Here is a 65590-nt window from a genome sequence, read left to right on the forward strand (position 1 = left end):
ATTTATTAATTTGTCATTTAAAAAGAAGTGAAGAAGACAAAAATGTTTCTTACTAAATGAGAATATTATCTTTGACCATAATTTTTTTAGTGGAAAATTATGTATCATTATTATCTTTTGTTCTATTTATAAAATAAAACTATTTTTTAAATTTATTGAATCAAATCTATATATTATCTAAGTATATAAGCTATCCAATAATTCATTTAGTAGAAAATACAAAGAAATTTCAATGACTTTTCTAAGAACCACCTATAAAAGGAGTTGATCTATAAGGAAAGAACTGTAATTATCTTTGTCTGAGTCTAGCTCTCTCAAAATTTTATGGTAGAAGTTGATCTATATAGCAGATCTTACTTAGTATAATAAAATTTAGTTGTTGTTGTTTTAGTCTAGCTCTTTTAGACTTGTGAATTGGTTTTTAATTGATTTCCTTAAGTGGATAGTGAAGTCGGGCCGACTTAGCCTCATAAGTTGGGCTAACAATGAACTAGCTCGTTGAGTCGTGAAGTCGGGACCTTCTTCCTTTTGAGTAAAACTCAAGGTTATCCCTTCAATTACGGCCAACCATTGTTCTCATACAAAAAAGTCCATCCATCACCAACTTATTGACCTAAGGTAGCAATATTCAAATGTTGTTGATTTCATATCAAAAGAAACTTAGAGAAATGTTGTTGATTTGAGATAAAAACCTAGGGAAACTCATCCATTAGAGACATCATACTAGGATGATGAGATATATAATGTGTCTGTCCACCTTCTCCACACCCACACCCTATGAAAACAAGTTTGAGATTGATCTAGTAGAAAAAATCCTTATACAATAACTTAGAAGAGTTAATCAAGTTCCTCTACTTGAAAAATGCAAATATGATTATACTATCATTTTCATTCATAATTTCAATATTTATTTTTTAAAAAATTTGGGAGTTTGTGATGAATTTGAAATATCATTAGTTATAAATATTTATAAGTCAGACATTTAGTCAAAAGATGATCAAATTTGAATATTATATTTTATCTGTAATATTAATTTGGGATTTTCCAAATTTTTTGTGTGATTGTTATTATTCTCATTTTAAGTAGACAAATTTTAGAGAGTTCTATCAGATTATGAGAATTTGAATAGTTTAAGTAAATGAAATGTGATGAAAGTATCTACTTATATCTATGACAATTAATTTAGAGAGGTAAAATTCACCTAAATATTTATTGAAAGAACAAAGTCTCACATAAAGAAACACTAGGGTTGGATTGGAGTGACCTTTTCATGCATAATGCCTTATTTCAAGGAACTAATTCCTAAGTGGCAGACAACACATGGTTAAGCAATAGTACTATGATATTTACATGTAAATAAATGCAAGTTTTTTTAATTAATTGCTAGCATAGCATAAGCATATTACATTTGTTAATATACAAGTATGTTACTAATGTGAATTCTGTTTTATTCTTTTGTGTTGTTTGATGTAGGACTTCAAAAAAATGGAGTACTAGCAGCAAGATGTGGTTCCTGTTAAAGCTTATTTTCACCAAAACAGTTGATATGCTAGCTGTTGGCTTGTTGGTTTTTTTCTTGTGGGTTTTATTTTGAAGTCATTCAATTTGGTTCAGTGTTTTTGGATATAATTAAATATATTTATTTATTTATGTCTGTGTGCAAAGATCATTGTGGTTTGGAGAATTGTAAAAGCTACTTAATTTGACATCTCATTTTACTTTTTGCCTTTTTTTTTTTTTTTGCATTGCTGGGAAAGAACTCTGTCCACTGGAAGAAGCTAAATCTAATTCTTATGATGAGAAATTTTCTTGGACTTTCATAAACCCTAGTGAATATGGGCGAATTATGATTTTTTTTTTTTTTAAATTCTATGCCTCCTATAATACTTTAGGTACAACTTTTTCCCGTACACTATATTAGTAAAAATGTGGTCAACCTATATCAAGAAGATCCAGTTTGGGAATGAGAAAAAGAAAGAGATTAACATCCTTTGGTGAAGACTTCGGCTAGCTGATGTGTTGATGTAACTGGCAGCCGATGGAGCAAACTTTTTTTTTTTGTAATTTTACACGAATCAAATGGACTGTGTAGATCTATATGTTTGGTTCTTTCATGAAATGAGGAGTTTGCAGCAATATGTCGTAAAATAAAAGAGACTTAGTTGTGCATTTAATTTTCAATTCATGCAGAAGAAAAGGCGTCCTTTTTTTTTAAATAAGCAAGAGATCTATTAAAATCAGAATATAAAGGATACTCAATCCAAAGTACAAATCGGATAATCTCTACCTCCCAAAACAAAACAAAAAAGAGAAAGAGTATTCTATGTGTAAAAGTTACAACCATCTTTTAAAAAACAGCAAGAGGAAAGTCATATCCACGATCTAAACACAATGGTTGACATACAATCATCAAAAGAAGGAGCAACCTGATTGATGATAAAATCGTTTCTCAATAACCACAAACTCCATATCGAAACTAGCCAAATGACACCTAAAACTTTCCTCTTCAAAGCATGGTTAATTTTGTCAACGTGAAAGAAAAAGAACTTGTACTCCTCCATAGTCAATTCCTCGACAGGCCCTAACCACGTAACAACTCTTCTTCAAATATTCTATTAAAAATAACTCTCCACCCAAAGAATAATAACTTAGCCGGTGCTTCAATCTTCTACATATTATTCAATGCTTTCACAACATCTTCTTGAAAAACAGTCCTTGCGTTTACCTCCATTTGATTTCAAAAAACAACACTAGGTTGAAATTGCTACTCCCTCCGTCTCATAATAAGTGTCTCATTTGCATTTTTTCCTTGTCTCAAATTAATTGTCCATTTACAATTCCAATGCATCAATCATTATTATTTTTCCACTATTATACCCCTATTTAGTAACTTTCACGTTATTCAACTACTATTAATAGGGGTATTCTAGTAAATGACATTAACTTTTTTACTAAAACCAACACATCCAATCATTTTCTTAAAAACCGCGCATTGCTCAAATAGGACATTTATTATGAGACGGAGGGAGTAAAAGTTTTAGAATTCTCTTAGATATATTGTGTATGTAAATGCTAAATAAATCAAGAATTATTATGATACTATGAAATATTTAAAAAATCTAAAATAATTAAAAAATATTCACTATTATTGAGAGGTTAATTACTTGAAAGCCTATAAATAGGCAATTGGATCTTTAAAAAACCAATGGCATTCCCTCCTATTTCAATATAACCATAATCATATTGTTCTTATAGCCTTCTTTCTAAATAATTTTTTTTAAAACTATCAACTATTCAAATACAGTGTTATACAATGAGCATAGTTATATTACCTATCTACTATTCTAAAATATTTCTAACTACTTCTAAAAATTTCCTTTGCACTATTAACCCACTACAATAATTTTTCAAAATTATGAATAACACCACTCAATGATCATCTATTTTTATCCTTATTTTCAATGGTGAAAATTAAGATTTATGTGTTAAAATGGAGACATTTGTTTCATCTCAAAATTTATGGGACATAGGAGAAAAAGGCTTTACCGCTCCCGCAGATACGTTAGCTCTTAATGCAACTCGAAAAAAAGAGTTGAAGAAAAGTAAACACAAAAATTCAAAGGCTTTGTTCACTTTGTAACAAGCAGTGACTGAGGCAATTTTTCTAAAATTATGGGAGTTAAGACTGCCAAAAAAACATGGAACATGTTGTAGGAGAAGCTACAATAAAGTAACAAGGTACGTGTCGTTAATTTTCAATCTCTAAGAAGAGACTTTTAACTATTAAAGATGAAGGAGTCTAAGATAGTTAAAGATTACTATTTTAAATTTAAAGAAATAATTGATCAAATGAAAGCTTTTGGAGAGAATATACTTAACAAGAAATTTGTTTTTAAAATTCTAATTACTACTTTTCCAAAGCTTGACCCAATCATGACAACGATTGAGGAAATCAAAGATTTGTCCACTCTGTGAGTGGCATAACTAATGGGTTCTTTTGAAGCATATGAGCAAACACTGTATAGGCATAAAGAAGATACACTTGAAAATGCCTTCCACTAAAAACTCAAATTTCAGCTGCAAAATAAAGAAAATGGAGTAAAGAAAAATTACGGAAAAACTTCTAGAAAAAGAGAAGAGAAGTTTTTAGAAATTTCCTCAAGAACAGACCAGATAAAAATCCTCCATGCAATATATGCAAAACACTAGGCCATGGAGAGAAATATTGTTGGTACTGTCATATGTCACAATGCAACCATTGCAAGAAGTTCGAGCACATAGAGAAAAATTATCACAACAAAAATAAGCACCAAACTAATATCGCAGAGGAGCAAGATCAAGAACAAAGTATGTCTTATGCCACTCAAGACTCAATCAGAGAAAAATGAGAAAGTTGGTACTTGGATAGTTGCTGAAATCATGTGGCCAAGGATGAGACTATTTTCAAAAGTATGGACGAGTCTGTCAAAGTCAAAGTTCGATTCGGAAATGGCAGTGTGGAGAATCAAAAAGGAAGGCATTGTCATGGAGGAGACAAATAAAGGTACACGACTCATCCATGATGTCTTACTAGTTCCCAGCCTAAAAAAAATCGTCTAAGCATTGGTCAAATGATGGAGAGAGGCTGCACACTTCACTTTGAAGGAGGTGTATGCAAAATCTTTGACGACTAAAATAAAAGGGCTGGGATAAAGTGAAGTTGGAGAAGAGCAACAGAAGCTTCCCGCTAAATTTGAAATATGCAACTAACATTGTCATGAAGGTACAAGTTGATTTTTTTTTTTTTTGATAAGCAAAATGGAATTAAAGAGCACAAGGGGTGCTATCCCAAGATTACAACAAGAAAAACCAAAAAGAAGCTCCTACCTATGAGAAACTCAACTAATGGTTCCCAATACAAATGGCCGGATTATCGCACCAATCCGACCAAACAAGAGAATCCCCTACCTTATAGAAAGAGTTTAACCAATCCCAAGCTACAAATTTAATCATCCCAAGAGAATCAAAATGTAATAAAGAACCACCATTAAAAATAATCTCATTCCTACAACACCAAACACCCCAACAAAAAGCCAAACCAAAAAGCCAACTAGTGTCAATCACAAAGCGGGCTCTACAAACAAGATCCAAAGCTAAAAAACGATGGAAAAAATTACCCGGAAAAGAAGCCGGATCCACCCGAAGCCAATCGCAAAACTTGGACCACCAAAGGAGGGTAACGGAACAAGAAGCGAAAAGATGGTTTGAATCTTCCTCCTCCTCCCCACAAAAGGAACACACCCAAAGAGAAGAATCCAACAAAATTTGACGTCTCGCCAAAGCCTTCTTTGTTGGGATTTTATTCAAAATTAGCCTCCATCCAAAAATCAAAATCTTACTAGGAATCTTAGTTTTCCACATCCGGTTTAAAGCGTTAGTAACCTCGGGCTCCAAGCGATGACCCCGAAAGCTTCCTTCTAAAATCATATCATAAACCGCTTTAACAGAAAAACCCTTTGAATTCTTCCACCACATAAAGGAATCCGATACACCCACGGTGGGAGATTTCCCAATCAAAAAAGAAACCAAATCATGAACACCCTCACTCGCCAAACTACCAATCAAGCCTTGTTGGAAATTAATGCGCCATTCCCAAACTCCCGCTATCCAAAAACCATTGTCACTAACCAAAGCACATGAGGGTTCCGCGAACCGATAGAGAGAGGGAAACCGAACACAAAGTGGAGAAGGACCCGCCCATCTATCAAGCCAAAAATCAAGACCATCTCCATTTCCTAATTTACAAGAAATGGAAGATGGAAACCAATTATCCAACAGGGTATTCCCGCCCGCACCAATCGAGCAGAGATCTTTCCACCATAAAGAGACTTTGTTTCTACCATGGGACACCGAATCGGAGAGCATAGTTCTCCTAATATCACCGTACCTGCAAGAAAGAAGGTTAGTCCATAAAAAATTCTCCTCACACAAGATCCGCCACCTCCATTTAGAAAGCAAAGCAAGGTTGAAAACCCCACAATGCTTAACTCCTAAACCCCCCTCCTTCTTAGGCAAGCACACTCTATCCCAACCAATCCAAGTAACTTTTTCCTTATCCTCCTTACGCCCCCACAGAAAAGCTCGTTGAATTTTGATGATCTCTTTAATCACACATTTAGGCGCCTTGTAGAAAGAAAATAAATAAATTGGAATACTCGACAAAACCGAGTTTAGGAGAGTCACCCTCCCCCCAATAGAAAGTTGTTTATTGTTCCACGACACCAGTTTTCTCCGAATCCTCGACACAATCGGCCTCCACACCTCCCTTCTCCTAGGATTAACACCCACCGGAATTCCCAAAAAGCTGAAAGAAGAGGAACCCACAATACAATTAAGAAAGGAGGCAGCAACATGAACAAAATCGGAATTCAAATTCATCCCCAAAAACCGACTCTTCGAAAGATTGACACGAAGACCAGAGACAAGCTCAAAACCCCTAAGCACCGCTTTAATGCACCATAAATTATTTCAAGAACCATCTCCAATTAAGAGAGTATCATCCGCAAACTGAAGCATCTCAAAATGGACCTCATCCTTCAAACTAAAACCCGCATATTCACCCAAAAGAGAGGCTTTCTTCATTAAGGCCGCCAATCCTTCCGCCACTAAAAGAAAGAGAAAGGGGGAGAGAGGATCCCCTTGACGGAGACCCCTTGACACCACAAAATCCTTCGTCGGACTACCATTAACAAGAATAGACATGGAGCTATTAAACACAAGCGCTTCCATCCATCTTCTCCATCTATCACCAAAACCCATGCTTCTCAACATATATCTTTAGAAATCCCAAGCCACACAGTCATAAGCCTTCTCAAAGTCAACTTTCACCATCATACAACTACTCTTTTGACTCTTCGCAAAATCCAAAATCTCATTAACCACCAACACCCCATCTAACATATTCCTACCCGGGACAAAGGCCGATTGGCAATTAGAAATGAGCCTCCCAATAACTTTCTTAAGCCTCGAAGCCAACAGCTTAGCTAGAATACGATACATACTTCCAATTAGACAGATGGGTCTAAAATCATCCAAGGAGCACGGGTTTTCAATCTTGGGAATTAAAGCTAAGAAGGAAGCAGTAACCGCCTTAGGGAGTGTCGCAAACTCAAAGAATTCATTGACAAACTTCATAATATCATCCTTTAAAAAAGGCCAACACACCTTATAGAAACCCATATTAAAACCATCCGGCCCCGGGCTTTTATCTCCCACTGAGTTCCAAATGACATCTTTCACCTCTACTTCAGTAAAACGAGTCTCAATACTGGATGCATCTTCACTAGACAGGTGCACAAAATCGATTCCATCCAAAGAAGGCCGCTCAAAGGAAGTTTCAGAAAATCTTCTCTCAAAATGGCTCCTGATCTCTTCCTTGATCAACCCCACATCATCTACCCAACCTGTCGCCGAATTCAAACCAACCAAAGAATTTCTTCTCCCTCTTTGATGATCCATGGCTCTAGCATCGAAGATTTGGCCACTTCAGCACACATGCCTTGAAGTTGCTACATTAGAAGAACATGGTGAGAGATCTTCCAAGCATAAGGGAGAACAATGAAGCGTATGAAGGGTGTCTCCTTGGTAAGAAACACCAATTTCCTTTCTCAACAGGCAAAACATGGAGAACGAAAGACTTATTGGAGCTGATATATACTGACGTCTATGGACCGATGAGGACGCCATCACACGAGAACAATATGTACTTCATACTCTTCATTTATGACTTATCTAGAATGACATGGGTCTACGGTTGCAAGCCAACCATGATTACGAGATTGGTGCAGGGAGAAACTCGGGTAGCCGCTGTTCAGATGGAGTTATTGGATAGGGATGAAGCACCGAGACAGTTGAAACAGCAGTTATAGAAGACGCAAGAACACATGACGATTCAAGTAGATCGCCACCGTACTGAATGTAGTTTTGGAGCAGGAGATTGTTTGCAGGTTACTGAACCAAAAAATATATTGAGCAGGTTAATGTCGGATGGTTTGGTATATAAAAGGTGATAAGATAACTTGTTATTATAGAGAGAACTAGGTACTATATTGATGATATAGGTTGCATAAATGATAGCATAGAACCAAAATTGTTTAGGCAATTTTTACTGAAACAAAAGGGGACTTTACTACAATTAGTACATGCTGATGCTTACTAAAAACCCTCTCATTTTATTGTGGCATAAAAATTTGGTATTGGAAACTCTGGATCATCGTCTGATCTTTTTGAACAATACAAATCATCAAAGGAACCAATGCATTGAGAATCAAATGCTTAATTATTCAATGAATTAGATAAACAAACTATAGAAATGTGATTCAAGTTCTTTTCAAAGTACCTTTAAAGTAATAAATATACTTAAACAGATTGAGAATCTTGCTTGAGACTACAGATTTTGATCTGCAATTCTGATATCCAGTTGAAATCACCATGATAAAAATGTTCCTTCAATTCATTCCAAATATTGATTACATTCTTTAAAAAAAAAAAACACTATACTATGAACAATGGAGCTTTCTACACAATTCATGATCCACAAATTTACTGGCATATTACAACGAGTTCATGCTTTTGTATGATCTGGTCAGGAATAGACAGCACTAGGAATAAGTGATCTCACAGTCCTAGTGAGATTTTTTAATTTCATAAACATGATATGGTAAATTTTATTAGTAGCTTCTATTGGTTCATATATAAAACAACATTTGTGATTTCCCATGAGACATCCTTTTCCAAACAAAAGTTTTATAAAATTCATAAACCCTTCATTATCTTGTTTTAACCATACACAACTCGACCACAACGATCACATGGACTAGGCCCAGCTGGAGGAACAGCGTCTTTTGGCTTCATCTTCTTCAACAATGGTAGATCAATTTCCAGCACATCAGCCAAGGCCTTAGAACCTTGTTGAATCTCATCCGCGCTGAAAAGATCACTTCATGTTAAAACAAATCCTAGAACAACATATTAGGGACATTGACTTAGACTTTGTTATAATTGTTTGCATCACTTTCTTACCTTATGCAGAGTGGGGGAGTGAAGCGAATGATTGTGTCGTGTGTTGACTTGGCAAGAACTCCTCTCTCTTTCAATTTTTCGCTTAACTCAAAGCCTGACACGGGAGACAAGCTTTCACTGTTAAGCTCCACTCCAATAAACAAACCTCTTCCCCGCACCTCCTTTACGTGGTCCGGGTGTTTCTTCTGAATCTTATGCAGCAGCCCGAGAAGCTCGCCTCCCATTTTGGTAGATCTGTCCAATAGTAAGAAATCAGTTGCATACTTTACACCAATATCTCAGAGAGAACAGTTCAAACTTCATATGTTGACAGTATAAGATTTTGCAATAGATATTGATACCTCTCGGCAAGTCTCTCTTCTTTGATCACTTCGAGTGAGGCAATTGCAACTGCACTTGCCAATGGATTTCCTCCAAAAGTACTGAGAACAAATGTCATAATGAGTATACCTTCTTGAAACCTTTCAACATGTTCTAATCAACTGGAACGAAACTAGCAAGCAAAAATCACGCATAACCCGAACAAAACAAACTACATATTCTAAGATTTCAGGTTCCAACACAACCTTATAAGTTTGACAACTATTGACAAAAAAATATTAAATAAAAGGAGTATTTGAAAAATCATAATGAAATTTAACCTTCCATGCTGTCCTGGTTTAATACAAAGCATCACATCTTTGTCGGCAAGAACTGCACTAACTGGTATAATTCCTCCACCTAATGCTTTCCCTAGAATCTGAATCAAAAGACATTTGAACATATTTCTTGTTAGTGGCACCAGAAGGAAACATAAACTCAGAAAAGGGTTGCAAACATAGGACTATTTCTTAGCATTTAGTTTCAACTTCAAGTTGAAGACCGTGATTCATATTTTGTTAACCGTGTCGTGACAAGATGATGTTTTTAGCGAAGTACTTTGAATGAATAAAGCGATATATATACTTAACAACAGGTAACGGTGATTACTAACCACTACATCAGGACGAACATCTTCCCACTCACAAGCCAACATTTTCCCTGTTCTTGCTAATCCAGTTTGTATTTCATCAGCAATCATCAACACGTTGTATTTGGAGCAAAGATCTCTAACAGCTTTCAAATAGCCATCTGGGGGAATTACCACCTTCAAACAAATAAAGCATTTATATAATGTGAGAGCCTTTTTAGAGGAATCTGAAGAAGCAAAATAGATTTCATATTTTTCATAATATTATACAGTATTATTAAACAGACAACAAAAAACCAGTTTGACAGATGAATAAGATACAGAATGTATCTTCAAGACTCATTCATATTGTGCACATTTTTGCAAGCAAACTATTAGTTTATACTCCATGAATGGATCAAACCATACAACGGAAGTAACAATGAAATTCACATGGCCGACGAAAACGTAAAAAATAAGTGATAAGGTTTCAAAACAAAACAAGTTCAACATGTTCTATGCGGTATATCATACAAAGGAACATATTGAGTGTTTCCAGGCTAATCAAATAAGTATTCTCACAAAACATACCCCTGCTTCCCCTTGGATAGGTTCTAAAATAAAAGCAGCTATTCGGTCTCCTTTTTCTGCAGTCCATCAAGGAGAAAATCCAATTAGTAAATATCAAAGATATGTTATGCTAAGCAAAATACACTGATAACAAGTGAAGCAACTGCATAGAACAATTCAGAACCTTTGAAAATTCGTTCAATAGCTTCTGCATCACCAAAATCAACTTTTAGATGGCCTGGCATTAAAGGACCAAAACCGCGCGTAGCTTCATTGTCACAACTCATAGATATGACACCCAATGTTCGGCCATTGAAACAGCCACAACATGAGACAATAAGAGCCTGAAATGAGGTCACAATTAGCTTTAAAAAATCACATATTTGCGCATAAGATATTTCAAAACAACGAATAACAACAACGATGACTGAATCAATATCAGTGATCCTATCAAGCAAATATTTAGTTTGATCAGACAATCTTGAAAAACGATAAACATCAAGATATTACAATTACTAGTACACATGATTCTCATAGTGATACCTCATCATTAGGAATTTTTTTCTTTTCATAACCCCACTTTCTCGCCAACTTCAAAGCTGTTTCCACACCTTCAGCACCAGTATTCATAGGAAGTACCATATCATAACCAAACAAGGCTGTCAAATACTCAGCAAAAACCGGAAACCGATCATTATAGAACGCGCGAGAGCTCACCGTCAACCTATCCGCCTGATCATGTAAGGCTTTCAGAATTTTAGGATGACAGTGTCCCTGAAACAAATTACAACAATCAAGTCCCCAATTTACAAAGATAAAAACAGCAAGATCCATTCAAATTCTACCTGATTAACCGCAGAATATCCAGATAGAAAATCAATATATTTATTTCCCTCTGGATCCCACACAGATGAACCCTTAGCATGAGCAAAAACAATGGGAAGTGGATGATAGCTACAAATACATCAAACAGAAAAGATTATTTTATTTCATTCCATCACGTTAAACAATCAATTAAACTCATGAACAATCTATATAGAAATGAAAAGAACAAGAATTGTGGGAAAAGAAGAAAAGAAAGATATACTTGTGGGCACTGTGTTGGTATTCTTTGTCGATGATTGTTTGGGTAGAGGAAGAAGCGTTGGATTGTGTGGCAACAGCGAAGAACCTAGTACCTCTAGAAACTGTTCGCATCAAACAGTGAAGTTGTCGTGTGGCAGCCATGGATGGGATGAGGTGTTTGAATTGTATGAAATTGTTTCTAAATAATGTTGTCTTGTTGATTCATCTGATTGACGTTAATAAAAGTTGGCAGATATGTATCAGTATGTAGATAATAAATAATGTTATCTTGTTTTTTTCAGTTGTAGATATTGTTTATGTTTTTAAAAAAGTGTTACATTTGTTTATATGTAAATTATGAAGAAGAAAAAGGTGAACACTAGGATAAAGCATTTTATGAAGAAAAATATTTTTTTAAGGAAATTTTAAATCACTTGATTAAAATCTATTTCTTTTAACAAAAAAAAGATGGATTACAATGATGAAAATTTAGGAAGTAATTTGTTTAAATTAAATTTTGAAAAATTTAAATGACATTAAAAAATATATAAAATTTGGAATGATGGAAATTTATGATAATAATTACAAGAAAAATTCTTATTCCACTCAATGTTTTCCAAACGCACCACGTGAAATTCTAAAAATGACCTAAAATCGAAAATATATCTCCAATTTGCACCATATTTGACATTAACGTTGAAACTAACCATAAATATAACTAGGGTATGGAACCGCAAGTATATTTTCGGTTCGTGGGAGACCTAAAAGGCGCGCTACCTCTTCCCCTCCCATTACAGTTTCAAAAACAAACTAAATACACTCACTCTCTCAAAACTCTCAATTTCACTTTCACCGAATCAACCGCATTTGTAACCGAAGTCGTTCTAAGGCATCAAGCATCAGTATATCAAGCATCCAACAAAAATCAAACAACAACAAACAATCAAGGAAGTTGATTTTGAAATTTTTAGAGCTTATGTTAAATCCACTCAAATGTGTGTTTTAGGTCCGAAATTAAGAATTTGTATCATTTCTAAGGTGTTAGACATGGCTTTTAAATGATCAATGGGTATTTAATTGAGTTCTTTTGTAGGGGTGGGGTGCCATGAACGGACCTCTGAAATCGCAGCAGAAATCAGAAATATAACTACGGTTTTCATCAAGAACAAAATCGGAAGTGCATTTCTGGTTTTTTCCTTCATGTGTTTTCAAGTTTGTTTTTAACATTGATCAATGAGTTAACATTTTTTTCGTGCTTCTACAGGAGCAATGACTGACAGAGCATCTCAATTTAGACACGGCAGGGTAGTAGAGCACGCTTCTATGCAGAGACAAAGGCGTCAGGCAACCCATCATCATCCTGCATTTGGACAGGCCGTACCGGATGCACCAGCTACAGCTTCATCTTCTGGTGTCCCTCTTGCTACTCCCGCTACTTCAGCCTCCCGCAGCAGACGGTATTCCCCACCCTTGTCCTCCCGAAGACGCACCTCTCCACCTACAGCATTTGAGACAGGAGAGACCTCATGTTCTCAAGCGACATGAGAGGCACCAGAGGCACAGTCTCAGCCTTAGTCAGGGCCTCCATCCCAGCCTCCATCACAGCCCTAGACGACACCAAAGGCGGCTCGTGCACAGCCTGCACCGCGTGCACCTGCACAACCTGCAGTGCCTCATGGTTTTGGAAGAGAATCGTCTAATTTATCCCTTCTTCCTCTTTACCCTGACCATGTTGCTAAATGTATCTAGGAGGGACGAGTATGAATTTTGAATTTTGATTATTACATTTTAAATTATGATTTTGTTTATGAATTTTGAATTTTGAATTTTGGTTTGTTGATTAAATTCGTCAAAATATTTATGCATGACTGTGATACGCTCAACGTCATTAGCCATGAACAGAAGATCAGTAGACCGGTACCCCCTATAGAGCCATGGTTTGATAAGCTTTAACAGCCTACCGGGTTGAAATATTTGGCCCAGTGTGGATACAGCATGGTCAATTGGGGTATGATTAACGCATCCGTCTAGAGGTGTTACCATGAGATGTCGTTGTTTCACATACCACATGGTTAGATGATGATCACACTCGATGATGTCGTGTATCTGCTGCATCTTTCGATCAGGGGGAGATTCTTGGTTCATGAGAGGATTGGTAAGGAGGAGGCGTTGGATTTGTTGGTTGAGATGTTGGGAGTTACCCCTAAGAGTGGCCTAGAAGAGATTGATAAAACCTGAGGTAGTCACGTCAAGTACAGTTATTTGGCTCGGGTGTTCGAGAAGGAGGTACAACATGCCCGAGAGGCCGATGGTGATGTCGAGCAGGTTACCATGCATAGGAGGTAAGCTATGAGAGCATACCTTTTGTATCTTGTTGGCACACAGATTTTTATGGACACTAGTGCGACTTACACTGATTTTATGCACCTCTAGTTTTTTGCTGATCTTGAGACAGTCCACCAGTGGAACTGGGAGGCTGCTTGCCTGGTATACTTGTACACAAAGTTGGATGAAGGGATTAAGTGAAATATGAAGCAGATAACCGGCAGCATGTCACTCAACTTCTTTCTCTTTCTCGCCTTTGTTAATTTTTTCATTTAGGAAATTAACTATTTAATTTTTTATTTCAGGGATGGATCCTACAGCACTTCCCCCGCATCTCATGTTGGTCACTTGCGAAGGGTTATACTGAAGATAAGCCTCGTGCTTATACATACGATCCTTTCTGAGGGAACCAAACGGTAGAGCCGTCCAGTTTTACATTGATCGGTTGGCACATGAGGACGTACACTTCTATTCATACGACGACCACCGTGAGACGATATCATTTGACAAGGTGTCTCTATTTATAGGTTGGTTGGCTTGCTTGATTCGCAAGACGGATATCCATATGCCTAGTCGGATAATGCGTCAGTTCGGGTTCACCCAGACTATTCCTCGGGATCCTACTGTAGTTGCTCCTCTAACAGTGAGACGGAGGGATATGGATGAGATTTTGGATGATTTTGAGAATCATCTTATTCCTGAGGAGACCAGAAATACCGTAGCTACATCCCAGTGAAACTACGAGTACGGTTACATGTTATGGTTCTTTTGGGTGTTACTTACATACATGATACAAGATGTTCTAGGGAACCCACCGAGGCCAATTCATCAGGAGATCCTAGAGGAGGAGCAGGCTAGGGTCAATCATGCCACTGACGTGTTTCCCATGTGTCGTCGTATCATGGAGCTTGAGCATGAGGATATTGACCGAGGTTCATTTCCCGATGGATCTGATGCTAGACGCACTTTGGATGTCATCATGGCGGAGGCTCGGGATGGTATGCTTCAAAGCAGGCAGCGGAGGAACGCCTCGAGGGTGACAGGTAGGGATGGCTGGCAGACTCAAACTTGTGGGGCCCACCCGCACCCGAACCCGAGTTAATAGGTGAAAACTCGAGTTGATTGTGTTCGGGTCGGATTCGGGTGCCACCTAATATTTCGGGTGCAGGTTTTGGTAGTGTGAAACCCGCACCTAAAACCTGAAAACACACCCGCTTAAACCTAAAATTACATGAGTGCCCTTAAATATATATAATTCTACGTTGTATTTTAATGTTGTTGTTCTATTTTATGCCCCTAAATATATTTTAATTCTACGGTGTTTTTCCACCCGTTTGGATTGATGAAAAATTTCAATGTTGTTGTTGTATTTTATGTGTTTTGTTGAGGGTTCGGGTTCGGGTTTTGGAAATTTTCAATGTTGTTGTATTTTATGTGTTTTGTTGCGGGTTCGGGTGGAAAAATTCGAACCCACGTGGGTGTTATTTTACCACTCGAATAGCCTTTGGGTTTGAGTCCGGGTTCGAGTGGTAATTTCAGATGCGGGTTTGGATAGTGTAAAATTTGCACCCGATCCTACCCGTTGTCATCCCTAGTAAAAGGCCGACTCATCATCCGCTAGTTTTTGTTGATTTTTTTTGTTATTTGGTTGTACTTTTTTGTTATTCAGTTTGGATTACATTTTTGTATCTTGTACTACTATATATATATATATATATATATATATATATATATATATATATATATATATATATATATCAAGTGAGAGTATTTTCAAATGAGAGATGAGAGGAAGAAATATCAATTATTATATTCATCAAGAGAGAGAATGTTACTACATTAATGAGGCTATTAATTTCTCTCTCTTGATGAATCCATTAGTTGATATTTCTTCCTCTCATCTCTCATTTAAAAATGCTCTCACTTGATATGCTACATATATATATATATATATATATATATATATATATATATATATATATATATATATATATATATATATATATATATATATATATATATATATATATATATATATATATATATATATATATATATATATATATATATATATATATATATATATATATATATATATATATTCAGTAGTTCACGATAGTAGCTTTTTGTTATTCAGTGATTTATGGCATTTTTTTCAGTTGTATAAATATTTATATTATGTGAGAATCAACCGTAAATACTCCCTCTGTCTCATATTATAAGAGAAATTTACTTTTTAGATTTATTTAATAATTAATATATTTGGTCTATATATAGACTAAATACATTAATTCTTATGAATCTAAAAAATAAATTTCTCTTATAATATAGAACGAAGAGAATATATTAAAATAGTTCTGATACTGATAACAACAGAAATTGAAGCTGGTTTAAAACCACAAATATACTTTCAATTTTCAATCGATTTTAATAATAATTGATGCGCACCGAAAATTTAGACATACATTTTAGAAATTACAAATAGTCTTTCTTTTAAGTATGGGTCGGAATAAAAATTGCCCAAACTACAAATATTAATTTTCTTTGTAGAAATTTGTCTGTTTACGATAATGGGAGAATTTGGAGTCATCCTTCTCCTGGTGATATGTTTGAAAATTGTGCCCATACCTGTGAATTGCCACCCATCTGCCACTACTATTGCTAATTTGTATTTTATGGGTATATGTTAATATTAAGGATTTTAAAACTAAATAATTAATGTAGTATTAAAATAACCGTATTAAATTTTGAACAATTAAGTGCAGAATTTTTAAGATGATATTCTTATTTTGAATTTTGTGTAGATTTTTTCAAATTTATAAAAAAATATATTTTATTAACTTGTCGTTTTAAAGTTTAATACAATAATAACTATAAATTTATCTATAATATTCTTAAAGCAGACGCGAATAAAGCAAATGAGACTTAATCTAATGTGAATTAACGAAAAAGTTATGCTAAATGCGACATTGGTTAAGGAACATAAATCAATTGAAGTTAAGCAACTCTACTTTATGAAATAACAAATTAAGCAATTGAAATTCAAAGAGAAGAATTGAAAAGAAATTAAATTGAATTGAAAATATAAAAACCTCAAAGTATGATAGAGACACGATTACAGCAGATCCACCTTAGATAGTTAGTTTTCCATAAAATTTGTATGTTCTCCTCTAATTTTGTGAAAACTGAATTATCAAATCCTAAATTGAAGTATGTTTAAATAGAACAAGGGAAATCGGGCTCTAGCAATCTACACATAAAACATAAAAACAGACCTAAAACTAATTATTTTCTTTAGTTTGGAACAAAAATGCAAATTCGACTCTTCTATACTTTGAATTGGGTTCTGACTTCAACACAAAACTTTTAGCTTATTCTGTCAGCTTTCCAAACGACATTTCGTATCTCAAGTTATGACTTGCACAGAAAGAAGGTGTCAAATTACTTTTTATTCAACAAATAATTATTGGAATCAAAATAAAAGGAAAAATAAACTAAACTTGAAAAACACATTAAAATAGTAAAAATATAGAATTTTCGTGGCACGATAGTAAAAGAGTGTGCATTAAAATGCACTGACTAACATGATGGTTTAATTTCTCCTTTTTGAAAAGATTTTGACATCTTCTTATGGAGGACTTGGGAATTATGTTTGATCAATTTTATTGTTTTACATCTCTATCATGTAATTTCTAATCCTAGCTTGTTACCTTGAGCCCAAAAATTGAGTCTTCTTCTAAATTGGGTGACTTTTGATCAATTTATTTGATAAGACCTCTCTATAAGCTTGTTGTCAAAGTGGTGGTAAATATACTTTTTGGGTGGATAATCTTATTTCCCATAATCAATAAACATTTCATAAAATTAGATTGTTAATGTATGGGGTAGTGGATTGGCTTCTACAAACCCAAAAACACTTATAGTTCACTTCAACTTGATAATTGGTTTTATTTTTTTGTTTGGATACTTTTTCAAAATCAATTCTCCTCCTCCAAAAGCAATTCTAGTAAAAGCTACAATTCTTAGCTTTTGAATTTAGTAGAACCAATTCTACATTTATTATATATTATTTATTACAACTCTTTTAAATTTTCCTATTTTACCCTCTTTAATTTTCATCAATTACTTCTTTTCTTTTTGATTTGTACTAGAATTTATTACCATTTTGGTAATTATACAATTCAAAATCAATTTTGTTAAAACTATCCAAACAACATTAATTGATAACAATCACTTCTATATTATTGTATTCAAACATAAATCAATTCTTGTAAACTCAATTCTATTAAAATCAATTCTACCAAACTCAATTCTCTCAAAATCAATTTTATCCACCGCCAATCCAAACACACCCTAGGCAAATTTCAAAAAAGTGTATGTAGGAGATTTTTAGATTATATGTTCGTTAAGTTTGATTTTAATGAGAAATGGAGATCTTGAATGTGTGTTGGTGTATTTTTTAATAATCATGTGGTTTTAGTCTTGTCCGACACAAGAAATTAACATCTAAAGGATGTTGAATTAAAGCTAGGACTGTTAATGATCCGGACCAACTTAAAAATAGTTTGAAACTTGATTTGATGATTAACTCGTTTAACTTCGTTCTTGAATCAAATGAATCGAACTTGAACTTAAAATTAAGTTTTAAAATTAATGAGTTACTTTTAAATTGTATAGTTTAACTCGTTTGATTCAACTCGTTTAACTTAAATTATATAAATTCATATTATTTTAATTTTGTATAAAACTAAAAAAAATGGGTGTAAGAACAAAAAATACTTGTTGAACAAAGAATCATTCATATTTTAAGTTATAAAACAAAATTTTAAAATGAAACAAACACCATTTTAATTTATAAAGTTTTTATATTCTTATTTATAGAACTATTTAATTAAATAATTGATTACTAGAACACCAAGAATACTTTTTCATTGTATATTATTATTATTATTATTATTATTATTATTATTATTATTATTATTATTATTATTATTATTATTTGGATAGATTTGGATCTTTTGTCATATTTTATTCTATTTGTGTCAAGTTGCGTGTAGATAATAATACATACAAAGTAATGGTGATAAGGTTGAGTTGTCATCTGCGTTGGTTTTCTACTTTTCCTAAACTTCTTTCATAGGAGTAAATCAGATCACAACCTCCCCCATCCATCAATGATGTCATTTTCCATTTTAAGTATTTGTTTTTTCTTTCTTACTCTAAATTTCCTAAAGATTTTTAGAATTAGCAACAATGCCCTCATATAATGAAATTTGAGCCTTCGGATAATATAATTTGAAATGATTGAATTCATGAATATAGTGAAAATATAACCATAATATTAATTTTGTTGAGAATAAAAATTTATGAAACAAAAAACAATAATAAATAAAATAAATAGGCTTAAACAACAAAATAACATACATTCAGTGTAAGTAAATTTAAAGTAATCAGAGAAAATAAAAGAGGAAAACACAAAAAAAATATATTTATCTAATTCGATTAAACGATCAACTTTAAGGGGAGAGCAGTTCACCAATTCACTATAATTTTAAAAATTGTTATAATAAATTATAAAATAATTAAAAAAATAGTATGTCGATTTTTTAGGAATAAACTTTATTTTCTATCAAGTGTTTCTTAATCTCCCTAAAATATTAAGAAAAAAGTCATTATATACATAAATCACAAAAATCCAAAATATTTATAAATGTTTCTCAATCCCGTTAAATACATCCAATTTTTTTTTTAAATTAAGTACTATAAAGAATTTCTACCATTTGCCTCTTTAACTAGGGTTATCAACTCTTTCCTCTATCTACAAATCTTAACCATAAAAGTGACAGAGTTACATATTTATAGCGGTTGAAACCGAACAAATTCATAACAGATACCAAACAAGACCCTTCAACGAAGTGATCCACGAACTAAATTGAATAAGGTTGATACCCGTAAATTGTCTGCAGGACCCGCTGCCATGCGTCACCGCCCCACATACTACATGAGCTCTAGTGTAGCCTTTCAGCGATGCTGACGGAACTTTAAACCACTACTTCCACCAACTTTTCGACTAATCATTGGACCACCATCTTGCAGTTATTGAGCCATCCGTCGACTTTCCGACTACTCTTTCGTGTTTCAATTTTTTACTCTCAAAACATGTTTTACTTTTCTTCATCGCTTGAGGTTTTAAGGCATAGTTCTATAACTCTCTACCTTGAATTTAAATTGATGATGAAGTCATTTTATCCATCAACCACCTTGATTCTCTCTCTGATTTAAATATTCATTCAACACTACCCAAACCCACACCCGAAATATCGGGTGACACCCGAACCCAAACTCAAACCCAGTCAACTCGGATTCGGGTACAGGTGGGCTCCTCGGGTTTGGGTCTGCTTGCCATCCCTAATTGAGATGTTGGTGACTTGAACCTATAAATAGGCAATTGGTATCTTGTAATTAGGGATGGCAACGGGTCTGATCGGGTGCGGGTTTCATACTATTCAAACGCGCACCCGAAATCGGCACCCGAGCCAGAACCTAAACCCAAATGATGTTCGGGTGACAAAATAACACTCACGTCCACACCCGTTGGGTTTGGATTTTTTCACTCAAACCCGAATCCGCAACAAAATACTTAAAATACATTTTTCTTACAATTTTCCTACAACTTTCCACAATATTATATATATATATATATATATATATATATATATATATATATATATATATATATATATATATATATATATATATATATAAAAACGGGTGTGAGTTCGGGTTTCGGGTGCGGATTTCACACTACCCAAAATCGCACCCGAAATATCGGATGGCACCCGAATCCAGTTAACTCGGGTTTTTATTCATTGACTCAGGTTCGAGTGTGGGTGGGCTCTGCGAGTGCGGGTCTGCTTGTCATCCCTACTACTAAGTTCGGTGTCAATCTCCACTGAATTAATTAACAATTGATTTTTCAATATCTAATTTTCTTGAAACCAAAATTTAAGTCAATACCACTTCCACACTATAAATTTTTATGTTTTTCAATTGCCTTTAGAAAATATCAGAACTCGTATTAAAAGACCAAATCACCCTCTTTCCAACTACTTAAGCTTTGATCGTTACATATCTCTCCATTTGAGGAGAATCATACATGTCATCCTCCAAATTATACATGTTACCTCCTATTTAATATTATTTCCAAAATATTTCTGATATTATTTATTCAAAATTTTTATCTTTTCTGAAAATAATTACTGTGGCAAAAATCATCAAAAAGCAAATTTCGGTACCGCAGAGCAAATTTCCGATACCTCTTTTCTGTCGATACGAGAAATTCTTTGTTTTTTACAAAATGTTAGTATTCATTTATCATAAATTTCAAAATTTCCGGTGCAATTTACAAAATATTACGCCGTCTCGAAAATTTTACGAATTTCGGTAAAAAACCAATATCGTAAATTCTAAATTTCCGGTGTGTATAGAAAATTTCTTTAGAATCTAAAATTTTCCCATATGACAAATGAAATTTTATATCTTTGCGGTCCTTAACCGGTACCGAATATTTCAAATTTCCCATATTATATCTTTGCGGTCCTTAACCGGTACCGAATATTTCAAATTTCCCATATCAATTTTAACTGCTTCTGCATACCAGAAATTAAAAAATTTCGGTATGTTACATCAGACTCGGTAAATTGGTTAATCCAACAAAATTTAGGATATTTATATGAAATTTCCGATACGATACCAAAAATTTCAAAAATTATAATATTTTAAATAGATAATTTGATAAAATCACCCTGATTAGAGATGGCATATATAAAATGAAGGTGACAAGATAAATTTTCCTATTTGAGACATTAACCAAAAGCAGGGACGGAGCCACTCATGGGATTATGTGGGCATGTGCCCCCACTATTATTCTCCCTCATGCATATACTACCTCCGGTCTTATTTATAAGAAAAGATTATTTTTTCAGATACATTGAATAAATAATGTATTTGGACAATATGTTGTACAAATACATTATTTAATCAATGTATCTAAAAAGAAAATATTTTCTTATAAATGGGACCAGAGAGTATTAACTTAGCATCTCCGTATATAACATACAGCTAAGTACTACGTTTTTAAGGTAAGACAATAACAAATTATAGATTCTTGTTGAAAACCATTATACATCAATGTTTTAACTATTTGTTTGTATTTTATAAATTATAAGCTATAAAATATATTCCATCATAACAATTTTATAATAGTATTTTAATAGGATTTGAAATGAGATCTCATAATTATATATTTTTTATAATTATTGTCATTTATTTTATGGAATTAAAAATATTATAGTAATAATATTTTTTAAATAATACATACTTTACTTATAAAAATAATATATAATATATTGAATATAAATTAATTAGTATGCATATTAATATATAAAAAATTATACATATATTCAATTACAAATATAAATGTTCGTAAAACTATTTATAAGTAATATAAGAAAATGACGTAATAATAAATAAATTAAATGTATGTACAATTGATTTTTATTTTTATGTGTCTAACAATAAATATAACTTAAAATTATCATTTGTCAAAAAAAAAACTTAAAATTAACATGTTCATAAAATTATATATTGTCCCCATACTTTAAATTTTCTTGCTCCGTCCCTGACCAGAAGTAAATGGAAACATGCCATAATCTTGGACATGAACATCGAGGCCGACTTGGGAGTTTTTCTACTAAATACAGTAGAAAGAAACGTGTAAAATGCAAAAGGGTATTCATTGTGAAATACAGTTGTTGGATATATTGAAAGTGCGGGGCAAGACTGATAGCTGAAATATTCACTCAAATTTATTGCTCTAGTTATAAAACTGAATAATATTTTCTTTATTAGAGTAATATTTTCTCTAGCAGCTGGAAGTTAGGCCAATTTGATGAGAAAAATATCTTCTTTCATGGATGTAACCTCTAGACCATTTACAATGGGGTGTTAAAAAAATTATTCAATAGTTGAATAAGTGCAATAAAGTGTTGAATAAAGAGTTGAAAGTGATGTGGATTAATATATGTTGAAAACATGAAAAAGTGTGAACCCACATATATTACTTTGCAAAATTTTATTGGTTGTTGTGATTGTTTAAAATGGTGGGATTGAGTGTTGAATTTTATTAAACAAAACCTTTGTAGTGAGTAAAAATTAAATAAGTGTTGAACTATTATGTGGAAAAAAGAGAAGATGACGTGGAGAATAAAAAGTGAAAAAAGGTGTTGAATATACAAACCATTCTACATAGCCTAAATATTGAGATGCAGTTCAAAACAAAAATCCAATTGGATCTGTTTGATTGTCATACCTTAATGGCGGGAATTTCAAATAACTGTACATCAACTTCTTTTTTTTTTTGTTAATTGAAAAATCAATATTTTAAACTAGATGAAATATTTTGATAACTAAAACAACTACTTGCTTGGAGTTGGAACCGTTGAATTTAACGGACTAGCCTAAAATCAACACTAAACATTCGGCCAAAAAGAAAGGTGAAACCCAAAAGATTGCTGCGTTACATAAATACTAATGACAGATGAAACCAGTTATGGATTATGGTTTAGTGTAGATGTATTACTATATACAAATATACAAATACTTGTATGAATGACATCACACGACAATCAAGTTTATGTACAATGTCTACTGATTATACTACTTAATGAACAAAATGAAAACTAACTTTACATACAAAAATTAAGAACTAACAACTACATTTCTGAAAGAACACTTCTGGCTTTCAAAGAAAGAATAATCAGATTCACCTCCAAGTCAAAATATTTGATTTGATGATATCAATCTATTAATTATATTGATGACTAAACCATCAGCCAATTGACCAAACTCAAATTAAACCAGACATCATCACCGAAGAATGATAGCAGAAAGTTTGAGAGAAAAGAATGGACAGTAATGAATACAACTAAGACAAATATCTGATTAGCCGAATATTGTAGAAAGAACCGATAGAATGAGCTCCATATCATTTAAAAAGAGAATGGGAGTTTTGAGCATACTGACATTAAAGTAAGTCGACAAATAATCTGGATGAGACAATGTTTCACTAGAAGATAACAGTATGGATGCTAAATGCAACTCAAATAAGATTTTCGAATGCATCCTAAAAATAGCCATAATATACATAGAGCAATATCGGAATAAACCTAGGCTAATGCAAACAGATTTTACTTTTGTTTTGGGTGAAATCGCTGAAAATATAATTTTATATTGACAAGATATAATCCAAATTTAGTTGGGAGCGGAGATAGAGATCATTAAGGGGCTGTTTGGGAGTTGGTTCAGCTGTCAAACTGAGTTTCATGTGAGGATTGCAAGTGCTCAAAGTCAAAAGGTCAACCAGAGAGAAAATCACACTCGGGGACATACCTTGTGGTCTAACCCCTAAAATATGTAGCAGGAACTAAGTATTCTTAGCCGAGTGGTATCCAGTGCAAAACAGGTAAGAAATGAAAACACATACACAAGTCACGAAATACACTTTTCAGATAAAAGTATGAGCAGTTCCATGTGGCAAAAAAATTGCAACAAGTCTCTCATGTACAGAATAGGAGCATTGTTGGATAAAATGTAGGAAGGAGAAGGATACCACTCATCAATCAGTCAATAATCAAATGATGTTGACACCAAAGAAGAGGAACCCGCTGTATCCTCCTGCCTCTGTATTTATCTTCTGTCTAAACGAATTTCTTTTATTTGACAAAATAAGATCTGTAAACAGCATTTTTCTATGTATATAAAAAAATCCCGCTTGCTGAGATAACAAGAAAATGGTTATATCTAATTGCAAATACGATCATGCACGACAGAATTGCAAGATACGGGAATATAATCAGGGGAAGAAAAGGATCCAGAGTATTCTGAAATTCTTCAGATTCACCACACAACTTCCTTGTTTGACCATATTACTTGCATTATCAAGGATACTAGACAAAGGAGATTACTAGAGACTCGACATCTCATTTGCATTATTATGGCAGATATTTTAAGCAAGAAAGCAACATAAGAGGGTGAGCTACCAGAAACAAAATAAAAACCGCGTCCTGGTTTTCCTCAGAATAATTTATGGAGATAGAGATGACTCCACAGTAGTTAGTATAAGACAAACATTAAGAAAGGACAGACAGATCCATGATTTCTAAGATAAAACACAGATGAGAGTAGATTAAGAAAATAAAAAAGGAACGGAATTATTATTCCTACATACAAAACCAGAAATGGATTATCAAGCACAATCATGTTAGCCACTGAGATGGAAGAAACATGATCCAGTTGAAGAACCCTAGAGAATATTGTCTCCAAGACCAACAGAATAGCTTAACGGAGCTAAGGAGATGAACAAGGACATGCTTCAATAATTAAACTTTTCACCTTCTAAACCAGAAAGAACTTCAACAATTCAGGTGGACATAATAAATGCCTGAATTAAGTTTTCAGCTGCACGTTTCTCTTCAAGTGTGCCAGATATTAGGGCAATACGATCACCACGGCCATATTTGGTGTCAGAAATCTCTACCGTTGCTCCTGAAATCTGGTGTTAATCAAGAAGCCATTAAGTAGACATCAACTGAAGAAAATTTTCCATACATGTATTACTAGGATTATAAGTATAAACGAATTCAAAAGAAACGATTTGTTCATATCTTGCAAGAGAATAAACAATAGAAAAATTCAAGATTGCATGGACCAACCTTCCTGATATTGGCTAAATTAGCCCCTCCTTTACCCAACACTTTACCAACAGCACTGGCAGGAATCAGCATATCCCGAGTTGATGGGGGAGGCAATCTGTGCACGATAAAGGTACAAAAAAAAACACAAGCTCAATTAACAATTTGACATTGGATCATTTAACAATAAGTTCATACAAACTGGATTTCATCCACAATACAAAATGTTGGAGAAAATGCCAGCTAGCAGGTGTCTCATGGAATTATATTCTCAAGACACGGTTTGAGTGGAAATGAGAGGGCTGCTTTTAAGTGAGATTGAAAATGCTCATGACCAAAAGTATATCATAGAAGATAAAGGTATCCAAACAAAAATCACTTCTTTGCAAATCAATTTTAACCAATGCCATGTTCATCCAAAATTAACTATGTACACTTCAATCCAATCACACGGTAAATCGATTGTAAGGTATTTAAATTTAGATAATTTTTATACAAAAATATATACTAACCCTCCGTAAGGATTAGAAGCATATGAAGATATAGATCCATAGCCATTTTCCGCCATCTATTAATATAGAATCAAACAAAAGAAGATATCAGTAACATAGATACAATTTGAAACAAAACGGAATATGGATATGTAACAAAACAAGAAGGAAATAGAGATTGACTTCAGTTTATAAGTATTTTGTACTAGAAAAGAAATACTCCAAGCAGAACCTCAAATGTAGAAATACTGAATAGAAGGAACAGTTCTAATAAAACATCTCTTCAACTACCTCCATCAAAATAATATATAAGAAAAAGCAATACTATTTCATCCATTATATTCAAACTCGGCTAACTAAGGAGCCATGTGATAAAATCTAACTGTACATTGTAACAAATGTTTTACCTTCCCTGTATCTATATAAGGGGCAGGGGCACATTAAATTAAAGATGAGAAGATTAAATATTAGTCCTTAGATGAAACAATTAGTTGAGATCCCAATGTCCTTAAAAGTGCACATTATGTTCCTTCTTTTGCAGGCGACTACTATCTTTCTCCCCTTTTTTCCCATCTCGTATCCTCATCGAATGGCCTGAATGCAGTAGGATTTTTTAAATGGCCCTTGGTTGGATTAGAAGCAATTGCGATTAAGCGGAACTTAATGGCAAATTGGAAATTGCAATTCAATTTGCTGTTCTGATTATGAGACGGAGCGAGCATAGTTCAAAGAGATCCATTCAATTGTAATTATGATTTGAAGTAACCTTCAGTTGTTTTTTGGTAAAAATAAAAAACTTCGGTTTAATGGTGCACAGAAACCCATTAATGTAGTTGTACTTGTACATGTTTATTATATTCATTTAGCCCTAGCCAGCAATAGTATTATATTATCTACCTTCTCAATCTTTTGGCATTTTCCCGAGTCACCAACGGATGTGAGAAATAAGCAGTGGTAAGGTGCGATACCATGAGTGAAAAACTGAATAGTTGAGGGTGCCAGTAAATGGGGGTGCTTGCAGAAGGTAAAGTTAAAAACCAATTATTATCAGAAAGGTTTATTTGATCCAAAGACTAATAGTTAATCCTCACACCTCCCTTTGAATATTAGGATTCTTATCATGTCAGGGATCTTACACTATGTGTAGTCCTACTGAACTAAGCTTGCACGAGAAATAAAGGAGGGGTTTTTGACCAGTTAAGCCATTATTAGCGTAATAAAGAGTTGAGGAAATCATCGTTTTCTAACAGTTTAGGTTGATAAGAGCACATGTCCTAAAATATCCCAAGCAAAAAGGTCTAACCCTTAAATTTTAAGAGCTTTCTCAAAATTTTGAAAGCTTTATGAGGTGCGGTACTGTAGGAACCAAGGCATCCACTATTTTGGCCGCTTTAAAGGTCATAAAAATTAAACTACTCTGCTACTGTGTGTCCATAGCAGCCAGGTGCCACTCTGCTACACAACTATAGCCTGAGTTGACAAGACTAATGGTGCACATAGTAATTATGCCAGAATTGACACGTGAATGAACAAATAGGCGGGCAGCACAAGAGAACTTTGCCCCTTTCATCTTAAATGAAATGCTAACATGACACATCCATTAATAGAACACACGTCCATCCAACCTCTCTCCTTCCATCGACGGAAACCTCCCTTTTCAGGCCAAGAAATCATGTCTTTCTTAATCTTCTGTCTGTGTAATGTATTTTTCAGTCTATCCGTAGGGCAGGCAACACATCTTGCTCCTTTCACATTATAAACCGCGACCCATGAAACAAAAACACGACATTCATCAACTCTCAAACCCTTAACAGCATACACTCTTATCTCACCTCTCCACTTCCATATCTGGCAATCTTCCTTTCCAGATGAAGGATCCATTGGCTTTCCTATTCTTGTCTTTTTTCAAGTTAGCACATTTATTGGCCTATCCCTTTCATATTTATTTTTCTTCTATTCTATTCAGTCACCTTCGGTTAAATCGATTTTCCGGTCTGTTGTTTATTTTGTGTTCTCAGTTATTCTATTCTGTCAGATTCTCTTACTTCTTTTCAGCTATTCATCCCTTATATATTCTTTGGTTTCTATTATTAAGCTCGACTAGTTTTCTATCAATTTATTGTTACTTGAACTCTATCTCTATGGCTTCTAACTTTTTACTTCCTATTTAACTTAAGCTACAAGACCTATGACAATGTATTTTAAGTTTAAGAACTATGTTATTTTTAGTAAATTGTACATGTTTCAAGTTATGATTTTATTATAAGCTGCAGTTTTTTGGGACACTTATTGAATGTAATATCTGGTTATGTCTATCAGAGGCTACAAAGCCATCATCAGACATCCAGTTATGGCACATTTTTGGTTTGCCACCGTAAACTACCATTCACCCCAAGTAACAATGACAGAAATTTAACACGAAATAGTATAAAATACATATCCTTCTCCGCATACAATATACCTCTGAAGTATGGGTACTTCTAAAATGGTAAAGTACCAGTACCGGGTATACACCCGTACTGGGTACACGTACCGCACTCGTGGTATTTCATTTTTTCTCATTATTGGATTTCGAGTTAAGTTTGTGGCTTTCTCAAATATCAACATAGTATATTTATGTATTTTAATTTCTACGTTATTGTATCTCAACTTTTTTTTTAAAACTTTTATATTGATGTATTGTTGTGAACCTAACAATTTACTTCTTTACTCATATTTTATAGAAAACTCTTCTTTTTTATTAACGTGCCCGTACCTTTTTTTTTTAAAAAATTCTGTATCCAGTAGCAGTATCGGTACCTGCACCGGGTACCGTACTATGCATCATAATTGAATAATCCTAGAACTTTGACTCCGAAAATCCAAATAAATAAATAAGACTTATAAAAAGTAAAAACAAACAAAGATATGCCTGCAAGAAAAGTATCATGAGGCTAGTTTCAGAACAACCATATGGAACCCCAAAAGAGAGACATACCGGCAAAGATCCGTATCCATACATGCTGCTTGAAGAAAACATGCCTAGGCCAGTTGCACCTTCAGCCCTCTGATCATAAACCAGTGGAGCAGCAACAGAAGGAATAGAAGGCAGCATAGATGGGAATGAAAGACCAGCACCACTTGAGTAGAAGGATTCGCCGCCTGTAGAAGAATTATGCCCAATGTCCTTTTCTCTCAATACATCATCTCTGAGTCTTAAGATAATCTGGATTAGTGCATCTCTTACACAATCAACAGCACCGCCCACCTAAAAAAAGAACAATGAATAAAATAAATATCAGAAGTGTAAGATGAAATGGGTTTTCATGAAATAACTTGTAATTTATTAGTGACAAATTGGCTTTTCAGCATAGCTTTTTTCATCCAACCATGATTGGTTATCAGACATTCACAACAAATTCTGTGCAAGGATTTATAACCTTGTAACTTTACTATCATTGTCTCTCTAGACTTTCCTTTATGTTATGGTGTGTGATTGTTATCATTAATATATATAATATATATATATATATATATATATATATATATATATATATATATATATATATATATATATATATATATACACACGCTGTTTAAGACAATTCTGCAAAGGAACTATTCTATAAATATGTTCTTATCCTACTTTATTTGAATATAGATACCAGTTCTAAGCTTTACTACCAAATGGCTTTACTGAATAAATATATACTAATGAAACAGGAAAATTGATAAAGATTTGTTTGGCTTATTATCAAACCTCAACAAGTTCATCATTGACATCTGCACGTTTTGGCTTATCACTTCTAGATATTCGAATATCTGCCCCAGTTCTCTTCCGAATTTCATTTATGATAGAACCACTTTTACCGATAATACAACCTATCACTTTGCATGGAACTAGAAGCCGAATTGACACTGACGTTTCATCTTCGTCGCTTATCTTCCCTTGTATCAGCAGAGCAGCTTCAACTGCCATGGATTTCAGATCACTAGGCGACTACAAAATGCATAAACACGTGAACATTTTCCACTAGATGATAAAATATGACAAGATATTCAATATATATCAGGAAATGGATAATCTCCACCAAAGCATGGATAATGTGGTAATTTGCACTATCCAGTCCACAAACTAGAAAATCAAGCATAAATGATAAAACTAATTATGAAAAGCAATTATTTGAAGAACTTTTTATGTTAAACAATATTATTACGGCTCTAACATTACTTGCAAGAAGTCTAGTACACCTCTTATAAAAATATAATAAAAAATCCAGTACACCTGCACTGGTTGAAACTAACAGTATAGGTCTAAGACTAAGGGAGAAAAGTAAAAAATACTTGACGCATGAAGAGTGATAAAGAAACTGCATACTTTCACTTCCACATCACAGAGTTCTCGATAACTATTCACAAAATGTCAACACAATGAAACCAACATATTTTAATTTAGCTTTAACTAAGTAACATCAGGGAACTCCCCCCTCCCTCTCACCCTAGAGAAAACAAGAGTACAAATCTTGTACTGCCAATATTTTCTGAAGAAGGCCCTTTATTTCCTTTGTCTTCTTGATCCTTTCAAGGTGGATTTATCGGTGTTGGCTTCGTGAATAAGGGAGTATTAATCTTCGCAGTTTCAAGGGTTGGATCCACTGGCACTTGCCACTGAGCAAAGAGTGACTAACTAGTGCAGATCACTAGTGGGTCCAGTGTTAAAATCTTCTAAAAGTAATTAACCTTTCCCACTGCAGTTACTGAAATTTTTTTTTATTACTGTTTCCTTGTTTAAGCTATTCATTTTTGCTCAAATTAATTGAAAATAGTGTTTTCTGTCTGGCTGCGTCCGTAACAGCCATTTTACCAGTTGTAACAGCGTTTTGTCACGGTTTAGTAGGTGATGTTTTTTCCCCTCTTAAAAACAGGGGAAAACAGAAACAACCACTGTCCATACCACTTTGTAACGGGTGATATGTATCGTTCCCTAATTTAAAACCCTGGCTACAGCATATCTGTTATTAAGTTTCACAAGCGAATAAGCTATTCAAGCACTATGGTATGTTACAAACCCTACAAAGAACAACACCTGCGATTATTGAGTTTATCAATAAAAATGGAAGATAATGCACCTCTGTTGCAGTTATAATGATCAAACACTCTTCGTGGTTAGCCTTGGTATCATCAACATCAATCCGAGCACCACTTTCCTGCCTCATACTTTTAATGGTGCTCCCTCCCTTTCCAATGACACGGCCAATCCTGTCAGTGGGGCATAACATTCTGATAGTTAAATCCTCAGACAGAGAAGCGTCAACACCAGACGTTACTGGAAGGGCAGATGAGTACAGAGGCCATGTATTTCCTGCATCAGCATATCCTTGCAGATCATGTACATTTGTTGCGCCTAAAAATTGGGGAACATGTGCAGACGAGATTATAGGATCTGAAGCTGGGTACAGTCCACCATGCGGAAAAATTGGAACTTCGGAGGGAATGATAATACTGGGCGAGGCTTTGGGTACATTTGTGTCGAGAGAGATATTCTCCTTGGGACCAAACTTGTACATAATAGAAGAAATTGCAAATAGTGCTCTTTTAACTGCTTCTGATTCACCAGTGATCTACTCAAAAATAAAGCAAGAATATAGAAGTAAGATAAAAATTCATTGCAAAAGAACTTGTTTTAAAATTCCAACAAAAAAAAGTTAAAATATGGTTAGAAAAAGCTATAGAAATTGTAGATCTTCTAAGATACTATGAAAATGACTTTAACATTCATATTGAAGTAGCCATCAAATGTTATTTACAATTTTCTTTAAGGCAAAAGAACAAGTCCAGCATAAAAAATATTATTGATTTTACCACTGTATGGATGGCTTCTTAGGACGATCCGGCATGCGGGATACGTAACAATCCATCGGTGCATTCATTAGCTAATTTATTCCAATTGAATTGACTGAATTTGCTTCGTATATTAGAAGCACACGATTATTCTCAAAAAACTGGAAATTTGGTTTTGTCCTTTTACCGAGTTAGTGAGTCACATGTAAATTTAAAGAAAGTTTGCACTTTGTAGTCATTGAGGCCATTCTTTATAGTCCTAGTTCTTCCTAATACTACTTGCATGGTTAAATTAGTATAACTTTAATCACAATGATTATCATTTTATTCTCGAGAAGAAACAATGATTCCACTAGGATCACTATATCTAATGAATTTTTATTTATTATTTTCTAATACTTGATACATCATATGACTAGTCAGAACAATGAGAGTCGGCCACCAATGTAACACAAATGACAGTGTGATGCTTAAATGTTAAATGTGAGAGAATGTGAGTCGGGATTTTAGGATCAGATAGAATTTTGAAAAGAAGGAAAACATTAACCCTGCATGTTAATGCATCTATTCCAGATTTCAAAGTTATTAGCTGCATCAATAAAAATAGAGCATTTATTCATTTCTTAGAGAAAAGGCATATGTTTCTGTTCAACAATATGAAAATACAGCTTATAGTTTCAGAGATTATATTATACAGAACATGTATTCTAAATGGAATACAGGATAGTAATAACTTAAACTCTTGAAATCCAATAAACACATTTCGAAAAATTAATGTAATGTAGTCACAATGGATATTGATTATTGACACCTTTGTCTCTTCACTTACACAGTAATTAGGAAGAAATGAAAAATGGCTATCCTACACCCATATTATGTTGTGTACTTCATAGTTTACATATGAATATATAGTGGCAAAGCAAAATCGTATGCTAGTGTGGAAAATAAAATGCATGCATGTATAATCGAGTAAGCACGAAATCCAAAATTGATTTTGTTAAATGCTTATTGTTTAGAACTACCAAGATATGGTTAGATGCTACATGTCAATGCTTCAATCAGAGAGATGGTATGATGTATATTAACCCATGCATAAAACATTCAACATTAAGTTAATAATATTCAATATACTAACCGATACAAAATTATCAAACTCCATAGCACACGAGTGTGTTGGTTCAGTTGCATCTTTGGCAGTAACCTGGACATTTGCTCTTGTCTTACTTCTCAGCTTTTTAATAGTAGCCCCGCTCTTCCCAATAATATTCGCAGACTGGCTTGAGGGAACAAGAATCTGACATTCATCTTTATCGTTCCGTTTCCTATTATTTTTCTCAGAATCTTTAAGAGCTTTAATGGAATTCAATATGGCTACATGAACCTTAAGAAGAGCATCTTGGGCAGCACATAAAGGCTTCCTATCATCAAATTCATCATCAACCTCAATCTCCTCCTTCTCCTTAAGATAGCAGAAGATTGTTATAACCCGATCCTTAGCACCAGGAAACGGATCCACAACCTTTACTTTCGCCCGAGTCTCCTGCCTTATTGAATTTATCACATTCCCATTCTTTCCAATAACGCTCCCGATAACTTCATCGGGACATAGTATCCTATAAACAACTAATTCGCCTTTGCCCTTGTCATTGTTTTCATTCCCGCGTCTCTTTTGATTTTTTCGGTCACCATCATGGTCTCTCTGTGAATGATACCGTTTTCCAGTTTCAACCATTTTACAAAGTTACAAAATATCACACAATTCCTGAAAGCAAAACAAAAATACTCAGACACATACCTAGCCAGTACAAGATACCATGGAAGATTCAAAACAATGATTTATAGGAAACAACTACAAATAACAAAATTTATCATCAACTACGTTAGAAACATGGGTTAATAGAAAAACCCTAGAACTGAACTGAGAGCTAATGCATAAGTAATAATGCGTTAATGGGGTGAACGTGTCATATACTGGATTTTGAATATACCTGGTGCTCACAGAGAAAATAGGCGAGTTAAAACCCTAATCCTAGAAAGAGAGTTCTCAGATGATGAAGAAGAACAGTACCCTAATCAGGCTCTCCGTCATTTGGTATCACTGCGTGTTTTCTATTTTTCTTTTCAGGTTTTTTTTTTTTATCATTGGAGAGATTTTTTAAGATTTTTTATAATAAAAAATTGTTGTGAAATATTCAATTAATATTTTTATAAACTTTAAATAAATATTCGTGGTTTATTTTGTTATGCAATAAAAATCGTTGATATTCAATTGCGATTAAAAGTGTGTCGTTTGGAAATTATAAATAGATATTCTAGTCCCACGAATAAGTTCTATTTAGTAGGAAGCAATTTGAAGAATGCAAGAATGAATATATCTCATTATTTTAGTGGTGAATTTTAAATTTAACTTCCTTTTTAATAGGGGTCATGGGGTTTGTGGTGATAATGGATGGGTGGAATTTATTCTTGCATTTCTTATTTTTTATTTTCTTACTAATAAGCATTTTTCAATCAGAAATGAAGAGAGATAGACAACAATTGATCTTAAGTGATGACTCTGATTTTTGTTATGACGGAGTGGACGAACCTACATGGTTAGCCCTCAAACACCAAAGATAGCAAGAGATTTAAGATGAGTATAATAAAGTTGAAGATGAGAGATTGTGTACCTGAAACTCTCTTGTAAATGTATTTATATTTTAGGCTCAATGGAGCGGATCAGACGAGTATGCCTTATCTTATTGAGCCTTTGGCCGGCATAAAACATTTGTCCCCAAGACTCGTCGGGCACTCTAGATGTTGGGGGAGTCCTTTAGCAGTCGTGGTCGGCCTCCAGTAATTGTTGTCTATGCGTCAGCGCGTATGTACTGCTTTGATTTTGTCAAACAGTGAAGGAAAACGTGAACATTAAATGCAAACTCATCATTGAAACGTTTCGCCAGGGTCGACCTAATCCATGATGAGGCCTAAGGCAGATTCAGAAAATTGAGACTTTTAAACTGTATTTTTATAAAATTATTATTTTATTCAAATTTATTTTTTGTAGTGAAAAAGTATTTCATGAATTATTGTAAAAATTAATATTTTTTAATGTTTTTGAAATATCATAACTTTTAACTTATAAACAATTTTTTAATTTTAGATTAATTTATTTAAATATTCTATTTGTCATTATTTTAAATTAAAATAAAAAAATTCTATAATAGATCAAATATAAAAACACATAAATAAAAAAAATTATAAATTAAGATTAAATGTGAAAAAATACAACTTGATTATTAAGATATTATTTCATAAAAAATCACACTCATCAATATAAAATTGTTGTGAATTAATAATATAATTAAATTTAAAACTAAAACTAATATATAAAATATTTCTAAAATTTAGCTATTTATTTAAAACAAAATAAAAGACTTATTATATACAAAATTTAAATTCACGTGATCATTAATGATCAATTAAAAAAAATTACTAATAATACTAATATTAAATTGGTGATCCAATGTACCATTACTATTGAGAAGTCATAGAGCTAAACAATTATTGCACATTTGGTAGTTGTTTGCGCACTGATAATTGTACCATACAATAATAGAATTATTGAGGAGTGTCACATATTGCCATGCTTATAGCTAAACAAAAAATAGAGGCAATGGGTAAAGGCTTGGTTTGCCTGCCCCTAAGGTCGGGTATGCGTTTCGCCGTTTTTCTCTTGACGTGTGGTTTGAAAATGAAGAGTGTGGTGAGACGTCGCTATTGTGAACTTAAGTTTGATTATGTTTTCAAGGTGAAATCTGACAACTGGTTTGCAATTGCTTCTTACTTTACTCGTTTGATTGCCTTCACTTATATAAGGGTAGAGGAAATTTAGGGGAATTTTCGCAACTTGTCGAATTGAATTTCCCTCATTTCCCTTGAGTCTTTCCATCTTCTTTGAGAGCATTTTCCCTAGAGTAACCGCCATCACGCATTCAAAGAAGCTTCAACCTTCGGCCTTCTCCTTCGTTTCACTACCTTTGATTTTACACTTCAATGTATCTTCTTTCAACTTAAGCTTTTTTCTTCAAGCATTTACCGTCTCTTTGTTAAATGAGTGATAACTCTATAATCATAAAGGGTGATTTGGAAGGTAGCATGTCGTCCTCTTCAAAAGAGGGAACGGAATATGGATCACATTTCCTTCCTTTTGTTAGTGAGGATTTCAAATTGGATATCATCTCTAAGATTGATGATTCTGAAATGGAAGAAGTGACTGGGAACTTTTTTTTCAAAAGAGCTTCTTCCAGTGATTCTTCGAAAGCTCTATTTTCAGGGATGGTCGTCGGGGTGGGGATCTTACCAAGAAACTGATATCTCCAAGAAATAGAAGTTGCCCAATAAAGAATGGAACTTACCAGTGACTTTGTTCAACTATGTTGGGGGATGAATTGTCGTGAGCCTAGCGATGCTAAAATCGCATGTCATCTGGAGCACCAGGGAAAGTCTAATGTCGTGACATGGATCAAACCTGGTGATCACTTTGTAATTACAAACTTCTCAATTAAATATCAAATCACTTGGTTTTGATGAAGACAACTTGGATATCAACTTTCATAAAGGATGAGCAAAAAGAATGTCAAGTCTTAGGAAAATTCATACCATTTGAAGTCTTGAAGAAATTGTGAAGATGTAGTGAAAATCAAGCTTAGATATCAAAGGTATATATAATTCTCACTTTAGCATATAAACGTTCACAATATATATTACATACATATCATAAAATTGGCATAATTTTCATTCTTAGAAAAATCCTTTTTAAAAAATTTCTTTGAAAAAATAAAAGTGTGTTGAAAGCTTGCAGGAACCGGTTCCTCCCCTACTGGGAACCGGGTTCCAGTCTTCTACAAAAATTACCTTTCTGGTTTTTCAACCAGGAACCGGGTTGTCCCCCCATGGGAACCGGTTCCTACGTTATCTTTTTGAATTTTTTTTCTTAGCAATGGTTCTCAGGAACCAAGTTGGCACAGGTGGGAACCGGTTCCTACTGAACCAGTACCACTTATAACTTTGTTTTTCAAACAGAATTTTAATGGGATTGTTTCATAATTGCATGACATCTTTTCACACTAAAAGGCATGTTTGAAGAGGCATATTGCACATTATAAATACTGCATAATTATTTTAATTCAAATTACCTTCTTCATTAACAATTCATAAGCATTAAAATTCTTCATCTTTCAAACTTTCAAGTGTTCATACAAACCAGAATTTTTGTGAAACTTGTCATACACATTTTCATTGAGAAATCATTACAAGTTTCATATATATATTTGTGAACAATTATATACTATATTAAGAATTGTTGTCTTGAAGAAGAAAATCAATCAAAGATTAATATTGCTCTCCATCTCTCATCATAAACTCTTGTATCATTCAAAAATATTATTCTTCCTTACTATCCAGGATTGTTGGAAGTAAGTGTTGTGTTTTGAAGAGGATTGTTCTTCATTCACATTAGTGTTGTTTAATCTTAAAGGTGTTAAGAACCTTTGATCACCCTATAGGTTAGATAGTAAGCATAGGCTTGTACAATAATTCTAACTATAGTGAAATCTCTTTCGTGTTGGAAAGGGGACTGGAGTACTCTCAGATTGTAAGGGAAACCAGTATATATCCTTGCGTTCTTTACTTTTCCGCATTTTATTGCTCTCATCACCATTACCAAGAAAAGAAAAGAATCACTCAAAAACCTTCATACATTCAACCAAAAATTGTTAGAAGTATTCTCATAAAACCGATTAAATTTTTTGAAGACCTAATTCACCCCTCCTCTTAGGCGTACTTTAGACTTACACACTTTAAAGCTGGTGAACTGGTCTGAACGGGGGTTCAATTAATTTAGCTGGATAATGCCAATAGATATCATTAGGTAGCCGCTGAAGTGATAGGGATTACTTCTACTTTGAACAATGTTGAGGTTATGACCATTGCTGACATTATGGTGGACAACCTATCTGATTGGTTAGTTCTTCCAGTAGATTTGACAGTGAGGATATGCAGCTCTTTTTAAGGGTTGCTCGGTTCCTCTATATGAATGCCTTTTTACCAGGTTGGGGTATGTTTTTCCTTTTCTGATTTTGAGGTGGCTATGATGAAATGCCTGAGTGTTGCTCTCTTGCAACTTCATCCTAGAGTTTGGGCTTGCATGAAGGTGTTCCAACTTTGTACCAAGCACAAATCTTAGAAACCTTCTCTAGAGCTCTTTTTAAATCTTTTTTACGCGGGTTGAACCTCTCGAGATGACGCCTGATATCAGGGGGTGATTTTCCTTCGTCCCAATGCTCATTGCTTTGAATCTTTTACCAATGATTCGGGTAATTTTCTTGAATGTTTCATTTTGGTGAAACCTATCACTCCTGAAGCTCACTTTGCATTCTACTCGTCTCCTGCCCTAGTTGGGTTCATTCACTCTTGCAAGAATGGTTTTCTCATGTACTGGTCTCGACTACCGCTAAAAAAATAGCCGACCGAGGGTGGGTTTTCTAAAGGGACGCTTCTCTAAATTCTTCCTTGGTCCCCCCGGATCGACCTTGATCGTCTCCCTGCAAATTGGTGAAGCTTAGCCTGAATTTATATATATGATAGTGTCGACCAGAGGTGTCTTTATTAATACTCTATTTCGATGTTAGTGAAAGCTCGGGGTGTCTTTCCCCTCGTAAATCAATCATAGTGAATAGTGGGATCTCTACCATCTTGTTGGAGTGAATTATAAAGTTAGTTAAAACCAAAGGATACCATTATCCTATACATCTCGTTCTGGTTGGTGGAGATCAGGTAGTTTCGTGGCATTGAATTGTAAATTGTCGCTCTGAGTCTATTTCCTTCAAGGTATCTCATAGGAGTTTTCATCGATAGCGAAAATTGCTGCGGTCATTGGTAGATCTGTGTTCGTGATCCTTGGGACTTCCTAGCTCTTTAGCCGCCTTCGTGCATGTACACCTTAATTTCCCAACTCAATGTCAAATAGCCGGATGGAAAAGGTAGTTTAATAGTGAATCGCCGCTGAAAGTAAATGCGTTATGGATCTAAGTAATTAGGAAGAGGCGTGGTAAAGTGAATTCAAAATATCTACAATTTGCACCGCGGTGACACATAACATTATCAAGAGTTGTAACCGCTTCAACCGTTGATGAAATTGCATTTGGAAAAATAAGAAGGCACCACTTTTCACCATGTTGGAAATCCAACTGCGATAAAAAATGGCATAAAAGGTGTTGGGATTTGAACTCATGACTAGGCGCCACTTTTCAACACGGTTGAAATACCAACAGTAGTAAAAAGTGACGCCTTCCTACTTTTCACCATAATTGTTATCGAGGACTGTAGTGAAAAATCTTTTAATAAAATAAAAAAATGTCGGAGCCTAAATATCACCTATTACGTCGCTTGATTGAATATGCGAGGTAATAACATATTATGAAAGATATATTTTGTAGTAGTGGAAACAATTAAAGTTAAAACATTGGATTGAAGTGTTTGTATTCAGGAAGTTTTTATTGTTTTGGTGAGATTGGTTGAGTTATGGAAGAAGAAGATATAATGATTGATTCTAGTTCTGAAGTGATTTTGGATTCATAGGTATCTTGTCTTGGTCATTCATATAGTTTTTACTCTTTTAAAATTGGCTTCAAATCTTTGAAAAATGAGTCATTTTCCACAAAATTTTTTTGGTGAATTCCTCCTGCAAAATATATGGTATTATATAGTAACAACAACTCTACCAACCCTAAATATGTGTCTCAGATGCAACGTCAAATTCAATCTCATTGTCATCATCATGGTGTGAATGTGAATTTGAACTCTCCAACTAGAGCTGTCAATATGGGCTACCCGATCCTAAACGGGCCGGCCCTAGCGGGCCCTGGGCTTTTCAGGGCTGGGCCAAAAAGGCTCTGTATAATATGAGCTCGAGATTTATTACCCGAGCCCGACCCTAGATGGGCTTCGGACTACCCGACCCTAAATGAGTTTTTTTATTTAAAAAAATTAAATTAAAAACTCCATGATATTTATTATAAATAAAATTAAAAATTATGTTATTTTAAACATAATACATTTTTAAGTACTATATTATCTTTTATAAATACTATAATGTGTTTCTAAATACAATATATGTCTAAATTGTATAAAATAATACTTGAATATTTATTATAAAAGAAAAACTAATATAATACGATGAAAAAATGTTGATTATATTAATGTATAATATTTAAAAGAGAATGGTTGAATAAAATAGAGATAAATTTTAGTGAAGTAAGAATAATCAATATGCTATTTTGGAGTAAGATAATATAAATATTAATATATATTTTTAAAATTTATAATTATGCGGGCCTGATAGGCTACCCACGACCCATATGGACTAGCCTTAATGGGTAGCGGGTTTTTCAGGGTTGGACTAAAAAGGCCTTGAAAAATATGGACTCTAATTTTAAGGCCCAAACCCTATAATTTTTTGAATCCGGCGGACCGATCCATATGGACTAGCTCATTTTGATAGCTCTATCTCCAAAAACCACCTCAAGAATCTCTATAACAACGGTGGAAGGACATAACAATAATAACTTCAACAAGACAAAGTTTTTTTGGAGTATAATGTCAAACTAAATGTGTGTATAGAGAGAAATGTGATAAACAATTTACTGCAATTCCACATAACTTAATGGAAGGTTGATCTAACAACAATTCACTTAATGTCATAAATTTTTATTAGTACCACTTTATTTTATTTAAAAAGATTTTTAATATTTATAAAAACTTGTTCAACATTGATTTTTGAATTGAAAAGTTACTCTATAAAATATGGGCCAAAAGATCTTGGCCCAAATGTTTCTTGATTAACTAATTTAAAAAAAACATAATTAAATTTATAAATAAATAATTAATATATTAATTAAAAAATAATAAATTATATTAATCAATATTACTAACTTATTAAAAAATATATATTTTTATTCTAATTACCACTATACCCTAAATCCTAAATAATGTAAACTGAGACTAAAAGTTAAAAACATCATTTAAACCTAAACTGTTTTCCCTACGATTTTAAAAAAAAAAAAAACAGTATTAATAAACCTTAAAAAAAGAACAACATAAAACCTAGGAAAGTACTAAGACCGGGAAAGAATCTACAGAGGCGTTTCGACTCCGCTGTTGTTGTGTAACTCGTGTTCCACTTTTGAAATTCTGAAAGAGATGAGTGAGTCAAAGCAAGAAGAAGACACTGTTATAGCTTCAGTTCATTCAACCGTCTTCAAAGAATCCGAAAACCTCCATGGAAAGTGTATCCAAATCGAGGGTTACGATTTCAACCGCGGCGTTGATTATCCAAACCTTCTCAAATCCATGCTCACTACTGGATTTCAAGCTTCCAATCTCGGTGATGCAATTCAAGTCGTTAATCAAATGGTTCTTTTCTAAACTAACCCATCTCTTTGTTCTTCTGTTTTTTTTGCTTTTTGCTGATAAAGTTTTTGTTTTTATGGTTTTTGGAACATGGGGTTGAAGCTAGATTGGAGGCTGGTTGATGAAACTATTGGTGAGGATTGTAGTGAGGAAGAGAAGGATTTGGAGTACCGAAAATCTGTTGATTGTAAAGTGTTTTTGGGGTTCACTTCTAATCTTATTTCTTCTGGTGTTAGAGATGTTGTCAGATACCTTTGTCAGCATCACATGGTGAGTGTATTTTTTTCTTCCTTAAGTAAAGAATTTTCCATTAATCCATATTCTAATTAAGAATTAAGAATTAAGAATTTACCATAAGCTACAAGCAACGTGTCATGATCAACATTTAACTTATCTCTGTGATTTTTAATTTTGATATGATGTATACATTGGGGTGAGAGTTAATAATGTATGTATCTATGGACTATGGCATTGCGAAATTTAGGAAAATGACTGATTTGCAATTTACTAGTATAATTTAGGGAGAGATAGTCAGATAGGCCATCCCTTATTCCTAAGTACATGTAATGTAACTGCCGAACATGCACATATTTGAAAAGTAAAACTCAGACATCATGTGAGTGCATAAGATTTTTATATTTTGAGTTCTTGTTTGAATCGGAATTTTTCTGGTTTTATAAAAAGGTCTTGGCATTTAACGTTCCAGGGAGTTGATTTATTTTGGGTATAATGATAGGTTTTGATTATCAGGATTAGGATAATGCACATTTAGGATAAAGGCAGTTTTTGTATTGGTTAGTTTTTGGTTAGGGTTCAGATTTTAGGGCAGGTAATGCATTTTAGCCTATTTGATACCCTAATATCTAAAGATTTGAATTTGTGGATGCGGTATGGTTATCCTTGAATAAGGAAAAACATGATTGCTATTAGTTGATCTCAAAGGGGGGTTGATATGTTCAAGTTACATGTTCAAACTTTGATGTTGAACCCTGAACTTATGCAGTATCAAATAGGGGGTTTAGTTCGGTTGTGAAAATGGTTGCCTTAGTGTGCAAAGAGTTGAAGTTTCTGAGTAAATGCTGTCTGCATTCATGCTGTATTTTGCTCAGTGATTCGACATTGTTGCTAAGCTAAATTCATTGAATTTTGTATATGTTGCTTGTCGCTTAGGGAAAAAAAGAAGGATTTGCTTAACCAATTCAATTGTTTCTTTCCCACAATTTTTCATACTGATGGATGGACTCCCAAGCTGTGTGATGGAACTATAAAATTTTATAATTTTAATATATTGTGTGTTTGTAATTAGCTTAAGTGTTACACTAAGTATAATATATTTGGTCGAGCATGAAAAAATTTTACTGAGAGATTTCCTATTGCAATTTCCTCTTACTAGATATATATTTAAAGTTCCTGATGGCTTTGATGAAGCTATGGTATAGCTTATACTTATTGAATTGAAAAGTTGCTAAAAGAGATATTTTAATATCGAGAGTGGCGTGGTAGTCATGTTATTAGTTTTTTTGCATCCCTTCTACAGGTTCATGTAATTGTTACAACTACAGGTGGTATTGAAGAAGATCTTATAAAGTGCCTTGCACCAACATATAAAGGAGATTTCTCTTTGCGTGGAGCTGATCTTCGTTCAAAAGGATTGAATCGAATCGGTAATTTATTGGTTCCTAATGACAATTATTGCAAATTCGAGGACTGGATTATTCCTATTTTTGATCAAATGTTGAAGGAACAAAATGATGAGGTATTTTATTTTGTACTTTTCCTGCGATACAAAAATAACATGGTTCAGTTTTTGTTGATGCATAGAGTCACATTTCGTGGTCATCCTAAATTTTGTAGAATACATTTTCTCTGTTTTCACTTGAAACTCTTTCTCGTGTTACTTCATCATCTTCTTCTTATCTTTTTTGGCAGAATGTGCTGTGGACACCGTCCAAGTTAATAGCTCGATTGGGAAAAGAAATTAATAATGAAAGCTCCTACCTTTACTGGGCATACAAGGCAAGAACGAAATCAAGCTTATATTTTCAGCAAAACACGTTTTCTACTTCTTTACACGCGTTTCCTTTTCCATTATTACTCATATAATGTTATTGATGATTTCTTTGGTGTTTTACAGAACAATATTCCAGTTTATTGTCCAGGATTAACCGATGGCTCATTAGGCGACATGCTGTACTTCCATTCCTTCCACAATCCTGGTCTGATCGTGGACATAGTACAAGATATAAGGGCCATGAATGGTGAAGCCGTTCATGCAAATCCTAGGAAGACTGGCATGATTATTTTAGGAGGCGGCCTTCCAAAACATCACATTTGCAATGCCAATATGATGCGCAATGGTGCTGACTATGCGGTTTTTATCAACACTGCACAAGAGTATGATGGAAGTGATTCTGGAGCTCGTCCAGATGAGGCTGTTTCGTGGGGCAAAATACGAGGATCTGCTAAAACCGTTAAGGTACATTGTGATGCAACGATAGCATTCCCTCTGCTGGTTGCTGAAACATTTGCTTCGAGATCGCAATCTCAACATTAATGAAGGTTTACTACTACAAAGTTTACTTCATACCATTTTGCCTCTGGTATTTAACTTGATCGAATTGTTATTCTTAAGGTCCACTTAGCAGTCATTTTTAGCATTGTGAGTTACGACGAATTGTAGATGTACAAATATGTAATGATAATTACATCTTTTGGAGCTGTGTTTTCTTTTAGTTTTGAGGTGTTGAAAATTGTAATCTTTGGAGCAAATAATAAGACTATAAAAGTGTATCAACTCATGTTGGAGATTCACAATACCATTTCTATTTAATTTTCTTAGAAAATCAGATACATTACAAGTTCATACTACAATCCAGCTAGCTAGTTATGATCTCATTTCATATATACTACATGAAACACATGGATACCATTTCAAGTTTGTTAGAAACAGCTTCAAGAAGCTAATAATATAACTTCAAAAAGTAAACGCCTACATCTCAAACATGCACTTCATTTTCGCATGCCTAGATTCACACATGCTTTGGCAAAATCAAAGTGAAACTGTGATACATTCGAGAGTCTGTCAAAATCACGGTAACAGATCACGATTCTGCCAAAACTATGACTATTATAAGACTAGATATGCTAAGAAATAAGGTCATGCAAGGAAGGTTGGTAGGAAATAAGAAAGAAAAGCAACAGAAGGACAAAGGCAACACCCCAAGGAGAACCACCAGCTCTATGGATAGCACTTGGTTCAAATCCTGGCATAGGAAAGTTCAACTGGCTACCGGTGGAGAGCCAATGAACAATGATGATTAAAAGCAGTGGAGAAATTACCAACAAACGATGCAGCAACTCTGATGCAGTAGCCATTATTGCATCATAGATTAAGTAACCAAGAATTCCACAAATGAGGGTAATGGCTATCATCAAAAGCCAGTGTTCCGTGAAGCTGAAACCAGAAGAGGATGAGCCTTTTGTTACTGAATAAGCCATTGGATTGGGGAGAGTTATGAGTGACTGAGAAGTGGCTCAGAAAATAAGAATAGAGAGAATGGACTTATTATGGAGAAAACTTGGTTGGATACAACATAGGTAGCTGTCAAATTTTTTACAGTGTTTCATGAATGTGTGAATAATTGTTTATGACATCAACAGATACAATACAATAATGTGGTTCTTTTTACTTTTTAGGGGGGTGGGTGGATTCTTGGGTATGGGGCAAATCATATCTATCTCTCATTTTCATATACGTGTGTTACTAAACCAATGTGGTCCTAGATTCTTTTTATGTTTTAAGCATATAGTAAGGCCAAGGGTATCATGACATATAGTACTTTTCTTGTAAGTTTTTGAAATATGAAAATAAAGATATATCCACGAACATGAGCATGATCCCTCAATTTCCTTCACATCATGTAATTAACTTATGAGTTTGTAGAAAGTTTAGAAAAGACTAGAGGATGTATAAGCTTAAGATTTTGACTTGATTTACATTTTGATATAATAGAGACCGTAGGGGAATATAATCAACAGACAAAGTTTAGAAAAGACTAGAGGGTTTAAAAGCTTAAGATTTTGACTTGAATTACATTTCGATATAGATATAGAGACCGTAGGGAATATAATCAACATACAGTGTGTATTATGTATATGATGGGCTCTTTCCCATGTAAATGCATGTCATTATGAATATAATTAGGAGATTGCTTAAGGCATCCATGAAAAATAAAAATTATTCTTAGATTTCGGAGATGCATCTTCGGACGCACGCTAAACACACACAACTCATCTAGTTTTGAATCATACGTCAAATGTTTGACTAAATTTAATTCGGAAATGTATCTCTGTAAATCTTACGTAGGTGTATTCCCGGATCATACTGAACCAGAAACAAACACAGAAATAGAAAGATGCAGAATGAAGATAAATTAACAGTGATAACATAAGAAATGAAATATTCCATAGGTAAACGTCAAAATAAATCGAACATTACATTTCAACATCCAGATGAACGTTTCAACATCATAATATCTTCGATCGATCTCACAATCGTCGCATCTAGCTCGATATGACATTTTGTTTCGTAACAGAAAAATGTATTCCACATAACCCTTAAATTTGTACCTGTCTTTAGTTCAAAGTTATTGAACTCAATCTTCTCTTCATTGTCAATCGAGGGTGAACGATACTCTAATTTCATAATTTTTTGATTATCGAAGTATATTAGAAGATTCTCCTGTATGAATTTCATATTTACAAGAGAGATGTACTCATTAAACTTTAATTCGATTGAGGGTTTGCCCTATTGAAATAGACATATGCGACATACCCATTGATGTTTATTCTGGTGTAATGTGATTCAGTAAGAAATATGAGATGAGAGCCTCATACTTTATACAAGTTCTAGGCCAATATGGACCTTAGAAATTCTATCTTGTATTAGAGAAAATTCCAAAAATGCATTTCTAGAACCACCTTATCACGCGATTACGGAGATGCATTTCCGAAAGAACACAATATAAAAGTAATTTCAGAAACAATGAGAAACAAAATTTGTTTTAGAATGAAAAATGGAGAAATTTTATGAAAACTTGAAAATATATATTTGACATCATTAATATAAATATAAGATTACATACAAAACATGTCTAAACACATAAATACATCGTTGAATAAAAACTAAAATGAATCGAAAAATGTGTCACCGGTTAAATATATATATCAATGGGTGGTATCGCTATTGACTGTTGCCTATTTAATTTTCTTTCAATTTAGCCCAACTTGGTGCACTCTTACATCCTTTCCAAAAAAAATATATGGTCAAGTCTTAGCTTTCCTTGATGAATGAATTGTGCACTCCGATGATGTTAAACCTGGATAAAGTGCCGCATTTATGAAAGTCACCCGATACACATAATACGATCATTTGTATTTGGAGGTGGGGCAGTGTGCATTGAAAAAAATGTTTTTGGGAAATCATATATTGTCAGATTAATACACACTCTTTCATACACACTTGCTATAAGATGACCCATTTCAGAGAAACACATCCATTTATCTTCTAGTGTCGGTCCACTAATGCAAGAAACTATAGATTCATAAATGGCATCAAAATTTTGTTTTTTCCCGTATAGTCGTGTGTATGATTCTTTATGGCCCTTCAACTCTTTGATAAGTTGTTGGCAGAAAAATGTATGATCCTTTTCTCCTTTACCAAGCAAAGCAAAAACAACTCGAAAATCGCAGTTACCCTCACTCTTAACATTGACGATACATTCAGTATGATTGTGCATAAAAGCCGACATCTCGTCGATGAATTGAATTTTTGGTAGACGCAGTGAAAGAGGCGGTTTGCTAATGCGAGCTCCTTTGAAAATATTGTTTGAGTTTGTCAACATGTTCGAAATAGAAAGAATACTGTATCAATGAATTGTCACTCGATGTTGGTTTGACCTTCTTAGGAGCACCTTTTATTTTTATCGGTTGAGACAATGGTTTCAAATAAGTGGTTTCTAGATAATCAATCTTTCTCATTTGCTCTTTGATGTTGAATTTTATATTGTCACCGACTTTCAAAATCTCTCTTGTATCACTTCCCAATCGGTCAAGATATAGATATTCGATTTACCATTCTTCATCATACCACCACCACCACCACCACCATCATCATCATCATCATCATCATCATAAAAAATGAGCCTCTTCTAGTGAGTATAAACCTTATCCATTTGTATCGGAATATCATGTTTCACCTTCTTTGAAATAAAATAAGCACATGGGAGACCATGCGTTTTTCTAAGTGTGCAACCAAACTTTGAGCTATCGTAACCTACATTCTCAACTCGTTTGACTTCGTGAAAAAAATAAAATTTAGTCATGCTCGAGATATGTTACCGACCAACTGAGAATAAATATTGTTGTCTTTGAATCTATGTTCGAACACTGTGATGCTGCAAATAATGTATGTATCTCATGATCCTTATTTTGGATAATTTGGTTCATAAAGTCTCAATCTCTACAGGAAACACCCTTACTATTTTCCAACCAATTATTCATTATATAACATCACCGACATATACTCTTTTGTAGAAGGATTTATTATAATTGTCATTGACTTCTCACATTATTTGTGATGTGATATCTACAAAATAATGCGTACGAAGTAGGAAAGACCTTTGCAACCAAATTCATTAATGCGGTATCGCGGTCAATGACAATGACTTTCGGCTTGTTTTCTTTATCCTTTAACATTGTTCCGCACACTTCTAAAGCCTAAGTAAAATTTTCCTTTTTTTTGCTCTCTAGAAATGCAAACCTGACAAAATAAATATTTTTGGTAAAGGTAACACCAACAATTTTCAACAGTGGAAGCATGTACTTTTTGTTCTTATAGGTTGAATCAGTGATGAGCATAGTAAGAAACATGTTGAACAACTTTGTGGAATTATAATGAGTTCAAAATATATCTCGGTTACTCAGTCCTTGCACGCTCGATACCTAAATACCTAATTGCTATCATCCAAGAATTTCAATGGTTGTTGCATTTCACTTCTATCCTCCTTTAGCGCCTTGTTATGCACACAGATATTGTACACTTGCTTGATATTTGAGATATTTTCAGGTTTTTTATGTTTCAAAGTTGCAAGTATATTTTTGGGCTGCATCAAATCACATTTGACAGTTCCGGAAATGTACCTCCAAAATTGAGTGACATGCAAAGGTGACAAATTTTCAAATTTCCGTTTTAAAAATCTGGAAATGGATTTCTAGAAAAGTCATTGGATTGTTAAATTATGAATAAATTGACAGGGTGATTCTGAAATCCAGACTAAATTTTGAAAAAAAAAAAGGGTGATATTCAGTTGAGCCATGTTTCAATGAGATGCAGGTTACCTTCGGATATACATTTGAAATTAGAGGTGCATTTTTGAATTTTTCATAGGATATGGACCACATACCAAATAGTACCTTTGAAAATGATGCAAACAAATTCAATGTTTGACCATGAGTTTATGGTGCATTTGAATGAGTTTATAGATGATGTTTTCATGATTACTACTTTTACTTTGTTAAAACATCCTATCTAATTGTTGTAAACAAAAATCATATCTAATTATAATAATCTCTCACCCTCTTGATAAAAAGAAAAGAGCTTAATAGCCTATATAATTCTGATAAATTTCACTATCAATCCTTGCGAGCCATTGGCCAATATTGTATAGTATATACAGCTTGTATTCTTCTTTTTCTTTTTCTAATCAGTACCGTACATAGCAAGTAGAGCCAGCTCAAGGTTACAAGTACAATTCTAGGATTTCATCATTTCTTTTTAATATTTGAAACTACAATGTAGCAAAATGAATCATATGCCATAGCTTCTTCTCAAAAACACTTCGGCTATCAATTTTGCACCGCCAACCAACTACAACCAGGAACTTTCTTCAACCCTTTCCGCTTCATGGCTAACCTCAACTCATTGGCATCCTTCCAGGAAGAACGTTCCGAAAAAAGATTTGCAGTTAGTACATAGTTTGCCCCCAATTCAGACTCCAGTTTAGACATTAGATCATCATCCAAATTAGGAACCCACCCATGATTTCGACAAGCACCAAGAAAGCTCCTCAATATCACACCATTAGGCTCCACAGGCATGCTTTTGATAAAATCATAAGCTTCTTGAATCAAGCCTGCTCTTCCTAACAAGTCAACCATGCATCCATAATGCACAACAGTTGGCTTTATCTCATACAATCTAACCATCCTATCAAAATACATTCTCCCCTCGTAAACAAGTCCCATGTGGCTGCAGGCAGACAATACGACAGAAAAAGACAAACCATCAGGTTGCAATCCCATACCCTCCATCTGGTTAAATAGCGAAATAGCATCCTTTTCTCGGCCATGATTCGCAAGAGCAGAAATCATAATAGTACATGACTGCAAATTCTTTTGAGGCATTAAATCAAAAATCAAACGCGCTTTCTCAATCTGCCCACATTTCGAATACATCTCAAACAACGCAGTCCCCAACTCAACTCCCAATTCAACGTGATTCCTTATAATATACGAATGAATAGACTCACCAGCACAGATATTGATCATTTTCGTACAAGCAGAAAGCAAACTAACCAAAGTCACATAGTTAGGCTCTTCATTTGCCTCTCTCATCTCTTGAAACACATTCAATGATTCTAAAGGGGTGTCAGAACAAACATATCCAGCAATCATGGAGCTCCAGGAAACAACATCTCTATCAGACATTTGATCAAACACCTTCCGCGCAGACCCAATCTCACCACAATCAGAGTAAAATCTCAAAAGGGCATTACCAATATATCTATCAGAGCAAAACCCTGTTTTAAAGGTCAAAGAATGAATCACCCCACCAAGTGAAACAGATGAAAAACTAGCACATGCCTTTAGAACAAAAGGGTAGGTGAAATTGTTAGGGGAAAGAGGGGAGGCTTGAAGTTGGCGGAATAGGTGGAGGGATTGTTGTGGGGTTTGGGTGTTGGAGAAAGCTCTGATGAGGGTGTTCCAAGCGAAGAGTGGAGGGAGGATGGGTGAGGAGTGGAAGAAGGAAATGGCGTAAGAGAGGGAAATGGAGGAGGCTGATAAGAGGAAATGGGAGATGATGTTGGGATGGTGGTGGAGGGAGCATTTGAGGAAGAGAGAGTGGAGTTGGAGGAGATGATGCAGGTTTGTTGATCTCTTGATCAGGTTGAAGTTTCTTAGCGCAGTAGCATCCTCATGAAACATTCCCATGTAGCATAGGGCAATTCTGCTAAGGTTTAAATATGTTTTTGTCTTGCTACATTTTTATTGAACAATATGTCATTTCTTTCCAACCATACACACCAAATGGTAGAAAACTAAACAACCTCTTTGCATTATTACCTTAAAACCAAATTAAATTAAACCTAATAATATACAAGCAAGTGACCACAAGTCTAATTATTGTAACATATTATTCAAAAATAATAGTGGCCCACGTGACTTTTAATTATTACATTACGACAAATAAAGTAGCACGTCAGTTAAAGCGAATTTTATCTTTAAAAAGTAATAGTTATTTTTATAGATGAGTAAAGCCTTAACAATTATCTTCATTGTCATTTAAGTGGACGTGTTAGAAATACTATCACTTTCTGTCAAAGAAGATATAACATATTTCAATTTATTTAAAAATTCATTATATGGCTTGTAGGAGCTGATAAAGTGACTAACAACTTAGATCGATCCATAAGAAATACAGTATTTTTTGAACTAATATTTATATTTTTGCAAAGGTTGGGATGTGTTTTACACCAGACTTCCAACTTTGTTATTGTTAGCAAATTTGGATTAAACTTAATCCACCATTTAATAGAAAATTTCTTAATCAATTGAGAAGTTGAACAATCTTTCCATAGCTTCTCAGATGAAAAGGGTCCAAGAGGTAATTCACGTAATCCCAAAAATTACACAAAAAGATAATAAAGCCTTGTGCGAAAGACAAGGAGTAGCTGAGGCAAAGTCATTGAAGGCTTTAAAAGCATAATATGAAAAAAATATTCAAATTGAGTCCAATAAACTAAAATCATTGGATAAACCAATAAGGAAAGTTTAATGAAACATCTTTATTAAACCAAGTGTGATTAAAGGGTTCAATTGCTAACAAATTGGACCAGGTTGTCATGTAATCCAGATAATTGTATGTTTGAGGAGAGTAAAGAATTTTTAATTCCTTTAGTATGTTCTATTATAAAATCAAAACAGGATAACAAAGATTGCCATCTAGCAAAAATATGTTTTGAAACCAAATTTTAACATCCTTAGCTAATTCAAAAAGTTACTTTATTTGATTGAATATTGAGAGTAGAAACTTGGAAGTGATCTGAGAGAATTTGTTAGAAATGAGAAAGGGGGAGGGTCTAACGTGTTTTTGATTAAAAACCTATTTGGAGGTGCACGTCTGACTCACTTACGAAGAATTGAATGTGGGTTGGCGTGCGTCTGAAAGTATATTTTTGAATTTTAAGAAGCATTTTTTATTTTTTACAAAAATGCGAGAGTAACATCGAGAAGTAATTTTTTAGAGAATATCTCAATCCACCATTTGAGTCTCTTAGCCACCCGGAAAAATTTCATTTATGCCCTCTGCTTCCGTAGATGTACCTCCGGAAGCACCAATTTCCCCCTAAAATTTGGCTTTTTTCGGATGTGCATCCACGGAAGCGTGAAAAATATAGTGGACCTTTGGAAAATTGAAATTAATTCAGTTCATGAAATCTTCCGTAACTACATCTACGGAAGGTCTTGAAAATAGAGTGTTCCGTAGATGTACCTACAAAACATCCTGTTATATTTTAAATAAACTACATTTCATTCAAATTGAGTTTAGGAGTGAAATGTAGTTGATTTGAAAATATAACAGAATGTTCTGTAGGTACATCTACGATTCACTCTATTTTCAAGACCTTTCGTAGATATAATTACGGAAGATTTTATGAACTGAATTAATTTGAATTTTCCAAAGGTTCACTAAGTTTTTAAAGCTTCCGTTGATGCACCTTCGGAAAAAGCCAAATTTTGAAAAAAAAAATAGTACTTCCAAAAGTACATCTACAAAAGTAGGAGGACATTTTTGACAACGCACATGATGTCTAAGAAACACATGGGTTGAGATAAGAGATTTCCATTTTATACTTAGATATATGACACCATCTCTACATATTTTATTAAAATTTTAGGCTTAGGTCTTTAAAACAAATTAAACTACCGTTTAAATAAAAAAGTGTATTGATCAAAGCATGGTTGAGAGAGGTGATGGAAGTTGTTGACATTTTTAAGTCAAATAGAAGTAAAAAAAAAGTGATGAAAGTATGAACTCAATCTTTCAACTTTTGTTTGCAACAAGGTGGCTCAAAATTCCCAACTTTTGTTTGTGTGTCCATTTCTTTTGAGATAAATATGATTATGATTTTTGTATGAGTGCTAATATGTGATTTTTGAACGGAAACTATAAATATATTGAAACTTTAGTAAGAGATTTTTATTTGTCAAATGTGAACAGGCAGTGAATGTGACAAACCCTAAAATTTCTAACACCCAAATGACCAATCCATGAATTAAATGGATCTCAAAGTCGATTTGAGGCTTTCATAAACCACAAGATTATTGCAGTAAATGCTGCAAATTGTGAGAGAATAGTTGGTAATGGCGGAGCTTGTGATTGTGAGTCTAGCTTCCGTGCTGGTTAAGAAACACAGCAAAAGAACAATGGCTGTGGTGTTCTTGGAGCTCTGTGGTGTACTAATCAGTGCGAAACAAAAGGCGGAGGACCCTCGACAATGGATAACAGTTGGTAAAGGATAAAGAAAGAAGATAGAAATGGAAATGTTATGCATGGTAAGATCCAATACACTTGTCTCATACTAATTAGGTTAAGAAACAACTTATTATAATGGTCCCTTCACTCACTTATTACCATGTTGTTTTCAAAATGCTTGATTAAGCAAAAGTGATTATAGAGGCATACAATTGATTTTGACATATGTTTGGTTCTTTTAGAATATAATTGATTTAGTATTGATTCTTACATTCAAATTTATTGCTTAACCCATTTTACACAAAATGTATCAAAACACAAATTGCATGATCATCTACTCATTTTTATCCGGAATCTATACTACATAATCATTTCACTTAAAATCAATTTTGGTCGTAACCAAACACCAATTTTGGTCGTAACCAAACACGTGTTTTGTTAATATTATACTTCGTGATTAAGAAATTCTTATAAAGACAACAAATTTTCTAGAATTCACGGGTAACAAAAATCAAATTTACTAAATTTACTCGTTTTAGTAATTATTAGTGTTTCGTGCGATGATTCTGTCACCGTCACCTTCTATTTCTCTATTCTATAACTTTGAGTTCGTTTAATTCTTGCATCATATCATATTTTCTTCATTCTCATTTTGTTCCTTCAGCGGCCAAAACCATAGGTTCTAGAATAAGCTTCATATGTGTTAATTACACAAAAGATCAAGTGTTGTTAGTTGTATTCCATTGTTTTTCACTTCATTAGTTGCGTGTTAGTTATTTCATTCATCCAATGTTTGTTGTACTGTTACCCATTCTCCTTGACAAATATATGTGATCTAGTTCTATTGTATTCATTTATAGATGTTTGAATAATTGCAAATTTTAATCTCGCTTCCAGAAGATCTTGTCGACACCATACTAAACAATAACTATTAAGAGGATGATTATAACAAATATTGCCGAGTATGAAGCAATTGCAAAGGAGAAGTTGCCAAAGATGATTTATGACCACTTTGCGTCAGGGGCCGATGATCAGTGGACATTGAAAGAGAACCGGAATGCATTCTCAAGGATTATGTAATCTACAAACTTCTTTTATTTGATTTTCATCTGCCCTTAAACCTTTTGTGTTTTGCTGAATCCCTTATTTCAATATTTATGTTTACGGAGAATAGGTTTAGGCCTCGTGTTCTTATCGATGTAAGCAAGATAGATATGACAACAACTGTTTTAGGCTTCAAAATATCAATGCCTATCATGATTGCTCCTACGTCCATGCATAAGATGGCTCACCCCGAAGGTATGTCATCATGATCATTGGCGTGTGTTACATTGAGATATTGCCATTACATCCAGTCTTTTGTTAAAACAGAAGCTCATCACGATTCTGTGTGTTCGACATTGAAGTTTATTTTTTAACTACAATGTATAAAAACTTGTTAATTATAACAAATCATGCAATCTTTATGCAGGAGAGTGCGCTACTGCTAGAGCAGCATCAGCAGCTGGCACCATCATGGTTTGGTTTCTACCATATTTACTCTCTACTCTAGTTTAATTTCCAAATCAAGTTGTATTTTTCTTCCTTGTATCTTTTCAAGTGAAGTGGAAGAAAATGGAGTGTATGTAAAATGGTTTGTTAATGGACATGATTTTACATTAATCCCTCTTTGTGCGAAAAAGCTACTATTATTATTGTTGTATTTATTACAATCTGGGAGGTTTATTTTCATAAGCTTGTGACAGACACTAGCCACAGGGGCTTCATCTAGTGTTGAGGAGGTTGCTTCAACAGGACCTGGTATCCGTTTCTTCCAACTCTATGTGAGTATATTTCTCTCATTTCTTCGTTACATGATTTTATTTTCTATGAAGTCTGTCACTTGTCCCTTCCTTGTTGAACAAAAAACATTTCGTTGATGAGTAAATATTTCCAAGCAACTTAGTTTAAATCAGGAAGTGCAGAAACAAATTGTCTAAAATTAGTGATATAGACTCGTTAATGTTACGAATGTTAAATGTCTTATTTGATAAAAGACTAATTTATTACAATAAAATAAGGTTAAAATTGTGGAAGGGTTTTTATTTTTACCATCCTTTTAATAACAAAACATTACTCACCTTGCCACAGTACACAAGTACTAGTTTGATTATCAAGATTTTCAACTATCTGTGTTATAACCTAGTTTGTTTTTTGTTATTTTCTTCTTAGATGTTTAAGGACAGAAATATAGTTACTCAGCTGGTGAGAAAAGCTGAAAATGCTGGTTTCAAGGCAATTGTCCTTACTGTAGACACTGCAGTGATAGGTCATAGAGAGGCTAACATAAAAAACAGGTTGACAATCATTGGAAAATTTCAGTTGAATTGATTAGTCTCTCTATTTTAAAATTAAATTTTCTGATTTTTTTTATATGGAGTTTTGTGCAGATTTACATTTCCACCACACTTGAGATTTAAGAATTATGAAGCCATGGCACCTAAAAGGGTGTGTGATTAGTATGAAAATTTCAAACCAGATGATTTTTTTCCTGTTATTGTCATCTTAATGTTGCTATTTAATATTACGGAAATTGGATATAACCTTGCAGACTAAAAATTCTAATCCGGCCTCCATTGTTAAAGGCCTATATGACCAATCACTCGACTGGAAGGTGATATAATGATATATAGATCTTTCCTAATACGACATTGAATGTGGAAAGTCATAATAAATATAGTATGGCAAAATTGTTACAGGATGTAAAATGGCTTCAAACAATAACCTCATTGCCAATCATACTCAAGGGTGTACTTACTGCTGAAGATAGTAAGCATATTAACCAGATATATTCTGAAGCTATGTTTCCTTATCCATTTGATATTCATTTGAAATTTTATCAATCTTGAATTTAATTCCGCAACTGGCAATCCAATCCTATGCTAATAATGTAGCGAGGTTAGCTATACAAGCTGGAGCTGCTGGAATCATTGTTTCCAATCATGGTGCTCGTCAACTTGACTATGTTCCTGCAACTTTTATGGCTTTGGAAGAGGTCTGATTTTGGCCTCTAGTGCTATCATTATTGGTTTAATTTTGCTAAATTTGTATGATGCACTAGAACTTCCACATGCTCCATTTTGAATCTTTCCAAGTTTTCTTTTTCTTTGCCTTGTAGAATAATTTACCTTTTCAACTTATCTTGAATAGGTTGTGCAAGCTGCAGAAGGAAGAGTTCCTGTTTTTATGGATGGCGGAGTTCGTGGTTGCCCTTCACTTAAGGACATAATCCGTGACCATGTTGTGACAGAGCGCGACCGCCCAAGAATCGCTCCTAGGTTATGACACATCAGTCTCTATGGAGTTGGAGCTATCATTAATAAACAACATCATAGGAACGAGTCGGTTTCCTAATGATTTAAATAGGGAAGTTATATGTTATGTTTTAATTAGGATAGCTTTGGTTATGTGTGACGGACATGTCTTTGTGTAATAATTAGGAAAATGGGAAGGAGAAATCCAAGTTCTCTAAAACTTGGAAGGGAGTCCCTGCAACATATTGCCATCTGTTTTTCTATTTTTTTCCTTCTATTGGTGTGGATTGTTTAGTGGATTCCCACTCTATGAGTATTTATATAATGTAAAATCATTTTATTTTAAATAATAAATAGTATTGTATCTAAATAAATGATGCTCTATTCTAACTTGAAGTATTTGCAAAATAAATTTGAGCTAACATGTGAATTGATGTAACTTTGTCATATTACTCATTTGCTAGGGAAAATCATTCCCAACATAGCAAACAGCCACACATTGAATATTTATTGAGATTCTTTGGGAGAGATGAAGCAGACCCCACTTGGTGAGATAAGACTTGATTGTTGTTGTTGTATTCTATGGGAGAGAGTATCACATTTATCTATTTAATTATAAAACAATTTTCAGCAGGATTTTGTTTTAGCAGTACAATCATTAAAATCTTTAGTTGGATGTAACAACTCAACAAACCACATTATGTTTTAGCCAGAAAATTGTTGATATTATAAGTGGGAACATGTGGTTCATATTCTAGCTAGTGTCACTGTTACCTTATGTTTCTTTATTTATACTTTCACTACTGGACTTCTTAGTCTTTATTCTTTGCGGAGATTTCATGACTTCTTATTTTCTTCATTCTCCTAATTAGTTTCACATTGTTCCTTACTTCAGCAGCCCAAACTACAGGTTCTCTCTCCTCTTCATTTTCCATTTATGTTAATTTCATTCTCCTAATTAGTTCCACATTGTTCCTTACTTCGGCGCCACGTGAGGAGGCGGCTGGCGGCAATCATATATATATATATATATATATGTATGATCTAGTTGTACTGTAGTCTGTATTCATAGATGCTGCTTAGTATTTTTGGATTTGGAATTGATTTGGTTTAGATTTATGTTATTGAGTAATTATGCATTTTAATGTCACTTTCAGAAGATCTTGTGGACCTATAACATAATAAAGTAACTTACCTATATAGAAGATGACAAATATAACAAATGTGAGCGAGTATGAAGCAATTGCAAAGGAAAAGTTGCCAAAGATGATTTATGACTACTTTGCATCAGGGGCTGAGGATCAGTGGACTTTGAAAGAGAACCGGAATGCATTCTCAACGATTATGTAATCTACAAACTTCTTTTATTTGATTTTCATCTGCCCTTAAACCTTTTGTGTTATGTTGAATCCCTTATTTCAATCTATATGTTTACTGATAATAGGTTTAGGCCACGTGTACTTATTGATGTAAGCAAGATAGATTTGACAGCAACTGTATTAGGCTTCAAAATATCAATGCCTATCATGATTTCTCCTACAGCTGCACAAAAGATGGCTCACCCTGAAGGTACTTATTGCTCCGTGTTACATTAAACTACTCATTGTTGTTAATGCAGAAGTTCTTGATTCTTCATGTGTTTGACATTGAAGTTTTTTGTTTTCTTACAATATAGAAATACTTATAAATTAAAACAAATCATGCCATTTTTGTGCAGGAGAGTATGCTACTGCTAGAGCGGCATCAGCAGCTGGCACCATCATGGTTTGATTTCCACCATATTTATTAATTCTATACTCTAGCTTAATTCCCTGCAAGAAATATTTTGCATAAAGCTTTTGTTATTGTTTTACTCCTTCCATAATAAAATATAAGCAAAAAATGTTTAATCGGCTCAAATTCTGAAGGAAATACCTGTGTTTTTCATATATATATTTTGTTACAGAGGGAGTATTTACTACCTGGGATACTCATTTTGATAATTTTGTGACAGACACTATCCACATGGGCTACTTCCAGCATGGAGGAGATTGTTTCAACAGGACCTGGCATTCGTTTCCTCCAACTCTATGTGGGTATATTCTCTTCATTATTTTATTTTCTAAGACGTGTGTCTGTGTCACTTGTCTCCTCCTCAAAACACAAAGAACATTTCCAAGAAACTTAGTTTAAACCAGGAATCCACTTTTGATATATGAATTATAATCCTTGCTACATTCAAACAACTGCTAAATTGATTCTCTAGCTTTTCAATTATTAGCGTTGTAATCACTTATTATGTTATTTTCTTCTCTCAGCTATTTAAAGACCGAAATATGGTTACTCAGCTTGTGAGAAGAGCTGAGAATGCTGGTTTCAAGGCAATTGTCCTTACTGCAGACTCTCCAGTCCTTGGTCGTAAAGAGGCCAACATAAAAAATAGGTTGACAATCATTGCAAAATTTCATTTGAATTGATAAGTCTTATATTTAAAAAAATAGTAGTAATATACTCGTGCATGAATCACGCGGAGTTGGCTATGGGATTAAGATAAACACTATAGAATTAAAATACTTAGAAGTTTGTACTGGAGATTTAAAAAAATATATATTCCTTGTTTGTTTAATGGAGATTTTTACAGATTTAAACAGCCATCATATCTGAGATTGAAGAACTTTGAAGGCATGGATCTTGAAAAGTTGTATAAGGTGTGTGATAAGTACAGAGAATTTAAATTAGATGATTTTTCTTGTTCTGTTATTGTCATCTTAATGGTGTTACTTTTGCTATAACTATTTGAGAAATTTGATATAACCTTGCAGGCTAAAGACAATAGTGGTCACACCTCTGTTGTTAATGGCCTATATGACCAATCACTCACCTGGAAGGTGATACTATGATCTTTTAAATATATGATTTTCTAATATGTGACATTGAATGTGGAATTCACAATAACTACTATGGCAAACCTTGTAACAGGATGTAAAATGGCTTCAAACAATCACCCCATTGCCAATTTTAGTGAAAGGAATACTTACTGCTGAAGATGGTAAGCTTATTAAAGAGATATATTTAATTAATAACTTAATGAGAGGGTAAAAACTCTTTAACGGAAAGTGTGAACCAATTAAATCCTATATTTTTGTTCAAGGCTTCCTTTTCCATTTGATCTTTTGAAATTAATTCCATAATCCTATGGTAATAATGCAGCTAGGTTAGCTATACAAGCTGGAGCTGCTGGAATCATTGTTTCCAATCATGGTGCTCGCCAACTTGACTATGTCCCTGCAACTATTATGGCTTTAGAAGAGGTCTGATTTAAGTCTCTAATGCTATCACTCTTAGTTTAATTTTAACTACTATGGTATAATGCATTAAAATTTCAAGCTGCTATATATCTTGAGTTATTCCAAAGTTTCTTCTTTGTTGCCTTCTATAAAATAATTTCCTTTTTCAATTTATTACCTTGCATAGGTTGTTGAAGCTGCAGAAGGAAGAGTTCCTATTTTTATGGATGGTGGAGTCCGCCGAGGGACAGATGTTTTTAAAGCATTGGCTCTTGGAGCATCCGGTGTATTTGTAAGTATACAATGATATAAATTCCTTGCAATAATAATAGCTTATTAGACAGTTCAGAGTATTCATTTTCTATAGTCACATTAACTGTATCACATAGTTACCACAGAATCTATATCCAAATTAGATTACCATCTTCAAAACTCAAAAAACTAGGTTTACTAGTATTTTATTAAATGGAGATGCTATAGTATATTCATATTAGTCCCATATTTCTATAATATATCAGATTGGAAGACCTGTAGTGTTCTCGTTGGCCGCTGAGGGTGAAGCTGGTATAAGAAATGTACTTAAGATGCTTCATGATGAACTGGAAATAACCATGGCACTTTGTGGTTGCCCTTCACTTAAGGACATAACTGGTGACCATGTTGTGACAGATCGCGACCGCCCAAGAATTGCTCCTAGATTATGAGATATCATTCTGTATAGTGTTGGAGCATGAGGAGGGTACTCATTGATAAACTGGCAAACTATAAACTATAGGAATTTAATTTTATAATGTTATAAATATTTTATTTCATGTTATAAAAATGAGATTTTCTCAAATTTTCAGTAATATATTTTGACAGATAGGAGTTTGGACGGTGGATTGAAAATATGCCATATAAGTTACTTGAATATGTCTTTATATGCTGACATTTTTTTTATATGAATGTTAGTTAATTTTTTTTAAAAGTATTTGATTTATGAATATCAACAATTTATTCATATTAATACATAATATAAATAAATGGCGCCATCAAGGATTGAACTCTGGACCATTGATTTATGTCTAGTTAATTTGTTACCATGATATGTTGTGTAAATTTTCTATTTGTCATTTTTTTTGTCGGAAACATAGTTTATATACTGGTTTGAAGAAGAGTAAGAACTGTTTTATATATGCTTAGTTTTCCGATGTTACATATCAGAGCGACTCCACTAAAGATCCGAACGATAAAGCAACTAAGGAGGCATCAACGCCGTCTTCTGCCTCAAGCAGTTACTCCTTAACTTGATCGTCTGTACTCTAGAGGAGCACAAACACCACGACAAACAAAAAGGGGGTGAAAATACACTCAAATATATTAGCGGTGCAAAACATTACAAGGATATCATATTCACACAATTAACATTCATATTAGTTATTCATAATTCCCTCATAATCATCACCAATACAACCATAACCATCACCAATTACAATTATAAATTATCACCGGATAATGCAATGTATATACAATGTTCTTATCACCTCATCACCATATGCATGTGGTATTAACCCTACTCACCAATTTGAATGCCAGACTTATAATACTGAACAACCCCATCACCAATATTTTGGACAATCAAAGTTATATTATTGATTAAGTTCCACACAAATTCGTCACGAAACCTAGACTCCAAAATACAAGATGCATGAAAATGCCACAACAATGTCATATGAGATTCATCACCAATGATTCTTATCGGAACCACATATTGTTGGACTTGAGACTTCACACACAAGATGGGTGAATTGTGTGGTTTGGAAAACTTTTCAAGATTAAAATGAGATTTTGAAAATATTTTTTTATTTATAAGCAGCGGAAAATAAAAATAAAGCGAGGAAAGTAAAAGAGTTAAGGGAAGAAGAAAAACATCAAGAGTTATAGAGGTTCAGTCAAAAATAAAAAACCTACTCCTCTCCTCAAGAACTGATCTTGAGAGTGTCCATTATATACTTGAGAGCTTTTAGTAGGTGAAGCTCACGAACCCCCTCATACAAGGAAATGGTGATTGTTATACAACCATGATAATACAAGGCGGAAGATATGATTGTTTGCATCTTCTCCATTGAAATTGCCGAGACTGAAGTGACCAAACTTCCTTCCCAACTGGAGATTGAAGCAGTAAGTCTTCTCTCCACCAAAATACTTGAGCTCAGTTTGGATTAACAAGATAACCAATAACCTCTTGAGATTTTAAAAAACTGATCTTTAACCTATGGTTTTAAACATAATATTTGTAATCTTCAACCTTCAAATAAACAAGGCTTACTAAGAGCCTTAAGAGAAGTTCATCAATATTAACGATCTTCAACCTAAATAAATATAAGGAACTGATCACACAATCTCCAACCATAGCTTTTAACGAGTTTATCTTCTAACCACATATTTTTATCCCTAAATGGGTCGTGTTCATCCAAGATCCATAAAAAAACATTCTTGGAGAACTGTTACAAGGTTACCCATCCAGAATTTCAAAGACACCTCACTCACAAAAGATCTTTCGTCGTAAAAGTATTTGGCTATAAGAACTAGTGAGAGAAAGTGAAAATGAAAACTTAGAGAGAGAGAGAGAGTGTGTATGTCATTACACAAATTGTTTTTTTGGATGAAATGAAGCAAGGAATGAGACTTATATTTATAGTCTTGAAATTCTGCAAAAGAGGAAACTTCACTAAAGCAGAAATGACTGTTGTTAATTGATTAGACCAATCTGTTAACTCATTTAAATGTAACAACTATGAGTTCCAAAATAGGTAAGAAGTGATAAATAGTCGTTGTTAATTGATTGAGTGCATTCAAATTGCCTTGTACCTAAAAAGCGCGCCAATATAATCGATTGACACAATCTATTAGATTTAGTCAAAAAAATATATTTTGACTTTTTAAATGCTCCCATCAATTTCTATGCAACTTCTATATATACTTCTCAAGGCTTTTTATTTTCAAAAACATTTTAAAAAGGTTTTAAGTGTGTGTGTATGCATGCTTATAGCCATCTACTTCTATAAGGAAAGAACTTTTGCTTTTACAAAAGTTTCACTCACGTACTAAATTGGGAGACTAACTCCTCTAAATCTTGTCTGGTAGATTCTTTTATGTTAACACTTGCTTTCAAATTTCTTTTGAGACTTTAGATGTAATATGTTTGTTTTCCTTTGTCTGAAACTTATTCATGACTTGCATCTTTAACTGCTTAAGTGTTTTAATTGACTTTCTTTATGGTTGCATTTTTATTTATGTTAGTTTTTTTATTTTTAATTTTGTTATGTATTCTAATATATTTTAATTTATATTAAATTTTAAACCATTCATTATTTTTATTTATTACATTGTAATATATATATATATATATATATATATATATATATATAAATATATATATATAGGGAGCGTATCCGGTGAGAACTGATATCTTATATGAGAAATGAGAACTATTAATATCAATCGTTAGATTTAATTAACGCTTGAGATTGTAATAAATAAAATAAGTTGGAATGTACATGATTATTTCTAAATAAGTATAACACTCATTTAATATTAGATATTGTTGATTATCTTAAATGAAAAAAAAATATTTTTCCTTTTAAGGTCTCTTATTTTAAGATATTTTTCAAGAAATTTTTCTATAAGACCTACCCTATAATTGCAACCAATTTTTTTATACGTCCCTTATTCTATTATGTCCCAAAAAATAAATTTATAATCGTAGCAATTATTTTTCTAATACATAATAACATTGACATTTTAATTAATATATTATTACTTTTTAGTATAACAATAATACATTTTTAAATATTAATTATAAATAAATTTTTTATAACTAATATAATTATTTTAAAATACCAACTAAAAAATATACCAAAAAAAACCATGTTATTTTAAATCTTAACACAATTGTTTTTATGATTAATATAATTATATGTTGTTGTATCCAAACAAATAATTCATATTTTTTTATTTTTAATATAAAATCATATTTACAATATTGAATTTTTAATATAAAATCATAGTTACATTATATTATATCATTATACAATTTTCTAATAATTTTTTACTAATTTAAATAGTTATATATACGGTTGTTTTCAAAGAATAGAAACTAATATAAATATTTATTTATAAATATCATTATATAATTTTATAAAAAGTAGATATATATTAATTATTTTCTGGATATGACAAATAGAATTGTATTAATTATAAAAAAAAAATTTGTTTTAATATTAATAATAATAGGTTTTTTTTAAAGATATTTGTATATGCTTTTTATATGTATTTTATAAATTGTATTTTTTTATAAAAGTATTTATTTAAAATTAATATTTGAACATAGGGTTGGTTATATTAAATTTCTATTATTGTGATTATATTTAAAAATTGATTGCGATTATAATTCTTGAAAAATTGATTGCAATTATAGGGTATGTTTTATAGAAATAATTCTTGAAAAAAAATCTTAAAATAAGGGACCTAGAAAGGAAAAATAAAATACTTTTTATTTTGATTTAAGATAATCAACAATATCAAGCCTATTAAGAAAAATATTTAATATTAAATGAGTGTTATATTTATTTAGAAATAATCTCAAGCGTTAATTAAATCTAACGATTGATATTAATAGTTCTCATTTCTCATATAAGATATTAGGTGTGAAGAGATCTTGGTGAGTTTAGATAATATGCTCCCATAAGAGTCTTTAATAGGTGTGAGGAAAGTCCGATAAATTTCTACATTGTTTTCTAGTTAAAGATTTATATAAGTAGAAGGAGAATTTGGTGGTTCCTAAACTGGGTTCTAGTTAGAATCTTAGATAAACGCAACTATAGCTCTGTGGATTCCTGATGCTCTAGTTAGAGTCTTAGATAAGAGAAATGATAGTGTAGTGAGTTATTGCATTGTACTTCAATTAGAGTCTTAGATAAGCGCAATGAGATTCAGGTGGATTCTTCCATTGTGCTTTAGTTGTAATCTTCAAAATTGTTGTCTAGTCTTGTGTCTGTTTCATCATAATGATGAGTTTATTTGACTTTTGTCCTCTTTTATTAGTGATTCTTAGCTTTTGAATTTGCGTTTTATTGTTTGGTTCCTTTATTTATTATAATTTAAAAGATTCAAGAACAATTATACATTATGATCAGTTTAATGTGTAAAATTAGGATTAACACTAACTACTAAAATTTCCACTTCATTATTGCCTACCTCTATGGGAAACATGAATTGAAGGAGTTAGTCTTTCTATGACTCTAAGCATATAGAGAAATCCTTTTATTAAACTCCAAGAGAAATATGAAATATACATAGTTTATAAATTTCTTGAAACAAATCTATTAACATATAGGGTAAAATTGAAAGAGAATTTAATATGTTTCTTAAATCTTAGATTTGAACATGCTTAGGAATATAGAAGCAAAAGTAAGATCTTGTTAATTAAATATTTTTTTAATAGGCTTGATATTGTTGATTATCTTAAATCAAAATAAAAAGTATTTTGTTTTTCCTTTCTAGGTCCCTTATTTTAAGATTTTTTTTCAAGAATTATTTCTATAAAACATACCCTATAATTGCAATCAATTTTTCAAGAATTATAATCGCAATCAATTTTTAAATATAATCACAATAATAGAAATTTAATATAACCAACCCTATGTTTAAATATTAATTTTAAATAAATACTTTTATAAAAAAATACAATTTATAAAATACATATAAAAAGCATAT

The 65590-nt window shown here is 33.3% G+C and overlaps 8 protein-coding genes across 12 annotated transcripts in view; 4 read left to right on the forward strand and 4 right to left on the reverse strand.

The window, feature by feature from the left end:
- Positions 1-1704, forward strand: part of LOC131603532 (transcription factor TCP2-like) — a 6196-nt gene extending 4492 nt beyond the window's left edge. For both annotated transcript variants that reach the window (XM_058875872.1, XM_058875871.1), the window contains one exon: positions 1474-1704. The gene's annotated coding sequence lies outside the window, so the exon portion shown is untranslated. The remainder of the gene's footprint in view (positions 1-1473) is intronic.
- Positions 1705-8470: 6766 nt separating this feature from the next.
- Positions 8471-11920, reverse strand: LOC131603533 (ornithine aminotransferase, mitochondrial). The gene is made up of 10 exons (XM_058875873.1): positions 11646-11920; positions 11404-11512; positions 11102-11332; positions 10743-10902; positions 10580-10635; positions 10034-10186; positions 9702-9799; positions 9402-9482; positions 9061-9294; positions 8471-8965 (listed from the first exon to the last, which is right to left on the reverse strand). Exons 1-10 carry the CDS (start codon positions 11783-11785, stop codon positions 8818-8820), a joined length of 1410 nt encoding a protein of 469 aa, XP_058731856.1. The 5' UTR covers positions 11786-11920; the 3' UTR covers positions 8471-8817.
- Positions 11921-25055: 13135 nt separating this feature from the next.
- On the reverse strand, positions 25056-34141 carry LOC131603534 (KH domain-containing protein At4g18375). The gene is made up of 8 exons (XM_058875874.1): positions 33998-34141; positions 33145-33771; positions 31298-31789; positions 29929-30168; positions 29167-29436; positions 26211-26266; positions 25720-25816; positions 25056-25559 (listed from the first exon to the last, which is right to left on the reverse strand). Exons 2-8 carry the CDS (start codon positions 33739-33741, stop codon positions 25428-25430), a joined length of 1884 nt encoding a protein of 627 aa, XP_058731857.1. The 5' UTR covers positions 33742-33771; positions 33998-34141; the 3' UTR covers positions 25056-25427.
- Positions 34142-41132: 6991 nt separating this feature from the next.
- LOC131603536 (deoxyhypusine synthase) lies at positions 41133-44273 on the forward strand. 3 transcript variants are annotated; one of them, XM_058875875.1, is made up of 5 exons: positions 41133-41462; positions 41562-41729; positions 42997-43215; positions 43389-43475; positions 43594-44273. In XM_058875875.1, the coding sequence occupies exons 1-5, from the start codon at positions 41250-41252 to the stop codon at positions 44011-44013; spliced, it is 1107 nt and encodes a 368-aa protein (XP_058731858.1). In that variant the 5' UTR covers positions 41133-41249; the 3' UTR covers positions 44014-44273. The 3 variants fall into 3 exon arrangements, with proteins under 3 accessions (XP_058731858.1, XP_058731859.1, XP_058731860.1); XM_058875876.1 differs by having other exon boundaries at positions 41324-41462; positions 41566-41729; XM_058875877.1 differs by having other exon boundaries at positions 41324-41462; positions 41566-41729; positions 43022-43215.
- A 330-nt stretch (positions 44274-44603) lies between these two features.
- LOC131605860 (uncharacterized) lies at positions 44604-44957 on the reverse strand. The gene has a single exon (XM_058878161.1). The coding sequence runs from the start codon at positions 44955-44957 to the stop codon at positions 44604-44606; it is 354 nt and encodes a 117-aa protein (XP_058734144.1).
- A 4407-nt stretch (positions 44958-49364) lies between these two features.
- Positions 49365-50729, reverse strand: LOC131605861 (pentatricopeptide repeat-containing protein At4g21065-like). The gene has a single exon (XM_058878162.1). It carries the CDS (start codon positions 50727-50729, stop codon positions 49365-49367), a length of 1365 nt encoding a protein of 454 aa, XP_058734145.1.
- A 3100-nt stretch (positions 50730-53829) lies between these two features.
- LOC131603539 (glycolate oxidase 1-like) lies at positions 53830-56874 on the forward strand. The gene is made up of 10 exons (XM_058875889.1): positions 53830-54350; positions 54449-54573; positions 54746-54792; positions 55020-55097; positions 55486-55610; positions 55704-55761; positions 55865-55927; positions 56013-56082; positions 56208-56308; positions 56464-56874. The coding sequence occupies exons 1-10, from the start codon at positions 54214-54216 to the stop codon at positions 56596-56598; spliced, it is 939 nt and encodes a 312-aa protein (XP_058731872.1). The 5' UTR covers positions 53830-54213; the 3' UTR covers positions 56599-56874.
- A 463-nt stretch (positions 56875-57337) lies between these two features.
- Positions 57338-60721, forward strand: LOC131603538 (glycolate oxidase-like). 2 transcript variants are annotated; one of them, XM_058875887.1, is made up of 12 exons: positions 57338-57477; positions 57725-57913; positions 58012-58136; positions 58285-58331; positions 58561-58638; positions 58865-58989; positions 59188-59254; positions 59369-59434; positions 59526-59595; positions 59757-59857; positions 60021-60125; positions 60352-60721. In XM_058875887.1, the coding sequence occupies exons 2-12, from the start codon at positions 57774-57776 to the stop codon at positions 60535-60537; spliced, it is 1110 nt and encodes a 369-aa protein (XP_058731870.1). In that variant the 5' UTR covers positions 57338-57477; positions 57725-57773; the 3' UTR covers positions 60538-60721. The 2 variants fall into 2 exon arrangements, with proteins under 2 accessions (XP_058731870.1, XP_058731871.1); XM_058875888.1 differs by having other exon boundaries at positions 57397-57477; positions 57728-57913.
- Positions 60722-65590: the final 4869 nt, after the last annotated feature.

Source organism: Vicia villosa, linkage group LG5, assembly GCF_029867415.1.
Source record: "Vicia villosa cultivar HV-30 ecotype Madison, WI linkage group LG5, Vvil1.0, whole genome shotgun sequence".
NCBI lineage: Eukaryota > Viridiplantae > Streptophyta > Magnoliopsida > Fabales > Fabaceae > Vicia > Vicia villosa.

Coding starts and splice junctions, on each gene's coding strand:
- LOC131603533 (XM_058875873.1), bottom strand. CDS start 11,785: ATGGCTGCCACACGACAACTTCACTGTTTGATGCGAACAGTTTCTAGA. Junction 10,903..11,101: donor AAAAAATTCCTAATGATGAG/GTATCACTATGA, acceptor ACCTCATTTCAG/GCTCTTATTGTCTCATGTTG. Junction 9,295..9,401: donor GAAGAGAGACTTGCCGAGAG/GTATCAATATCT, acceptor ACTATTGGACAG/ATCTACCAAAATGGGAGGCG.
- LOC131603538 (XM_058875887.1), top strand. CDS start 57,774: ATGACAAATATAACAAATGTGAGCGAGTATGAAGCAATTGCAAAGGAA. Junction 58,137..58,284: donor AAAGATGGCTCACCCTGAAG/GTACTTATTGCT, acceptor ATTTTTGTGCAG/GAGAGTATGCTACTGCTAGA. Junction 58,332..58,560: donor CAGCAGCTGGCACCATCATG/GTTTGATTTCCA, acceptor ATTTTGTGACAG/ACACTATCCACATGGGCTAC.
- LOC131605860 (XM_058878161.1), bottom strand. CDS start 44,957: ATGGCTTATTCAGTAACAAAAGGCTCATCCTCTTCTGGTTTCAGCTTC.
- LOC131603534 (XM_058875874.1), bottom strand. CDS start 33,741: ATGGTTGAAACTGGAAAACGGTATCATTCACAGAGAGACCATGATGGT. Junction 26,267..29,166: donor ATGGATACGGATCTTTGCCG/GTATGTCTCTCT, acceptor CTATATTAATAG/ATGGCGGAAAATGGCTATGG. Junction 25,560..25,719: donor ATTTAGCCAATATCAGGAAG/GTTGGTCCATGC, acceptor GATTAACACCAG/ATTTCAGGAGCAACGGTAGA.
- LOC131605861 (XM_058878162.1), bottom strand. CDS start 50,729: ATGGGAATGTTTCATGAGGATGCTACTGCGCTAAGAAACTTCAACCTG.
- LOC131603536 (XM_058875875.1), top strand. CDS start 41,250: ATGAGTGAGTCAAAGCAAGAAGAAGACACTGTTATAGCTTCAGTTCAT. Junction 41,463..41,561: donor TTCAAGTCGTTAATCAAATG/GTTCTTTTCTAA, acceptor ATGGGGTTGAAG/CTAGATTGGAGGCTGGTTGA. Junction 43,476..43,593: donor ACCTTTACTGGGCATACAAG/GCAAGAACGAAA, acceptor GGTGTTTTACAG/AACAATATTCCAGTTTATTG.
- LOC131603539 (XM_058875889.1), top strand. CDS start 54,214: ATGATTATAACAAATATTGCCGAGTATGAAGCAATTGCAAAGGAGAAG. Junction 54,351..54,448: donor AATGCATTCTCAAGGATTAT/GTAATCTACAAA, acceptor TACGGAGAATAG/GTTTAGGCCTCGTGTTCTTA. Junction 54,793..55,019: donor CAGCAGCTGGCACCATCATG/GTTTGGTTTCTA, acceptor AGCTTGTGACAG/ACACTAGCCACAGGGGCTTC.